The sequence below is a fragment of the Malus sylvestris genome, chromosome 17, assembly GCF_916048215.2.
Source record: "Malus sylvestris chromosome 17, drMalSylv7.2, whole genome shotgun sequence".
Taxonomy (NCBI): domain Eukaryota; kingdom Viridiplantae; phylum Streptophyta; class Magnoliopsida; order Rosales; family Rosaceae; genus Malus; species Malus sylvestris.
In genome coordinates this window covers 12990906-13044259 of record NC_062276.1, presented here as the reverse complement: position 1 = coordinate 13044259, position 53354 = coordinate 12990906, and the positions used below count along the sequence as shown (strand labels likewise).

General features: G+C 38.5%; 4 protein-coding genes and 1 long non-coding RNA gene across 7 annotated transcripts in view; 1 reads left to right on the top strand and 4 right to left on the bottom strand.

Annotated features, from left to right (window-relative positions):
* Positions 1-1616: 1616 nt before the first annotated feature.
* On the top strand, positions 1617-3071 carry LOC126611808 (UDP-glycosyltransferase 90A2-like). Its single transcript, XM_050280161.1, has one exon. The coding sequence runs from the start codon at positions 1617-1619 to the stop codon at positions 3069-3071; it is 1455 nt and encodes a 484-aa protein (XP_050136118.1).
* A 432-nt stretch (positions 3072-3503) lies between these two features.
* Positions 3504-7661, bottom strand: LOC126612027 (GPN-loop GTPase 3-like). 2 transcript variants are annotated; one of them, XM_050280322.1, is made up of 10 exons: positions 7500-7661; positions 7257-7350; positions 6559-6667; positions 6392-6473; positions 6102-6187; positions 5706-5809; positions 5447-5577; positions 5253-5346; positions 4773-4828; positions 3504-3914 (listed from the first exon to the last, which is right to left on the bottom strand). In XM_050280322.1, exons 2-10 carry the CDS (start codon positions 7299-7301, stop codon positions 3818-3820), a joined length of 804 nt encoding a protein of 267 aa, XP_050136279.1. In that variant the 5' UTR covers positions 7302-7350; positions 7500-7661; the 3' UTR covers positions 3504-3817. The 2 variants fall into 2 exon arrangements, with proteins under 2 accessions (XP_050136279.1, XP_050136280.1); XM_050280323.1 differs by having other exon boundaries at positions 7461-7555.
* Positions 7662-7810: 149 nt separating this feature from the next.
* LOC126612028 (glutamyl-tRNA reductase-binding protein, chloroplastic-like) lies at positions 7811-10539 on the bottom strand. Its single transcript, XM_050280324.1, has 6 exons — positions 10114-10539; positions 9924-10007; positions 9351-9434; positions 9078-9155; positions 8689-8838; positions 7811-8149 (listed from the first exon to the last, which is right to left on the bottom strand). The coding sequence occupies exons 1-6, from the start codon at positions 10273-10275 to the stop codon at positions 8132-8134; spliced, it is 576 nt and encodes a 191-aa protein (XP_050136281.1). The 5' UTR covers positions 10276-10539; the 3' UTR covers positions 7811-8131.
* Positions 10540-27388: 16849 nt separating this feature from the next.
* On the bottom strand, positions 27389-28772 carry LOC126609632 (uncharacterized). Its single transcript, XR_007618216.1, has 3 exons — positions 28707-28772; positions 27983-28049; positions 27389-27680 (listed from the first exon to the last, which is right to left on the bottom strand). It is a non-coding gene; the product is annotated as an uncharacterized LOC126609632 (long non-coding RNA).
* Positions 28773-50890: 22118 nt separating this feature from the next.
* The window catches only part of LOC126611644 (probable xyloglucan glycosyltransferase 5), a 3801-nt gene continuing 1337 nt past the window's right edge, over positions 50891-53354 (bottom strand). For both annotated transcript variants that reach the window (XM_050280010.1, XM_050280011.1), the window contains exons 3-6: positions 52862-53170; positions 52478-52768; positions 52197-52310; positions 50891-52105 (exon numbers count right to left, since the gene is read on the bottom strand). In XM_050280010.1, the coding sequence (XP_050135967.1) occupies positions 51455-52105; positions 52197-52310; positions 52478-52768; positions 52862-53170 (1365 nt within the window). In that variant the 3' untranslated portion in view covers positions 50891-51454. The remainder of the gene's footprint in view (positions 52106-52196; positions 52311-52477; positions 52769-52861; positions 53171-53354) is intronic.

Genomic DNA, 53354 nt, shown 5'->3' with positions numbered 1-53354 from the left:
TTCTAAAAGCAGGCTCCGAGCCCCACAAGACTCTCCTTAACCAGCACATCACAATAGCGCTGCCAACTTTCCAAGTTAAACTGTATCTGCTCAAAACCATCGCAAAGATATGGATGTCAGATTTATGTAAAATTTTGCAAAACGCAATTCTGAGCTACTTGGAGAATGTTATCATCATTTTACCACTCATAGAGCAAGCTGGAATATCTCTGCAGAATTCCTCAAGTTCTTCATCCAAACTCATATCAAATAACATACAACCAATTGCAACAACTTATGAGTTCAGGATACAAGCAGTCATGATCAAGTTAATGACTAATCTAAGGGTTCAACCAGTTCAAGTCCGCTTCGATGAGCTAAAAACAAAAGTCACCCGCAAAGCATTGTGTGAGAACTCCCAAATTGTCCTCCTCCACTACTAGCTTGTAATGGAAAATGAGTGTAGCGGAGAAGAGTGCTTCATTGGATGTGTGGGCACACGAGAATGATAGGATTAAGAACGAAGATATCCGAGGTAAAGTAAGAGTGGCCACAATTGAATATAAAATAAGAGAAAATTGGTTAAGGTGATTGGGGCATGTGAATCAAATACCTATAAATGCTCCAGCTAGAAGATGCAATTATGAGACTGAGGCTCAGGGCAAAAGGGGTAGAGGAAGACCTAGGAAGACTTAAAAAGATACTCTAAGAAAAGACATGAAGTACTTGGAGCTAACAGAATACTTGGTGCAAAACCTCATGCAGTGGTGTTCTATGATTCATATAGCTGACCTCACTTAATGAAATAAGATTTTGTTGTTGATGTTTTTTGTTGTTGAGGTCTAAGAGAAAAGGACTTGTTCATATGTATACCCATAAAATACTTGAGATGCCTAAGTGCTATTAGAAAAGGTTTCGATACCGGAGTTTAGAAGAAGTAATGAAACAAAAAACACAAAATAAAAGCAATTTTTACGTGTATACAAAGAACACAACTCATATGACGTAGCATTCAACTCATTATAATAAGGGTGAATGACATTGATGCATATGTCTCACTTCTCACGTATATATCAACAACAAAAAATACATGTTATGATTTAAGTGGGATTTGTAACGTCACGTGACCATATTTTATATAAAAAAGTACTCAATAGAAGGTGGAGAATCCTCATATTTTTACGCTCCTTTTTAAATTTTATTAACGCGCCATACATGATATAATTAACTATCAATTTAGATGTATTTCCTGTACTTGGTTGTAAAGAATTCAAGTTCAAATCTATAAAAATTCCATCAGTCGTTAAAATCCTCCGTATTAGTCATATTTCCTTCTTGTTTCATTATCTTTTGGTGCACTTAATCATGTGTATTCAGTCGTCCTTCCAATCACATTTGCAAAGAAAATCTACTCACTGGGCAAAGATAGGGCAAAATACAAAGAATTGAATATATAATCACAGATTAATTGTAAATACATTGAATAAAAAGGAGGCGCCTCACAAAATCTATGTATTTTGGAAAACCTATTAAACTCTACAAAATCCTATGAACAATGAACACATTTAAACTCTATAAAAAAACCCAACTCAAAATCTTTTCCGACTCACTCGAATTCTGATAGTTGTAGAGAGATCATGGCTACTTCCTCACCCTCACCCTCACTGCCGCCTCCACCACCGCCGCACGTAGTTATATTCCCCTTCATGGCTCAAGGCCACACCATTCCATTGCTAGACATATCAAGGGAACTCTCAAACCGTGGCCTAAAAGTCACCATCGTCACCACCCCACTAAATGCACCGTTCATCCACTCCAAACTCTCAAACCACATGTCCATCACCGTCTCCGTTGTGCCGTTTCCACATGTCCCGGACCTTCCGGAGGGCTGTGAGAATACCGCCGACCTTCCTTCAATAAACTCGTGGGTTCCCTTCGTCACTGCCACCAAACAAATGAGACCACAATTCGAAACCCTTCTGCATGATATGGTCGACGGTGGTTCCCGGCCACTTTGTGTAATCTCAGACTTCTTCCTCAGTTGGACGTTGGACACGTGTCGATCATTCGACATTCCACGTGTTGTGTCACATGGAATGGGTGTACTGCCTATGCTTGTTCTTAAAGCCGCTTCTATGCACGTCCGATGCCAATACCAACGTCAACGCCAGAAGACTTTAGACTTGGAGTCAACAGATTTATTACCAAATTTGGCACTTCCCTTCACGTTGGATATATCCGATTTACCTCCTCGATCCCTTGATCCGAATGACGCATTTGAACGCGTCATCTCAGAAGTCGAAGAGGTGGATAAGAATAGTTGGGGTGTGATTGTCAACAGCTTCCAAGAGCTTGAATGTGAGTACGTTGCTGCATTGGAAGGTTTCTACAAGCATGCCAAAGCATGGTGTGTGGGGCCGGTTCCACTCTATGAAGGGGACGATAGGCCCCGCAATGAGAGTGTATCGTGTCCGTACATCAAGTGGCTCGACGAGCAGGACGGATCCGGTGTGGCGATCTACGTGTCGTTTGGTACACAAGCCCGATTGTCGGATGACCAGATGGACGAGATCGCTTACGGGTTGGAGATGGCGGGGTATCGGTTTATATGGGCCGTTCGATCGAAGACTTGGAGGGCGGGTGAAGGGTGGGAGAGAAGGGTGGAAGGGAGAGGGTTTGTTGTACGTGATTGGGTGGACCAGCGGAGCATCCTAGCGCATCCAACGGTGGGTGGGTTTTTGAGCCACTGTGGGTGGAACTCCGTGATGGAGAGCTTGTCAATGGGGGTCCCATTATTGGCTTGGCCAATGGGAGCAGAGCAGCCACTGAATGCCAAGTATGTTGCAGTGGGATTGAAAGCAGGGTTGATGGTTAAACCAGAGAAGATCAAGACCGTTGATCGCCATGTGATTTGTGATGGAGTGAGGGAGCTGATGGGAGGTGAGAAAGGGAGGAGGGCTAGGGAAAGGGCAAGAGTACTGGGGAGCACGGCGAGGCGTGCCGTGGAGAAAGGTGGATCGTCGGATAAGAAATTGGATGAACTGATCAAATCCCTCATTGCCAATGCCAACCAAAAGGAAATAAAATTCTAAAATTTCTTGTGAAATTGGCCAAATTGATGGTTGATATTTTATCTTGATTAGTTCAATAATTAAAATTTATTTTTTGATCATTTACCTAATTTCACAAGTTTCTTTGACCTTGATATGACTTTTTTTTTATAGGAAAACTAATAAAAAGAACTTAAAAACTTTGAGTTTTAATGATAAGGACAAAATAAAGGATAAAGTGAATAGTACATGATTGACTTTTTAATGTAAAAATGTGATTTTTCGTTAAAGTGAACAGTACCAAGTGCTTTTCGTTAAACTTCCCTTTTTTTATCCGACTTTTTTCCCCAATTGATCTAAGTTTTGCGTTCAACACTCACTTGCGTAAACGGATAATTCAATTCTCCACCGGCATGCATAAACAAATCTCAACCGTTGGATGATACGAGATCAATCTATACGCATAAAAATGCGTTTGGTATCGATGCACATCGACATGTTGTATTTCTGAACGAAATGTAGCCTCTTGTAGTTTTTTGCCCTCACAAAATACAACAAATTCTCTTAAATAACAATTACATTATTCCATCATTCAGAGGCAAAAACCACAAATGCGCTATCATCTTTCATATAATTCTGATAATTCAAAAGTTAAAAGTTAATAATTTGGTCTTGTATATTGACAATACTACCCTGAGTCACCTTTTTTCACTCCTCACGGTTCAAAACACCTCCAGCAGGGGCTGCAACGGTAATTTCAATATCAAGAGGTAAAAGGTTTAATAAGCTCAGTCACCTTCTTCCTGATCAAATTCCTTAACCTTCACATCGGCATCTTCTCCGAACTGAATGCAGGTATCGATCTGAGCCAAAACATAGCTCATGCTGCCAAAAAGATATTTGTAAAAAGGAAAACCCCAACATTACTCTCTGATTGTAGATGATATAAATCAAAAATGAAAAAGCAACTGAAGTGAAGATCATACGTCCCCGTTAATCAAACAGTCAATACCAAGTAACGAAAACACAAAAAAAAATAGAAATATATGATGCAAACAGAGAAAAAAGGATAAAGCAATGCCAAATCCTATGACTTTCTACCACCCCATCAAGCTTTTATCAAATCAATCCCAAGCCATGTTCTCTGGTTCATCGAATGATGAGTAATAAACTATGTACGGTTGTCATCCACTACGTCGACACTTGATTCAGTCCAGGAGTGTTTTAATCCAAGTATAAGTATCTAAGATAATTTGCCTCACAGTATTTGACGATTTTCGTCCTAAGACAAACAAAACGACAGAATAATGTATAGTCAAACCACCCACGAAGGAATAGAAATATACGAGACTGCTTTGCGCTAACGCTACACAGATGACATTCCCTCCAGCGGCCCAACAAAAAATAAAAGAAAAGTGCCATTCAACTTTGGATCAGAAAATTGCAGCTTCAGACCCAAATAACAAGGTCCTCCCTAGTTCAACCTAAGAAACCTATTATCGTGAGCATATAACGACCGAGAACTCTAAACAGAATGTCATTATCCAAGGATTTCCAACACCAAAACTTTAAATGCCAAACATCTTTATTTTAAAGTGATAAATCTCACAGGACCAACATAACTCAGCCTGATGAGCAAAACAGCGATCACCAGATAAGATTAAAGTTGCACAAACAAGAAAAGACATACAGGAAAACGTGCACAGATAGATACAGAAAAATGTGCATAGAGAGAGTGCGTACCTGCTTGACTTCCTCAAGTCTAGTGGCACAAAACTCACCATGCTATAATCATCGACCTGACAATCCAACAAGATAGTTACTCCTTAATGCACTGACTGTGGCCAGTAAGATTATGAGTAATTTGTTTACAAAACAACGCCTATAACCACCACAAGTCATAACCATAACCACAAAACTTGATGCTAGTCAGTACAGGACATGGTACAACCCTACATCATACATACCCTCTACCATGTAACCCACAGCCGAAGTCAAGTGAAGGTTACATGGCTCCTCAACTGACAGGATAACTGATAAAGATAATACAACCAAGGGACCAAAGCAAACCATACAGAACGATTTGGAAAAAAAAAAAAACATACAGAACAACCATAAAGAAAATCTCATCCGGAAGGAAGTATGCTTTGCTAAACAGCTATCTCCAATTCACAAACTCAAATGGAGACAATTTATATAAGAAAGATGCACACTATAACTCACTAGTTCAATCAAAGATTTATTTAGCTTTGCAAACTGAGGAGCCATGCGTTGATTCAACTCTGACAATAAAACTTGAGGCTCCGGATACAAGAAGCTGAAACATAAAAGATACAAAACAAAATTGAGCTATTTAATAAGTTAAACAGATCAATACAGATGGGTTAATGGAAGTAGTAGAGGATAGAGTAACTCACTCTTCAATATCCTTTTTTCTCGGTGCAAGGTCCATTTTGGAGAGAATATTAACATGTGGTAATTCAAGTTGAATCATGGCAGAAAGAGATGCCATGCACCCACTAATAAACTTTGTCACATCCGTAATAAACTGTTTCAAATAGAAGAATAAATATATTTATTTGGGGGAACAAACAGAATAAACAGTAATTCCAAGGAAGGAAGAGGAAATGTTTGAGCAAAGATTACATGATAGAACTACAAACACTTATCACAGACCTGAGAATCAAGCAAGTACACGACGCAGACTTTGAAATTTTTACGCTGCAGATGCTCCACGAAGTTCCGAAGCACAGGCACATGCGAGAAAAGTTCTATCTGGCCTATAACACAAGTGGAAGCCTCAAATTATTATGTTTCACAAAAATTCCTCCAAACACCCATGCACAGAGAACTAAGAGCCTTGAAATAAGTTTGCTTTTAATAGTAGGGTACCTACTGTCAACTCAGAAAACATGTCACCTAGCTAGTACTATTGTTTCTTCCTTGTAATGTAATAATAATATCATTCATGAAAAACTTTAACCTTATTGTAGTCCATTTTTCCATCAACAGATCTCAACTGCAATGCATGACAAGATAATGACAACAAAACATGTGGATTAGTATGGATACCTGGGCAGTCAAAAACCAAGTAGTCATCATCCGTGTAATTGTCTAATTCCTCTGTGAGCCATTCATCCAGATTGTCCTCCAGGTGTCTAGAATTCAAGATTAAGGACATTCACCAAAGAAATTATAAGATTTAGAGAGAGGAGTACACCCAGAAGTGGTACAAAATGATTCACTGCTGTTATCACACGCAAACATTCCATGTCCGTGCCCTTCAAAAGAATGGCAAGCATTCCAAGTACAAGAAGGAAAAGAACAGAAGAAAATTAGAGAACAATTTGGAAAAAGGATACTCCATGCAGTATAAAAGTCCACCATTGGGACCCAAACCAAGTTCCTCCATAACATCCTCCAAGGAAACAAGCTCCCTAATATCTGCGAGAGGGAAAATAACAAAAAACAAGTCAAGTGCGGTTCATGAAACTAAATAAGGGAGCAAATAAATGAACTGATTACTTACCCATGGCCACAGGGTAGTCAAAATTTTCAGCAGCAGGATCCAGATTAACAATATTGATATTCCTCCCAATAGCCGTACAGTGTTCGTGCAAGCTAGAGCAATAAGTCGACTGGTTCCAAGAAGTAAACGAACTTATTAAAACTAGTAATCGGTACATAAAAAACATCAAAAAACACAATCATAGCGGTCCTGGTGTGATTATAATGTATTCCTCATTCAAACACTGTTGGGGCAATAAATTGACAGTCACAAGAAGTAAACAAACTCGTCAAAACTAGTAATGGGAACACATTTTTTTTTAATTTTTTTTTGAGAAGATAGTAATGGGAACACATAAACATCAAGAAATGTTAATCATAGTGATTGCCCATATGATTATGATGTATCTCACATACAAACAATGGTGCCCCAATTACATCAGTAATCCAAATGGTTCCGAAAAGCAAAGCAAACTCATCAAAACTAGAAAAAAATACATAGTAACATAAAAAATTACAAGCACCTAATTCCCATGTATCAAGAATCCCACATTCAAACAGTTGGTGCAAATTGGAGCAAAAATGGACCGGAAAGCAAACTCACTCATAAAAAATAGTAATGGGTACACAAAAACATAAAAAAAATATTAAATTTTACTGATTGCCCATGTGACTGTGATGCAAGTGAGTGCTACAGAAAATTTGGGCGGTGAAATTTACCTTGCCGCTGCCGGCAGGGCCAATAACCAGCTGCGCGTAACCCATTTCAGATATCTGGGTTTTCTTGCTAGGGCTGCTAATTCAGAGATAAGTACTGCATCAAACGCCAAATGCAATCAATCGAGGGTATTAGAGGATCCCGTATAACAAAAACCCTAATTTAAATACAAAGGATATTTATAAAAACCCTAATTAGAGCTTCACCTTGCTTCAATGGTAGAAAAAGGGTCTAGGGTTTATTACCTTTCTATGACGAGATGGATGGACACTGAGTGGAGGTTCCTTTTATTTTCGTTTCGTTTCGTCTTTATTTATGTTTTGCCGCGACTTGTACTTTTGGGTAAATTGCAATACTAGTCCCTGTCTTTTACTTGTACTTTCACTTTCTTCTTTGAAGTATTTTTGTGCATTTTAGTCCTTATTTTGTTAGCAGCGTTGTCCAATTGTGTTTGTTTTATCCAAAATGGTTTATGAGATTGGCACAATTTTTCGCTTTGGAATTTTTAATTTTAGACATCTGTGGGAGTTAGTAACAGTGGGATATGGAAGCCGTGTACATAATCACCAAGCTCAATTTGAGGGGAATAGTTGGCCGTCATAACCTCGGAACATAACAAAGTTCAACCAAGTTTCCCTTTGTGCATCTAAAAGAAGTTGGACACGGCACGCACAACGTTTACTCTTTTAGGCTATCTGCTTAACTTGTTTCACCCTTTCGACATCTGGGGCATGGAAATTCTTTTCCACCTCCCAAGCTAATTGAGACATGCAGTTAAACATTGACTTCACACCCTTCTCATCCGTCACATCCCTGGGGAAGGGAATGCAAACCTCAAATATACTTTCCTGAGGAGACCAAAGGCGCAGGTCAAAGCCTATTTTGCTTCAGAAACCTGCACAAGGAAACTACCATTACCATCGCAGAATCACTGATATAAGTGATGTACAAACAAGTCCTCATGAAATGTCGATAAAGGATTCAATAATTCGGGCTAAAATGTATTTAAGCTTCTTGTAGAATGATTATTTGGTTTATGGAAATCCTGTAGATAAAAATGAAAGGTGCTCAAATTTTGCAGACAGATCCGTACAGCTGAACATGCGAGCGTCCAAATTATGGTTTGCGTGATTGAAAAGTAACATGGCAGTTTAGTTGGGAATGCCATTAGTCTAGGATGATTTTTTTCATCATATTGCATGAACCCCGGACATGAAAGCTCATTCATTGGTTGCTGGTTTCTTATTTTTCATTTTTGGTGAAGAAAAACATTTACTGGTCAACTGTAGTTTTTCCCTTCCAACTATGATTGGCGTTGTCTAACTTAAGTTAAGAATTCTGTATATAGTTCAGTGTTTCCAGTACCAGCTTAGCAAGGTGTCAACTGCAATATCCAATACAACTAACAATCACAAAAAGTGGGTTGGCACAAACCTGGAAGTTCAAATCAGCATAGACGTTGCAAAAACGATTAATATCTTCAATGTTGTTGGTGTTTATCTCATTTACCAGCTTTTCCGCAAAGTCCCTAAGAGGATCAGGTTGTGCCTTTTTATAATCTGAAGATGTAACCCACATACCAACCTGTGAGAATATCAGAAGAGTTAGAAAACAGAACTGCTTTTGCATAATCCATCTCAAATAAGTGCTGACTTAAGAACTAGGGGTAAAACTTGGCAGGATTTACCCACACCAGTCTTACCAGACTACCAGTATAGCAAATAACTATTGTGTATAGCAAATAACTATCTGTATGTCTACTAGTCCAGCACAGGAGCAAAGAAAATGCCATAATACCTCTTAAAGTCCTCCAACTGAAGTACCTGTTCCACAGAAACAACATATATCAGATCTTCATCAACTTCTTCTCCAAACCTCTTTTTCCATACTGAATGAAGGTACTGAAAGAAACAGCATTGAAATCCAGATGAAATACTGATTAAAAAGATATACATTCTCACCTCACAAATACATACTAGCATAAACTAAAACAGATCATACATAATGCTTTTTATGAGCTTTAAATGGATCATAAGGTTTTCCTTTTTTCTTTTAAGAATGGATCGAATTAAAAGGCCACTACACGTAATACCTACGTGGGCCTGTGTATGCTTTGTCGGAGGACTGAGTCCAGTAAATAAATCCAGCCACATATGCTGGAACTCATGTCTGTACAAAAACTGAATGGAAATACAAGTTCTAACATCACACACGAACATTAATCCAACCCAATCCTAATGTCAAGCATACAACATCCAAAACCCTATATTGCACGTCAAAACCACGATATGACACATGGCCAATCATAAATCAAACTGTTTAAAGGTTACGCAAGGCAGACATTTAAGTGATAACTCTAACATTTACTTGACAAAAACCATGGCAGTCTGACATAACCATCCTAGTATTCTATCCCACTGCAAACGGTTCAATCAGAAATGGACTAGGTACACGAAGCATCTATGCTCCTTTTCTAATTCTGCATCCCTCATAGTGAATTCCATTTTTAGTCCTAAAAAATCGGCAACAATTATGCTTTCTACGTGCTTCCTTACAACTCAAGCAACACGCAAACACTGAGCTGACCCATATTATAACACACTTGGTAAAGCCACAAGTAACAAACCACTTTCCAGTAAACCTATTCTACATGAACAAAATTGATTTACCTTCAACATTGCCCTATCTTCCGGTTTGTCAATGCTGCCTAAAATCGTGCACTGAGGTGTTCGCAACCCGCTTTGCTCTAACTGCGCGCCAAAATCGACAGCAGAAACCCTTTAAAAACCTCAAAAATCATCTTAAACTTTACAATCAATCATCTAAATTTAAAAAAATCAGACCCCATTAAAGCAACTGGACATGGAAGCTAGACCTCATGTCAATAGAAAACTGCCGATTAGAGGCATTCAAGCACAACACCGGAGTCCCTTCTGGGTCGACCGAGAACCGGACGCCAATGCCCAAAGGCCAACCCTCTTGGGTCAGAGTAGAAAGCGTGCCCACAGACACCAACTCCATAATTGTCTGATAAAGACCAACTCCGGATCCCTATCTCAAACCTGCAAGTAGCTCAGATAGAGAGGGGAACATTGGCGGGGAAAGATAGAGAGAGGAAAGGGGAGCCGAAGCCCAATATTTTCAATTGATAATTTTTTATTTCAATTACAACCCGAATCGCACAAGCTCCATGTGAGCCTTTAATACATCTTTTCAGATCAACTAATACCACCTGTCACTACTTAACTACTAATCACCCACTTAAGGACTAACCCTGATATTACTTCGACTAAGTGACTTAACCTATCACTTATTATATTCATATCATTACACCTCCCTTGGAGAACAACCTTGTCCTCAAGGTTTAAAAAACAAAGTTGGGAAATCTGGCAATGAATTCATCATAGTCCTCCCAGGTAGCTTCCTTGTCCGACAAACCCTCCCACAACACCAAGACTTGGACTCCCGCAACATCACCCTTCTTGTACATACGCCTCTGTAGCACATCCTGTGGTTTCTTCACTTCCAAACCAGCCGTGACTTGCTCTGGTAAAGCAGCCATATGAGTGATCTGAGAACCCACCTTTTTCTTCAAACAACTCACATGGAATACAGGATGTATTTTGGTGCCCTCAAGAAGCTTGAGTTTGTAAGCCACCTTGCCCATTCTTTCCACCACTTCAAATGGTTCATAGAACTTAGGATGTAACTTGTGGAAGGTATGGGAATTTAATGACTGCAGCTAATAAGGTATCAACCGCAAGAACACCCAATCTCCCACTGTAAACTCCCTCTCTGTGCGATGTTTATCAGCCTGATTCTTCATTCGGGTTTGAGCCCACACCAGATTGGATTTCAGCAATGCAAGCATCTGATCTCGTTCCAATAAAGCTTGCTCCACAACTTCCAGTTTAGCCGTGCCCCGTTCATAGGTGATAACAAGTGGAGGAGGAATACCATACACAATCTCAAATGGAGTGAGCTTGGCAGATGTGTGGTATCAGGTATTATAACTCCATTCAGCCCACGGAAGCCAATTAACCCACTTCTTTGGTTGATATCTCACAAAACACCTCAAGTATGTTTCTAAGCACCTGTTCATGACTTCGGTTTGCCCATCACTTTGGGGATGATATCCAGAACTCATGCTCAATTTAGAGCCCTGCAAGTTGAAGAATTCTTGCCAAAATTGACTGAGGAACACGGAGTCTCGATCACTGACTATATTAGAGGGCATGCAATGAAGCTTAAACACATGTTCCACAAATAGGTGGACTACACTAGCTGCAGTGTATGGATGAGAGAGTGCAATGAAGTGAGCAAACTTAGACATCCTGTCAACCACCACCATTATCACAGTCTTGCCCTTGCAGTTCGGTAACCCGACAATGAAATCCATGCTGATGCTAGTCCATATTTTCTCTGGAATGGGGAGAGGTTGAAGTAAACCCGGTGGAGCTATTGTTTCGTATTTATTTTGTTGGCAAACAGCACATTCTGACACAAATGCCTTAATATCTTGCTTCATGCCCTGCCAGTAAAAACACCGTTTGAGTCTTTGGTAGGTTTTAAGCACCCCTTGATGTCTGGCAGTGGGCGTGCAATGATGTTCCTCCAGCACTTTGAACTTCCAACCCGAAGTAGGACTAAGAACAATGCGTCCTTTGTACTTCAAGAATCCATTATCCAAGTGGAAATGGCTAAACTTAGAACTGGCATGCGTCGAAGGGTCGGCCAAGAAGTGAGCCACTTCCTGTGATTTATTCTTAATCCAAGGATCAAGCTCCAACTTTCTTCTTAATTCATCTAACCACCCAAAATAAGGATAGGTGATAGCCCTGCATTCCAACATTTTAATTGACACTTCCACAGGTACATCTGAGCTATCCTTGTGCGTGGGAATTCTTGATAAGGCATCAGCAACCACATTTTCCTTACCGTGTTTATACTGAATCTCGTAGTCATAACCAAGTAACTTGGAAACCCACTTTTGCTGGAAAGCAGTGTTGGCTCTATGATACAGAAAATATTTAAGGCTGTTGTGATCAGTCTTAATGATGAAGTGTCTACCTTGCAGGTAGTTCTGCCACTTTTTAATTGCATATACTATAGCAATGAGCTCCCTCTCGTAGGTCAAAAGGGCTTGGTTCTTTGGTCCCAAGGCTTGGCTAGCGAAAGCCACAGGTATTCTTTCTTGTTGCAACACAACGCCTATCCCGTTTCCTGAAGCATCACATTCCAACTCAAATGGCTTCGAAAAATCAAGAAGGGCCAAGACCTGTGGTGATGCCATGACTATTTTTAAGTGCTCAAAAGCCTCATTAGCTGAAGGAGACCATACAAAGCTGCCTTTCTTAGTGAGTTGGTATAAAGGCTGACAAATCCTTCCGTATCCTGGCACAAACTTGCGATAATAGCCAGTTAACCCCAAGAACCCTCTTAACTGTTTCATAGTAGTAGGAACGGGCCACTCAAGTATAACATGAAGCTTGGTAGGGTCTGCAGATACTCCTTCCCGTGAGACAATGTGGCCCAAGTATTCCACAGTGCTCTGACCAAAAGCACACTTCTGTTTCTTCACATATAATTGATTCCGTTGCAAAACAACAAAGGTCTCTTGCAAATGAAGCAAATGATCCTCCCATGTCGTGCTATAGATTAAAATATCATCGTAGAAAACCAAGATAAACCTCCTGAGGAAAGGCCTAAAAAGATCATTCATGAGGTTTTGGAAGGTAGCAAGGGCATTGGTTAGGCCGAAAGGCATAACCAGAAATTCATAGTGGCCTGCATGAGTGCGAAATGTTGTTTTCTCTATATCTGATGGGTGCATACGAATTTGATGATAGCCAGACCTTAAATCCAGCTTAGTAAAATATTGTGCCCCAAATAATTCATCCAGCAGGTCATCAATTAGTGGAATGGGATATCGATCTTTCACAGTAATGGCGTTCAATTCCCTGTAATCCATGCACATCCTCCAGGTACCCTCTTTCTTCCTTACTAAAAGAACTGGAAATGAAAAATGGATGTGACTAGGCCTGATGAATCCGGCATCCAAGAGTTCTTGCACTGCTTTCTCGATTTCAGATTTTTTAACCAGTCCATAGTGATAGAGTCTTATGTTAGGAGGTTTTGCACCAGGAATCAATGGGATTTGATGATCATGGTTGCGAGGGGGTGGTAAGGCAATAGGCACAACAAAGACTGCCTCAAATTGGCCCAAAACCTCCTGCAGTTGCTGTAACTGAAAATGAGTAAGGTCAGATGCTTCTAATTTGTCCTGAGCCATGGAATACAATATCACCCCCAGATTGAAGTCATACGATTCCTTATCAAGTTGATGCACAGAAATCTCTTGCACTAAAGGCGTAGGAGGAATACTGTGATGCAGCCGATATGTGTATCCCCCTTTGCTGAATTCCATAGTCAAGTAGTGAAAATCCCATAGCACAAGACTGATAGTGGATAACCAATGGACCCCCAAAACCATGTCACAACCTCCAAGAGGCAAAGAGAATAGCTCAATGGAACAGTTATAACCTCCCAAGGACAGAGGGACATCCATAACACAACCACTGCCCTTAATTGTTCCACCATTAGCAATCATCACTTCAAAGGCAGGAGTGCCATCAGCCACCCAACCCCATTTCTTGGCTAATCGAGAGTCTAAGAAATTGTGAGTACTGCCAGAATCAAGCAAAATGCGCACTGTTTGGTTCCGCACAAGACCCTCAACTTTCATTGTTTGCACAGATCGATTGGCAGGGGTGCCATAGAATGCACATTCACTCAACTCCATATGCAACAGTTCTGGAATTACCTCAGTGTCGCCCTGGTCAGCCCCTAATTCATCATCCATAACATCCAACATCAACAGTTGTTTATGGGGGCATTTGTGATCACGACTCAATTTCTTTGTACAGAACCAACATTCACCCCGTTCCTTCTTGCACTGAACCTCAGCCGGTGCGAGTGTCTTATAAGGAATTGGAATGTGGCGAAGTGGAGGTGCAGGAAGTTGGGGTAGTAAGGTAGGTGGTGGTTTCAAAGTATTAGCAGCTCGAGGGAAGGAGGATTTCAGGGCATTCACTTTAGCATCAACTTGAAGAGCAATAGAAATTGCATCATGCACCGTAGAAGGGCACAACAACTTAACATCATACTATAATTCACGCTTTAACCTTCCTAAGAAACAGCTTTTGAGCAGGGCAGGACCAACATCACTAGATCGAGTGGCAAGCTTACGGAAATCAAGAATGTAATCCTTCAAAGTTCCTGATTGGCGAAGTTTGAAAAGAGACTCCATGCTATCTTCAAATTCAGGAGGACCGAACTCCTGACAAAAGGCGGTGGTGAACTCTGACCAAGAGGGTGTGGATTGCAAACATTGGCGCCAGCGAAACCATTGTAATGGTTCACCATCCAAGTGGAAGGAAACTGTAACCACCTTCAGATGCTCAGGAATGGCGTAGTAGGAAAAGTATTGGTCAGCCATATAGATCCAAGCCAGAGGATCGTCGCCCTCACTAAAACGAGGAAAATCCAAGCGAGGTTGCCCAGGAGGACGAGAAGTCAAGTCGCCACCCTCACCACCATCACGACGGGGAGGGCGAGGGGTCGCAATACTCCAAAGATCCACATCATCATGGAAGAGCGGTGAAGGATGAACGGAAAAAGTGGCGGGCGACTTAGGATCTGAAGTTTGGCCACCTCCACCAGGCAAAACTTGTTCACGATGAAATTGCTCGAAGAAGGCTTGAAGTTTCAGATCCCACGACGCCGTTAAGGAAGCATTGTTGGAGGAAATAGCCGCCTGAAGCATCTGAGGCAAATCAGCAAGAGTAGCTTCCACGACATCCATGCGAGAGTCCATGGCGGCGTACTTGGAATTGGCGGTGTGGCGGGGCATACAAGAGGGAAAACCAGGATCGGAAGGCTGATACCAATGATAAAGACCAACTCCGGATCCCTATCTCAAACCTGCAACTAGCTCAGATAGAGAGGGGAACAATGGCGGGGAAAGATAGAGAAAGGAAAGGGGAGCCGAAGCCCAATATTTTCAATTGATAATTTTTTATTTCAATTACAACCCGAATCGCACAAGCTCCATGTGAGCCTTTAATACATCTTTTCAGATCAACTAATACCACCAGTCACTACTTAACTACTAATCACCCACTTAAGGACTAACCCTGATATTACTTCTACTAAGTGACTTAACCTATCACTTATTATATTCATATCATTGTCCTAGAAACCTCAGCTGGAACCGGCCTGTGGCTATGCGTCTTCGTTTCCACCTGGGTCGGCTCCGAAACCGCCAAAAGCGAGCATCTTAGGGTTGTGAGAGAAAGATTGGATTTTGGGGGTGGGTTTTGAGGGAAGGAATGGAAGGGACAAATGGGTTATGAGAGATTGAGTTTGGAGAAGCATTGGAGGGAAAAATTAGGGTTTAGGGTTTGTTGATTCAATTGGGTTTTTGATAGGTGAGGAGTGGAGAGAAATGTGTGTGGAAATGTTGTGGCGGTCAATGGGGTGGAGGGGGCTGCAGACAGAAGAAAAGTGACAGTTTGTACAAACGGTTGGGGGTTGAAGAGGTGATGATGATGATAAGCAGGGAAAGGGAGAAATCAAGTGTGTGCAATTGTATGATAGACACAATAGGGCCTAAAAGGGTTTTCCTTTTTTTCTTTTTTTTTAGTACATCGATATTTTTACACGAAGGAAATGGGGAGTTCGACAAAGTCACATAATGGGCAGCCTAATTTGGTATCGAATTCGTAATCTACGAGATTTAAACCTAAGACCTCTCACTTCCAAATGAAGAGAAATACCATCAGACCGCAGTACTGAGTGGCAATCATTGCATCTAATTCTTCGCTTGTTTTCCCCTTAATAACTAGGGATGAAATTTTTTGTCATAATCCGATTTACCAACTGAACTATATTGATCGGTTCATAATGGTATGATATAGTTTTGGCATTTTTTCATAATCGGTTGGCATTATACCAAACCGACAATTAATGGTATGACTTTGGTATTGGATTTATTATACCAGCAGTATGCCATATCGACCAATATGTGTGTGTGTGTGTGTGTATTCTATTTAGATATTTTAGGTATTTTTTACATGCTTGACTCTTCAATTTTAGGGTTATAGAAAATAAATGACTCCTCAGTTTTAGAGTTTAAAAAATAAAGGTTGTTTAGTTTTTTTTCTAACTCTTGCACAACTTCCAGCAGCCTTGATCTCTTAGTTTTCTTCTTCTCTTCAACGCACACCTCCCTGGTTATAAGGGGATCTTATAACTAGAACTATACTTTTGAGTTTTAAGTTTTTTGTTTATGCATTAGTTACTACAATTGAATTTAGACAATTATATTAGTTAGACTTTTGAGTTTGTGAACTTATAACTATTTGGATTATATTTGCTGACAATTTTTGTTGGCTTATTAAGTTTAGATTTGATTTCTATTTTAATTTTTTAAGTCATGATTATGTTGGCTTATCATCAATTGAAAAATAGTGGCAGCAACTTCTTTTTCTCTTTTCTAGTTTGTTATTTATGGGTCGGTGCATGGTTTGGAGCTGTTGTTTTTGTACCTTACTTGCAAACCACCGGTTGTGCCATTTATTAACCGAACCAGACAATAATTTTGGCTAAACCGATTTTTGGCAACCGCAAGAAGATAGTTGGCTAGCCGTAACTGATTTTCGGTAATTATGTATATATGGGTGGTAGGTGACACAAGTAATTTGGCACGGTTTGCCAACCAAACCTAGCCCTATTAATAAAAATGTTTTATGCCTTTCAGGTTCTATGATAAGTAACACGAAATTACGAAAGTACTATTTTAAGTGTATGTGTTTGTAACTAAATAGAGCATCATGGTGATTAATTTGTGGTGGAGCCTAAATTGAATATTGGTATTTTGAAATCTGTTCACAATTATTTGACGTATGAAGTCACATTAAGCACGTCATAAGGTACTTGGGTTCATAGTCATTATGCAAGCTAAAACTACGTAACAAAAGCTTAGATTCTCACATTACTTGGTTAAGTACATAATAATTGTTAACTTTTGATCCACAATATCGATATGCTAACAATAAGGTAAATGACATATTGATCAAGAATCCAAGATATCTTCTAATTAAAAAGAGAGTAAACTTGTTCAGTTTCAAAAGCAGGGTAAAAGTGACACTTGGGTATAATTCTGGGGCATTTCAGAAATAAACATAAATGAAATGGCTTATAAGGTAAACTTATTCTTTTATTTTATTTTTCCCTCCAAAACTAACTTTTCCACTCTGACAAGAAGCAAATGGCGGCAGGGACCTTCAACAATCCCTATTGCCCCTTCGAATCACCCATTTTCCACCAAATCAACTTCCCCTGTCACCTGCCTCCGCTTCTTCGATATAATTCCGTCAAAGGTGAGTTGTTTTCTTAATTGTAACCAAAACTCCACCACTCAATTTCCCCAAATAAAATAAAAAAAGGAGTGTGCTATCCATACGCTCCATTTTATTTCTCACACATCCCTTGATAATTTCTGTCTGTTAATCTTCTTCAATTCATTCGATCCAACGACCGAAAATTAAAAAGGTGTATAAGAAGTAAAATGGAGTGTGTGGATATCACACCTCTTCAAAAAATTGAAAGTTCTTTCCCTCCTATTTGGTTGCGGAGATATGTTAGCGCTGTAAGTGGATGTCCCAAAACTTCAATGAAATGCTAACTCAGTGAACAACTAGCTCCTTGTTCAGTTTAGTTAAAGTTTTAGTTTTTCAATTCCGGTGCGTCCAAAGTAATAGCAATTATGAAGCACAAATTTTCAATTTTCTTTTGTTTTGTAGCATTTTCTCGGAAACCAAACAACCATGTAATGCTCAAATTATGCTATTCAATCTTTTCCTCGTTGGTATCTAGTTGTGCAAAAATTGTATGTACATAAGGCTATAACAAAAAGTCCCAGACGGAGGAGGAACCCAAGCCAACCTGCACACGGTTGTGTTTACTAGAGATGCTAACATTATCTTTGAGCCATTTAGTAGAATACTCCAAGATGCATTTCTTTGGATCAGGAGGTTTAATAAAATTAGGACAAAATACAGCACAACACCTCCACTTCCATATGAACCATAAGGCTACAGCAAAAACAAGATTCCAAGGTAACCCAAGCTCATGTGGATCATTGCATTTTAAATTTGCCTCCATACAACCAAGGAAGGAATCAAATTGGTTTCAATGAAGATGATGTGGAACATAAATATTTCTCCAGGCCCATATAGCTGCATGACAGCTTGAGAAAACATGAGACATATTTTTCCCTGCATAACTACAAATCAAACAAAAAGTGTTGCTAGACATGTGTTATTTAAAACGTTGCTCATTAGTCAGTAACTTACCATGAGACAAAATCCAAAGAAAGCATTTAACTTTAAGGCAACTTGCTATTCCAAATGAAAGCTCAAGAACAATCAGCAAATTCCTGGTTAGGAAAATTCATAAGATAGCCACTTTTCACATTGACCTCTCCATTATTGGTGCCACTCCAGATCATTGAGTCATTGCCACCACAGGACAAAGCAGCCGGAATACAAAGAATGTTCTGTATAACTTAGGGAGGAATCATAACACTTAACTTATCAACATTCCAAGACCCATTCTCAATGATGTTTGCAACTTTTAAATTTGGATCAAAACCATGAACTGAAGGCAGAGCATAATTAATCAAGGTATCATTTCCAACCCAAATATCAGACCAGAAATTTGTATTTTGACCATTTCCAATTCTCCATTTCAGGCCTTATGTAAGGTCTCAACACTATGAGTAATATTCCTATAAGAAGAAGAAGCACCCTTTGAGGCTTTAATTTTAAAAAGATTAGCCTCACCATGTTTGAGATATTTTTTTCCTACACATATTAGCCCATAAACCATTGTCTTTATTCAGTAACATCCAACCTGATTTAGCAAGAAGGGCCTTATTCATTTGATTTTCTTTTTTAATGCCAAGACCCCCTTTAATCATAGGACAATAAACTTTGTTCCAACTCACAAGGTGCGGTTTGTCTCAATCATCCACATTACCCCAAATAAAGTTTCTATTGGTTTTATCAAGAGAAACACAAATACTGATAGGAATGCTAGCTGTTTGCATAGTATAAACCGATATAGCAGAACCTGTTAGAGTATGAGTGTGATTCATACGGTTTGGTAATAATCCTTGTTGTCTCAGATTGCTATAAGGAAGTCTTAATATGTTTATGAGAGTTAATTCGAATTTGGTTTGGATTGAAACTCTGTGTTGATAAGCTTAAGAATAGAACTGATATTGATATAAGGAATGCAGTCTTGTATTCCTTGTGGGATTGCTATAGGGTGATTCAGGTCTTGTAGTATAAAACCACAAGCCCCTGCTCCCACAAAACACGCTCTTATTGTTCGAATTACCTATAACTTGGAGAGCATTGAGTTTTGCAGAGAGGAGAAGGTTGTGTGCAGGTTTTCCTGGCTTCTTCATCCATAAAAATGTCTGCAGGTATGTGTTGGTATAATTGTTGCAGTTCTTACACTTATATTACATACATAATTTAAGGATTGTGATTTAGTTGATTAATCCTTGTGTTCTTGGCTAGTGTATTAATCTTTTAAGTCTAGTTTATTCTTACATGTGGTATAAGAGCCAATGGATTTTTTCAATTAAGTTCAATCACTGGTCCTTCAATCTGCAAAACTAATTGCGAATTAAGTTAAAGAACAAGTCTATTTATTGGTTTTATAGAACAATGATAATACGACGTCGTTTTAGGAATACTCTTTTGTTTTTTATTTCTGACCCTGGCAACATAAAAGGGAAAACTAGGGATTTATTATGTTTTTAAATTATTTTTTTTTACCATTGTCGATCCAAAAGGGGAGAAACTCGTGTTTTTCAATCTGGGAAAGGGTAAACTTATTCTTGCTTGCTTCTTTGGAGATCAATAAAGTGATTTAGCAAAACACATTTATCTTAAACATAATAGTTCTAATTTTGAAAATTATTACTTCCACAGTGTTCATTATGATGTCTACAGATTGAGGTAATTGTGGTTTCTTAATCCTTTATATGAATAAAGATGTATTCTAATCAACTAATTATGTTGTTAAAAACCATTGAATGAAGATTGTGTTATCTTTATGATTCTTCATATTGATATTGACTCATTCCTTGTTCTATTGTTTTCTCTTGTATTATTGAAATCTGAATGGGAATTGTCTTTTTCTAGGAATTGGTGGCAACGAGATTCTAGCCGATAACTTTGGCGATGATTTTGGTTCGGCGCATCTGTAACAATGGCGATTTACTTCACAAATCTGCAATGAGTCAAGGAATCTCAATTGGGTTGACAAATATGGGTCCAGTGATGCATTTGGGTAACTCAGTTCACTATTTTATGCATGATTAATTGTTTTCCTATATGCATGATTATAGTGCGATGAGTTGGAGCATAATGAATTAAGGCTAGTATGCTATATATATATATATATATATATATATATATATATATATATATATATATATTGTGAAGGCATGATTATACGCGAAATCCCTACAGATGTCAACTTGTGATTTACATGAGATGTTTGGAATCACGATATATTTAATTGTGGGGAGTAGCACTTGCACATCTTATCTTATTGTCAGTTCCTGATTTTCAATTGGTTTGATTTATATCAAGTTTGGGTTGGAATGGATTTGACTGCATATCATATGCAAGTCAGCAGGTATTATATAGCAACAAATACAAATGCATATATAAAGTGGATGCCAATTGCTTTGTGATTTATATATAATAGCATATATGAATGAAATATGTATGCATATGGAGATAGCATTCGTGCATAGATGTTGTAATTATGGACATGCGGTTTTATCTATATCAAATAGAACTTGCATAAGTTTCTCTGCATATTGATGCATGCATACAAGAAAATATATGAACAGATGAATGAACATATATATGTGAAATATGTTTTGGGTAGAATTGTTATTGTGCATATATGACGAATCTGTATACATTTGGTGTAATTTGGGTTTTATTTTTGTAATGACCGTATTTTCATTAGTTGACCCAAATTAGATTTTTTGGCGATATAAATTGATCTTAGCTTTAAAATATTGCTTGTATGATTATATAGGTCAAGCTATAAATTTTGAGAATTAGCTTGTGTCATCCATATACAGGGATGATAAACAAATTAGCTTCTGTGATCTGTTGTCTATATTTTTGTACAACACAAATTGACATTGCTGAATGCATATTGATTTAATTTATGAATTCATAAGAAAGCCTGTGCTTATTGTATTGTGAAAGTCATGGAGTTTAAGATGCATGCTTATTGTATATGTATATTTGTGATTTCATGATGCATGCTTCTACTATTATATTTTCGTTGAAATCACAAATAGGGAGGAATATGAACTTTGAGTTATCCAGAATAAATAATGGTCTTGATTATCTCGTTTTAATTAAAACATATTGTTGTGATATATATCTAGACATTATCAAAATTTGGTTGATCTTGCTTGATGGATATTGAACTAGTTAGGATAAAATTGAATGCAAAAATATTGTGCTTGCTATTTTGATTTTGATCGTTGTTGAAATTGGTAATTTTGGGTTTATGTGAGATAAGTTTTTTTTTCCGAATGGATTGTGACTATCTTTTAATACATAGACTGTTTGCATAATGGTTTAGATGTATATGACTAAATTGAGATTATGCAATTGGTGAGGAATCGGGAACCAATTGGTTCATATCTCCAGTTTCTTTATTGGTTGTGCAGTATATTCTGTTTATGCTTAAGTGGGAGAATCTTATGTTTGAATGTAAGCATAAGGCTAAGAGTATTTAGGCCGGCTATTATAATTCATATGGATGCTTAAAAGCCAGTTTATGGTTTTATTGAAGCAATTGGTTGAATTATTTGTGTTACTTAATTAGTTTAAGTAATGAGAAGGATCCTATTATGTTAGCATTCAAATGGAAACGAATTTGGTTTCCATATGGATTCTGATTAGTCATTCATTGTATTGGAATGATTTTTAGTTAATATAGTTGCTATTAACCTGTACTTAACTTTTGTGTTAAATATGGCCTAGTTAAGTGGGAGCAAATTGGTTTGGTTTTGCTATATTGGTTCACATAATTACAAAGTGCAAATTAAGTATGTTGTGACTTTTGAGTTAATTCTGCGATGTAATAGAAAAGATTCTTAACTTCAATACTTTAAAATGCATAGGTAAGTTGTATGTGAGGTTAAGCTTTTGTCATCCAAAAGATTTGGTGATCACTTATATGAATATGGGGCTGCAGTTTGTTATAGAGCTTGTATGGTTGCTCTTAAGGGGAAGGAAAAAGTGAAAGAAGGTGCCATCATTGTGGAACATTTTGCCACTGATTTCATGATTGTTGATCCTTTAACCAAATCCTTTCCAAATGGAGTTTTCAAAGCTCATATTGCTCGAACAGGAGTGGTGGATGCTCTTGATAAGTGGGAGTAATTATATCTGTTATCAAGAGCTTATGGAAGCCTATTGTGGAATGCTTTACAAGTGGGAGTATGTTGCACAAGGTTTTCTGGAAGCTAAGTGTTCTAGTTTAGAACTTTATGCTTTATAGTTAGTTTTATGCTTTGTAGCTAGATTTTGTTTATGTTATCTAGTTAGTTGATGTTTTCATATAGTTCAACCCCTCCAGATAAATCTGTGATCAGTTGTTCAATGAAAACAGTTTGATAATTCAATAAAGGCTCTTGAGTTAATATTTTCGAATTTTGATAGAGCTGTTAGTGAATTATAATATTTTGGTTTATATTTTGGGCTTTATGAGTGGGAGTAAACTTTTGGTTTGCTCATGAGCTATGAAATGTTACTGCAAGCATGAATTGGACTTTGTGATTTATAAGATGAATCTGTACATTGTATTGCAGAGGAGATTATGAATTCATTGTCTAATATGTGTGAGTAGTATCATGTTAATATTGGAGACATATGTGTAACGCTTGTGTGATCACCTTTATATTGAATTTGAGATGATAATTTACTGTTATGAATCATACTCAAGTGGGAGAATGTTAGCGTATGAGTGTGATTCATATGGTTTGGTAATAATCCTTGTTGTCTCATATTGCTAGAAAGAAGTCTTAATATGTTTATGAGAGTAATTCGAATTTGGTTTGGATTGAAACTCTGTGTTGATAAGCTTAAGAATAAAACTCATACTGATATAAGGAATGCAATCTTGTATTCCTTGTGGGATTGTTATAGGGCAATCCAGGTCTTGTAGTATAAAACTACAAGCCCCATGCTCTCACAAAGCACACTCTTATTGTTCCAATTACCTATAACTTGGAGAACATTGAGTTTTGCAGAGAGGGGAAGGTTGTGTGCAAGTTTTCATGGCTTCTTCATCCACAAACATGTCTGCAGGTTGGTATAATTGTTGCAGTTCTTACACTTATATTACATACATAATTTAAGAATTGTGATTTAGTTGATTAATCCTTGTGTTCTTGGCTAGTGTATTAATCTTTTAAGTATAGTTTATTCTTACAGAAGCAACATACTTAATTAAAGTAAGCCTACCTGCTATAGAAAGCATTTTACTCTTCCAAGAAGACAACTTCATCTAAACTTTATCTACCACATATTGATAGGTTGCTTTATTAACCCTTTTATGCAAAAAAGGAACTCCAAGATATGTCCTAAGCAAGCTAGCTACATTTGAGCCACATATCCTGCTGATTCTACGAGCCACTCTTCTCCCAAAAAGTTCTCCATTAACGATAACTCTGAAGTTAATAGAACTTATACAGCTCAAGATGAGCTGGAGTAAGCTTTCATCAATACCAATTTCAGAAAAAACATAAGCAATGAAACCCCATGATACTCTGTCATAAGCTTTAGACAAATCAATTTTCCAAGCCAAGAAGCCATTTTTTCCTTTAGCAAGCTTAAACTTATGTAGAACTTCCTGAGCTTTCACAATATTATCTGTTATATGATGACTAGGAACAAAACTAACTTGATTTGGACTAATAATCTTTTCCATTATAGGCCGCAGTTTGCAAACCAGAAGTTTGGAAACTACTTTATACATTGTAGTACATAAACTGATGGGCCTAATTTGATTCATAAAAATTGGATTAAGGATTTTAGGTAAAAAGGTGATAAACGTTTCATTCATACTAGGAGGAATTCTGTCATGCTGAAAACAATGCCGAACAGAAGCGGTGACCTCATTAGCACACTCATTCCAGCAAATGCTGAAATGAGGGCTAGAAACCCATCAATACTAGGAGCTTTAGGGGGGCCAATAGCAAACAAACAATCCTTGATTGCAGAATTATCAACTTGAGCATTAAGATCTCTAACTTCATCCTCCAACAAAGGAGGGAAAAAATCGGGCAAATTCATGAAAGACTAATTAGAACTTCTATCAGTGAACAACTCTTTGAAATAATCAACCACCACAACTTTCAAATCCTACTGCCCTTCCTTCCAAACACCAGAGCCATTTTAAGTCTTTCCAACTTGTTTTTCCTCCTTCTAATAAGAATAGACAAATGGAAAAATTTGATGTTCTTGTCGCCGTCTTTAAGCCAAGAAACTCTAGATTTTTGTTTTCAAAAACAAGCTTCCTGATTTAAGATAAAATAATAATCTTGGAGCAACTTATCTTCCAAATCAAGGAGAAATTGAGAATGCTTGACATCCAAAGCTTTTTGGATACCTTGGAGCTGAGCAAAGATTCTTTTCTGCTTATGAAAAATATTCCCAAAGATCTCCCAATTCCACTTTTCAAGAACCTCTTTAAACTCATTGAGTTTAAAAGGAATATTATGATTACTGGTAGACCAGTTAGCCTGCACATGTTGCTTAAAACTTTCAGGTTGCAGCCACATCGCCTCAAATCCAAAAGGTTTAAGAGTAGCTCTAGGAACTTTGTTTGACATTAAACTGATTAATAAAGGATTGTGATCAGAGCTAAGCTTGGGTAAATGCTTCACAAAAGCTTCAGGAAAAATAACTCTCCAAGAAGGATTGCAAATAGCCCTGTCAATAGGTTGTTTAATAAGCCCATTAGAGCACCTCTTGTTTACCCAAGTGTACTTACTGCCCATAAAACTATGGCTGGGCATGGGCCGGGCCGGGTAAAGTGATTTTGAGTTTGGGAATCGGACCTAACCCAGCTCGTTTGGTTCGAGGCGGGTCTACGGGTAGAAAAAGTAGATCCCATATCAAAAGTTGAAGGCTTTGGCGAAGAATTAGTAGAAGAGCAAACATTGGGGAGGATTTGTCGGAGGGCTTGAAGCTGAAATCAGAGGCCAAGAGACCTTCAAAATCATTCATAGCGATTGGGATTTCTGGGTCACCCTTTCTCTCCTTCCTACTCCTTGTGTTATTCATTTTTTGTTGTACAAAAACAAATGGAATGATCTTTAAATTCTCTCAAAGGGTAGATGTGGAATTATATGAAAAGTTAAAGAGGTGATCTTGTTGCAGAAGATGACAGGGTCTGTTGAGGATCTGAGGGAGAAAAACTTTAAGAGTGAAAGACATGAGGTGAGGGAGGAGGGTAGAATAGGTATCTGGGATTCGACGTGAGGTGAGAGAGACATGAGAGATTTGATGAAATCGAAATCGCAAAATTGAAAAGATGGATAGTGCGGGTGCCTGGATTCTGGGATGTCGTTGAGGACTCGAGGAGGACAATCGAGGTTGTTGGGCCATCGTGGTGGTCGCCAGGGCCCAGACTCGTGACGCGGTAATGTCGGGGTGGTGGATGAGATAACTGACAGAAAGTGACGGAGTATGGGTGAAACCGTGAAGGGGAGGGGACGACGCACGCAAGAAGGCAAGAAAGAATCGAGTTCAAGGACTCGAGTGACAGAGTCGAGGTTGATGACGAGGAGAACTAAGGTAAAACTAACGATCAAGATTGGATGGAGAGATGATCTCTTCAATCTCGTCCGTCCATTGCAATTACAAACGGGTCGGTCCGGAGCCTCGTTTTTCTATACATCTGGAATTGGCCAACCCTTAAAATTTCATCAACCTGCCCCGTCTCGCCCCGTTTCTTTTATTAAAAAATTGGAACCGGCCCGTACTCACCCCGAACCTTGATTACCCATCTCGACCCACGGTTCCTATACCCGTTTGCCCACCCCTACATAAAACCCATATCAATCATACCAGTTTTATCAAACCAACAACAAAAATCAGTTTGGTTACAAATTGGATTCCCTTCATATCTTTCATCTGCAAATAGAACACAATTGAAATCTCCAGCCACGAGCCAAGGCAGAGTAGAATTATCGTATATAAGATCTAATGTTTTCCATAAGCATTGCCTCTTAGAGATATTCGGACTACCATACGCAACTGAGAAAATCCAGGAGTCAACACCATTGCCATCAATAAACATGGAAATCACTTGACTAGTTACAAGAATAAGAGTAAGAAAAACTCTTGAGTCATTCCAAAGAACCCAAATACCACTAGAAAAAACCCATAGCTTCAGAAACAACAGAATTAGAAAAATTCAATTGTCTGATTACCTCAACAACTCTGTTATAACTAATTCTAGGCTCAACCACAACTAAGACATCAACATTGTTATGCTTAACTAAATCAATTGCAGTACTGACAAAATTCTCTTTGACATCCCCTCTAACATTCCATACTAAAAAACTCATTAAAAATAATGGGAGAGAAGATCAATGACTAAATCAAAACTTAATAGTCCATCAAACATTCCTCCACAGAGGAGGCAATCATCTCATCATCAATGGCAATATTGCACTTATCATCAACCTTACCTTCACCAATCCCAACAATTGATTGAGTATTATGAAGGTAATCATCAACTTACCCTCACTAACTGCCATATCTCTCTGGTCTAGGCCTACATCCTACATCCTGATCATGAATATTAGGAGGTTCATGACCAAAGATATAGGTTCCTTTAGTCATATTAGGACTGTAGTCGATATCAGTTTTGAAATGTTGAGGAGTTTTAAAATGATGCACACTTGAAAGGGAGCTACCAACTAAATTATTAAGCAGAGAAACTTTTTATTTTTTGATATGTAGTATTTCAATGCTAATTTCGAGTTATTCACTTTCGTTGTGAAATTGCTGAGGAAAATAACAAGTGTTGTATATATAGACACACATGTATAAGGTGTGTCACTTTCACTTGCATGACTCAGCATATGATGACTATGCACACATGTTGAAGGGAAATTTCCCACATTAAGTAATGCCTCTATAGATTCATTGACTATAATCCGTATGTCAACTGAATCCCTCGTTGGAGGCGTTCTCGGACAGTCTTTTTTCGAAGCCTTGTTTAGGTGGGGGTACCTGTAAAAGGTACTCCGACACTTAAGTCAGTCAATTGAATTTGTGCTTTCTAGTCAGGGGTTTCAATTACATGTGACACACCCCAACCCGAAGGGTCCACTTGGACTCCGAATCGAGTTGTGTTGGCTGACACCTAGAGGGTGATGAAGCCATAAAGTGTAGTGTAGTGGAGGAAGAATATGAATAATTTTAAACCTAAAAGTGCCTAAACAAAATAGTGCGCAGGCGAGCGGGATTGCACCCATTACACAAGTGATGGTAGAGCATAAGAACAATACAGTAAAATAGGATGAGGGTTATACCACTGAGGAAAACCATCCCCTCAGATTTGCCAGAATCCTCATTTACACATAAGCACAGCTACTAAACCTGGAGGGGCGAAAACAAAGTTGAGTGGATCAACAAAAATAATGCTTATAAGAAAACCTTTATTTTTGAATATATTAACCCCTCGTCGTAAAACAAGTATAGTTTCCTTAAAACATACTACGTAAGTATGTAAACAGTAATACAACAGCGTTAAAACCAGAAATATACCAAGTCATGATATATCAAATGCCACAGTAATATAATCATGTACTAATCAAGTATAAATAAATGCTTATCCATCTAAGCTAACACACGAGTTCGAACAGATAATTTCTGACACGAATATAACTGGGTGTAATCAATATGCTCTAGTACTATGATCACATGAAGGCTGGTGCAGAAGCACGATCACATACAAGTCAGATTGCCTAATGCAATCTACCCAACAGGACTGGCACCTAACTTGGATCCAAGGTGAGTGAACGGTACGATGTGAACATACACGTGAAGGACTGGCCCTGGGGCAAGTACTAACACCAGGGTGCAGCAAGATGAGCATGTATACAAGTATGTACGAATGTCATGATAGTAATATCTCAACCGTATAGCAGTATTTATCACAATAATGATACCAGGCAATATAGGCGTAAAATGAAGTAAATACGCATTTATGGAAACTATGATATGTATAGGTATAAAAACAAATTGCCCACTCACAAATACTTAGCCGCCGAAGAGCCATGCAAACTAGCAAACGTGGAATCGTCACAAGTAATTGCCCCTAAGCACATAAAGGGTCCAATTAATAAAACTATATTAAAACAATTGAGTTTGGGAAAATGAACGTCAGAAACGGATTCAGGACATCGAATTACTGTTAAATTTTTGAAAAGTCAACAGGGGGAATATTCCCTGATGGACGAAATATTCTCTGACAAATGGAATATTCCCTTAAAGGGTTTGGGTTTGGAGTCACGAGCCTAAGGCCCTAAAGGACAAAGGCCCAAGACCTTATGGTTTTTGAGAAACAAAAAAATAAAACCAAACTAAATTTGGTTTTGGACTTTAACCTACAAGGCCCTAAAGGCCTTTAAAACAAAAACCTAAAGAGGTTGATTTGGGCTTGGCAAGAAAGGCCCATAGGCCTGGTGTGCCGGAGCTAAACGGAAGGGAATGCCGGATTTCGGCCGGAAAGGTGAACAAACTTTAAACGTTAATAACTTTGTCAATACTTAACGAAATCGAGTGATTCGAAAATGAAAGTTGTAGTTCTCAAAGAGGCAAAGAGAATAGTACTTACACGACATCAAACTCGTCGTGGTTTGGCCGGAAATCACCTCGAAAGCTGAGGAGGTCGCTGAAAACTGGGTAAGATTCAAATGAGTATAACTTCTTCAATACTCAACAAAATTGGGTGAAACAAAAAGGAAAGTTGTAGTACTCAGCGAGACAAAGAAATTGATACCTTGCATGTCGGCCAACTCGTAGTGGTTCGGCTGGAAATTGCCTCGAAAGCTCTGGCCAAACTGCGACTTTTTGAAACTGGGTTGTTTCGACGTTGTTTCTTCACTAAAGTGTTGTAAGAGCTTCGTGGGGTTGCGTAGAAGCCTACCCAAGCATCTAAACATCCCAACTCACTCAAAAACACGTCGAACTTAGTTAGCCCGAGTTTAGACCTTACGAGTTAATCAGTCAAAACTTGTTCAAACTGGGTTTTAAAAACATGGTTGTGTTCGTGAAGATGAGAGGAGTACAATGTGAGTGTTTTTAGCTTCAATCTATGGCATTTGAGGTTCGTTCATGGCATTGCAGAGAAGAGAGAGTGTACAAGAAAGAGAGAGAGAAAAGGAAGAGAGATAGCTCATTTTTCTGATTTTTTTTTTTTTTTTTTTTTTTTTTGCTTTTCTGATTGGATGCTGAAATGAGGGAGTGGATGGGATTGGTTGGTGAGAAATGAGAGTTGATTGAGAGGTGTAAGTAATGGGGGCGCACGGGTTGGATAAAAAGGGTAAATAGGATAGGGTTTTGGATCTTCTTACTGTAAAAAGACATTGAAATCTATCCATAATAGTATTTCTACACTGATAAAATCCTTGTATACTCAAAAGAACGCGTGAAATTTAAATTACGGAGCGAGAAAATAAACAAGGAAGAAATAGATACGTCCACGTCATTTGCCCCTAAGGGCATAACAGTAAACACATACTCAGGGGAAATTACATACGAAATTTAGGGACGGGTTGTCACAGCGTGCCTTGTTTTTTTACTACTCTCCCTATTTATAGAATTCTAACGCTTAAAAAAACAAGTACCACGACATGTCCTTAGCTCCCTCTTCCTTAATGGTCATTCGTAGTAGAGGTAGTTATCGGCCTCTTTCTACCTTTTCCCGAGCTCTTCTTGCAACGTCAGACACATTTTCCTTCCCATGCATGAGTGAGGAGCCACGACACATGCGGGGTTAGCATGTTTCTTGTGGGATTTTCTCTTTAGTCTACCCGTCATAGGCTTGTCTTACGCAACAACATCTGTTTCAATGAATGGTATTGGCCTATAAGTCGAAACAACATTTTATCCTCCCATAATGCACATTTTTTTCCTTTTTTACTGGTGCGTAAAATTAGGAAAAATTGAGCTTTCGATCGCATGAGGCCCATGAAATAATATTCTTTAAGCCAAGCTAAAACTTAAAGCAACTTTTGCTAAAGCCAAACCACTTGCTAAAGCCAAATTTGCTAAGGCCAAATTCACTTTTTCTAAAGCTAAATTTACCAAAGCCACCTGACCTTTTCCTCTTTTCTTTACTTGCAAAAGCTGACACTCATTTGTTACCTTTGCCTAACTTACAAAAGCTGATTGACGCCTAACTTACAAAGGCCAACTGACATTCTTTGCCTAACTTGTGAAAGTCAACTGACACTCTTCGCCTAACTTATGAAAATCGACTGATAACTTACGAAAGCAAACTGACAGTCTTCGCCTACTTATGAAAGTCAATTGACACTCTTCGTCTAACTTACAAAAACCGACTGATAACTTACAAAAGCCAACTGACACTCTTTGCCTAACTTACGAAAGCGAAAGCTAACTGACACTCTTTGCCAAACTTACGAAAGCCGACTGACACTCTTCGCATAACTTATAAAAGCGAAATGACAAGTCCTTTTTTTGAAAGTAGACGAATTGCACTAAAATTGGCTCTGTTTAAACAACATTACTCTGCTAAAACTAAACAATTCCCCATTTGCTAATCACATTTTCAATTCCCAAAGCTTGCTTCCTAACACTTCCCTCAATTATTTATTTTTTTATTATTTTTATCCACTTACTTACTATTATGTATATTTAATATACATGTATTGTCCTTGTCAAACCTGCATGTGTCAACATATATAGATATGTGTGTCGTCCTCCACACACATATCCTTATGTGCGCATGCGCACACACACACATACACATATATATATATATGCACATACACATCCATTTTCGAACTTTGACAACCTGTATACACATAACATGTCGTTCTTTTCAAATCTCTACACACATATTAGACTATGCATGTCATATGTTTATATATCATTACCTCGAGCTCAAGTCAGCATTTTTCATAATTTCTCGCACAGTTGAATTCTGCCATCACATGCGCTTCTTCAATGGAACATGTGCTTCAAAGTAAGAAAATGTCACTTTCTTCTTTCGCACATGTCTGAATGACCTAGATTACAACTACACACTGAATATAAATAAGAAAATAATAACTCTCTTAGGCAATCCAACTGGTGTTCGGCACGCTACAAGTATCCCTTCAAAATTTCACATTCATCCAATATTAACAAAGCACCGGGGGCAACGTGGGTGGGGAAGGGGAGGTGTGCGAGAATGACCCACTTTATCTCTCTTTACTGCATAAGGGCTCGAAGAATGTGAGATAGAGTCAGGAGCCTGAGTTGTATAACTCCTCCTCGAAGAAACCCTTCCATCAGCAACAAAGTCAAGAGCCCAAGTTGCACAATTCCTCTTCGGATAGATCCTTCCATCAACAACAGAGTTAGGAGCCCGATTTACATCACCTGACCTTGTTCGATATCGATATGTGGATTCACGAAAGATGTTAAGAACTTTAAAAGAAAGCTCTTTTTTTTTTTGAAACATTAGCACAAAGCTAGAAATTGAGTTTCACTCTTCACTTGTTAGCCATGAGACTCAGGTACTACCTACTTACCCTCAACATCTCTTTACATAGAAATCTCTCATGGTTACTAGAAGCAAAAATTTAAAATCTGAGGTGACCGCATCTTATCAAGATAAGATAAGTTAAACCCTCGTTTGAAAACTTAAGTTTGAGGATAAAAGATATTGTTCTTATTTATCCAAATGAGTAAAACCAAAAGGAATGGTGAGAAAGGGCCTGGCAACGAAAGTGCAAATGCCCAACTCTCGAGCGAGAATTATACTGAGATCCAACAAATAAAATAAGCGAAAAGTATAGATGACATAAGTACAAACATAACAGAAATGCATACAGGGTTTTTAGCCCATGGAAAGGAAATAAATGACCATATCAGCCATTAAACACCACAGTGAGAACCAAACTGAAAGCCTCCAAAGTCTAAACCCGAAATGGGCGTAGTGTTTGTGACAAACCCTTTGCCTAGGATAAGATCAGAAGAAGCAAGGTCGTCTGAAGGCTGGATTCATCCCCTTGTACCACTCATATCCACCAGGCTGAATCCCTATATGGCTATCGTACACATCAAGATCAGCCACAAATCGATGTTCTGGATGTTGTTGGCTTTCACCCAACCAAATCTGATAATGGAAGCCATCTCTTTAAGTATATGTTTAATGTTGCTCTCGCGCTCAGTGGTCTTTTTAAGTTTGACATGGGCCAACTCTTCCTTTGCACGATGCACTTCAGATATCGCAGCATCGTGAGCTTTCTTTAAATTCGAGATATCTTCCTTATACCCGTAAAGTTTAGCTTTGCATTCCCTTACTTGCTACTAATTAAAGCTAAAGGGCTCCAACCTGGCAGCTAGTTTATCTGATTTTTCCTTCTGAAGTGTAGCCATCTAAAAAACAATAATAGGGTTAAAGCTTACAGGAATGGTGAAATATGTCGAGAATGAGATAATATCTTCAGAAGACAATGATACTCATAGGAATCGAGTCTTCGTCAAACATGGCCTTAAAGCGACTAGTGTCATTAGGATGAGTTAAACCTATTGCCACAACAGTAGCAGCACTTGCATTGTCCCATAGATCATCGCCAAGAGTGATGAAACTCCTATATCTTTTTGTGAACTCAGAGCTCTAAGCTTGAGAGGAATCATTGGAACTATTGCCATCGGCCGAGTTGAATGTGAGGGGCTGACTACCATTACATGGGCGCAGGGATCGTACTAAAAATATTTGGCGAATCATGCCTAAACTTTTTGGATCTATCCACCAAAGGTTATTTATTCACCCTGCCTACAATGCAGCACGGTTAGAAGTGGAAGGTCAGAAGGCGGCGAACCTATAGCGGGAGAATAATCTGAGTCAGAGTCCGCTTATGTTTGCTTTGTCTCTTCGTCTTCCTATCTTTCGTCTTCTTCTTCTTAGCTTTCTGTTCAAGAGTCCATCCCAAGAAGGGAAGAGTCTGCATTAAACCAAAGCTCAATATTAAGAGCGAAGAAAGATTTAAGTAGGGCGTCAAGGAACAATAATCGATCAACCAAACAATACCAGAAGTAAATGATAGAGTCACGGAGAGAAGTGATCTGTGTAAGAGTATCAACAACTTCTCTAGAGCTTCATACCGTCCCCATCATAAACCTCTTTAGCCAACATTTTTTGTCCTTTCGGGGTGATCTGTTATGGGCCATCCGATAAAGCTGCGAAAGAAACTTATGATCAATTATGTTTACATACTCATAAAAAGACTGATAGCAAAAGTAAATTCATATACCAGGTTTGAGACTAAAAGCATAAGGGATATATATGAGCGTCGGTGTATGAGCAGATATATATATATATAAGTGTCGGTGTGCAGAGATATGCATAGATTGATCGAATATTGTCGGTACGACTCCTGCGCCCATGCAATAGTAGTCGGCCCCTCATATCTCCAGTTTGTTCAATGGCAATAGTTCCAATGATTCTTCTCAAGCTTGGATGCCTGAGTTCATAAAAAAATGGGAGTTTCGTCACTCTTGACGATGATCTATGGGACAATGCAAGGGCTGTTACTATTGTGATGAGCTGGTTTGACTCAATCTAATGACGTTGGTCGTTTTGAGGCCATGCTTGATGACAATCTTGATTCCTATAAGTCTTATTGTCTTCTGAAGATATTATCTCATTCTCGGCATATCTCATAATTCCCATAAGCCTTAACCCTATAGTTGCTTTTCAGATGGCTGCACTCCATAAGGAAAAATTAGATAGACTAGCTGCCAGGTTGATTTCTTCAGCTTTAATTAGCAACAAGTCAGGGAATGCAAAGCTAAACTTCACGAGTATAAGGAAGAGATCTCGGATTTAAAGAAAGTCTTCAATGCTGCGACATCTGAAGAGCATTGTGTGAAGGAAGAGTTTGCCTAGGTCAAACTTGCGAAGACCACTAAGCATACGAGGAACATGAAACAGACATGTAAGGAGATGGCTTTTAGTTTTAGATTCGGTTAGGTGCAAAGCCATTAACGTCTGGAACATCGATTTGTGGTCGATCTTGACATGTACTATAGCCATCAACGTCTAGAACATCGATTTGTGGCCGATTTGGAACATCGATTTGTGGTCGATCCTGGCGAATATGAGTGGTACGAGGGGATATATCGAAGGCCTTTAGAAGACCTTGCTTCTTTTGATCCTATCCTAGGCAACGGGTTTGTCACTAACACTTGGCCCATCATTTTGGGTTCGTGCTTTAGAGGCTTTCAGTCTGGTCTCCACTTTGGCGCTCTATAGCTGACGTGGACATTTATTTCTTTTTCTCGGCTAAAAACCCTATCTGCACTTCTGTTATGTTTGTACCTATGTTAGTTGTACTTTTCGCTTATTTTATTTGTTGTCTTAGTATAATTCTCACTGGCGAGTTGGGCCTTAGCCCTTCCGTTGCATAGGCCATTTCTCGCTAATCCTTTATGTTTTTCTCGTTTAAATAAATGAGAGCAATATTTTTTATCCTTAAAATTTGAGTTTTCAAACAAGGGTCTAACTTATTCCAATAAAGTGCGATCACCTCAAATTTTAAATTCTTGCTTCTAGTGACCTTGAGATGTTTATATATACAGAGATGTTGAGGGTAAGTAGGTAGTACCTGAGTCTCATTGCTAAAAAGCCAATAGTGAAACTCCATTTCCGACTCTGTGCTGATGTTCCCAAAAAAAAAGAGCTCTCATCCACAAAGAGTTCTAAGGGCTCTAAGAATGTCGTCGAATTATGTTCCAGTTTTTCTTCTCGTTCGCCAGGAAGGGCTTCTCATTATTCTGAAGTTCCTAACATCTTTCGTGAATCCACATATCGGTCTCCATTGAGGCCAGGTGATGCAAATCGGGCTCATGACTCCATTGATAGAAGGATCTCTCTGATGAGAAATTAAGCAACTCGGGCTCTTAACTCTACTGATGGAAGGGTTTCTCTGAGGAAGAGTTATGCAACTCGAGCTCCTGATTCAATCGCTCATTCTCCAAACCCTTATGCACTAACGAGAGGTGAAGTGGGTCCTTGCACCTCCCCTTTGCCACCTATTTTGCCCCCTGGTGCTTTGACTACTCCCTATTATTGGACGAACGTGACATTTTGAAAGGATACTTGAAGTGTGCCGCACACCAGGTGAAATGCCTCAAAGGGGAAATGATGGTTGTCAATCGTGTCGTGTCCACTACTCACTCATATGGCATACATGATGATTTCAAACAAGGTATTCTAAGAGTTCAGGTTCACCTGCATAAGGTGAGTGTTTGTGAAGAATAGGATGAAAGGGATTATAGGGTGGAGTAAAGGAGTTCTAATTCCCTTATGCTTTTCTGGTACGAATTCTCTATCTCTTCGCAGTGAAACAAGAAAACCCATTTTCTACCTGTCTTGCAGTGAATGAATGAGTCACAGGCCTCAGGAAACTAATGGCTCCTAAGTGATTTGGAGATAAAACGGTTGACCCAGGCGGAATACTGGAACCCGACTACATATTGGCTCCGTAGGAAGTGGGCTAAGGTGCACGTCATTCAGAACGTGATATTGGTCACAAATCTTGACGATCTCGACGTGTGGTGGAGTTCCACCATATTTAGGCCAATGCGTGTGTCCGACATGAGAAATAGGAGGTGAGGTTTACCAACTGAAATCAAGTCAAGAAGGAAGTCAGAAAAGGAATTTGGATCCTCTAAAAATTAAGTGTAAGTTTTGAAATATTTGACAGTCCCACATGTAGGAGTTCGAGATAGAAAATTAAGCCAAGAGGTCACACTGAAATGAGAAACTACAAGCTCGTTGGAGGACTGAACGGAGGAAGTGAAGAAAAGTGAGGGTAATCATGTGGAAAATAAAAATGCAATTTAAAAGAAAAGAGTACATGCATGGGGGGTAACAGGAATGCATGTGAAGTTTGGACTTTAACATTCATCCCTTCGTAGGATGGATGATACTCTAATTGAGGGGACAGAGGTTATGGACAACCTGATGAATGGGATAAGACTTGTAAGAGAGTTACCTTTTTGTCATTTATACTTCAGTTTGCAGTCACAATCTAGGTCATTCCGACGGGAGATGACAATTTGACAATGAGAGCAAAAGACGAAAGCGACCACTGCTTGTTCCGAAGCACATGTTCCAAAATTGAAGAAGCGCGCGTGATGGCAGAATATCTGTGCGTGAAATTATGAAGCACGTTGAATTGAGCCTAAGTTAATGACATATAAACATATGACATGCATAGTCTAATCCGTGTGTGGAGGTTTGAAAAGGGACGGCACGTTATGTGTATGCGGGTTTGCAAGTTCAAAAACCGATATGTACGTGCAGAGAGAGATATATATATATATATATAGAGAGAGAGAGAGAGAGAGAGAGAGAGAGAGAGAGAGAGGTGTGTGCAGATTTATATAATATATGTGTATATATATACTATGTACATAAGGATATGATTGTGGAGGACGACACACATATCTATATATGTTGACACATGTAGGGAAGCGAATAAAAATAATAAATAAATAATTGAGGGAAGTGTCAGGAAGCAAGCTTAGGGAATTGAAAAAGTGATTGAGGAAATGCTTTCGTCTTAGCAAAGTAATGTGTAAACAGAGCCAACTTCGGTGCAATTTGTCGTTTTTTTCAAAAAAAAAAAAAAAAACAGAGACGTGTCATTTTGCTTTCATAAATTAGGTGAAGAGTGTTAGTTGATTTTCTTAAGTTAGGCAAAGAGTGTAGTCGGCTTTTGCTTTCGTAAGTTAGGCGAAGAGTGTCAATTAGCTTTCGTAACTTAAGCGAAGAATGTTAGTCGGCCTTCGTAAGTTATTCAAAGTGTGTCAGTCGGCTTTCGTAAGTTAGGCGTCAATCGGCTTTCATAAGTTAGACAATGAGTGCCAGTCGGCATTTGTAAGTTAGGCAAGGGTAAGAAAAGGGTGTCAGCTTTTGCAAGCGAAGAAAAAAAGAAAGGGTCAGGTGGCTTTGGTAAATTTGGCTTTAGAAAAAGTGGTATTTTTTCTTAATAAAAAAAAAAAAAAAAGTGGCATTCACAAATTTGGCTTTAGCAAAATGGTTTTAAGTTTTAGCTTGGCTTAGAGAATATTATTTCATCGGTCTCAAGCAACTGAAAATTCAGTTTTCTCCTATTTTACGCACCAGTTAAAAAGGGAAAAAGGGGGTACTGTGGGAGAATAAAATCCAGCTTGGGCCAATACATTTTGCAGGTACCCTCACCTAAATGAAGCTTTGGAGAAAGACTGTTCAAGGACGCCTCTTGCAAGCGATTCAACAAAAGTGAGGATTATAGTCAACGAATATGTGAAGGCATTTTTTCATGTAGGAAATTTCGCTCCAACAATACCGTTGATCAAGTTTACTTCATAACACAGTTAAAGGGTTGCTGACATACAATTAAAAACTTGGACATAGACTTGTGTGTATATGTGATATAGTAGACTTGTGTGTATATGTGATATAGTACTATCCTGTAAAACGAAAAACAATGTAATTGAGGAACTAAGTGAGATTAGGCTAATTTGACTGAAGTCAACTTCTTTGAGTTACAGAACAGGATGTGGATCATTTGACTTGGATATGAGATAACATCTGTTTACTTTTTTTTATCGTGTCAGTCTGACATTATGTACATTTAATAGTCTTGTCATGCATAGGTTTTTTATTTAGCTCGTGAATCATGCAAGTGGTTTCAGTTTGAAGGTTGTTGAACCTATGTCTGTGGAAAGCTTCAAACTTGACATATATCCCGAAGAGAAAGTCCCAGGGTCAAAGCATTCTAGTCATCATAGAGTGGATCCTAGCCTGCAAGTCAATAGAGTCAACAGTGGTCCGTCAAATTAGTTGGGATTGTTAGAACTGTTATCGGCACATGTTTGATTAGTTAGATTCTGTTTGATTAGCCAAGGTGTTTTCAGCTCATTATATAAGCTCTATTGTATGTTAGTTTCTTTCATTGACAGCGAAAGATAAGAAATTCTTCATTGTTTCAGCGCCACTAGCGTAGTTGAATTTCTAGCTGATATATAGAAATTCCTCCAGAAGGGTCGTGTTCAAGTTGGTTTATCAATTTTGAATTTGACTAGTAACTGCTTGAGTGGTTGGTAAAACATCATTTATCCCGGATTCTAATTGATGTTCAGTAGATACTATTTCCAATTGGATTTCTTAGCTCTGGTGGTGTTAGGAAAAAAATTCATGATATTTTCTAGCACAGACGGTAATATTTATGGACGATTGATTGGTTAGTTCTTTATCCTCCATGGGATTTTATTAACGGAAAGATTGGTTCCTTGAGTGTAGGATTATGTTCTGCTTTATATTAGGATCATATCATGGAGATTATGTAGATTGATTTCATGTATAAATTACCTAGTATAGATAGAAAGTCAACTGTTGTAATCCTATATATTAGGCACCTTCTTGTATACTGGAAATTATGAATGAATAACCAAATTCACAGAAAGCTCAAATTCAAGATGGTATCAGAGCACCGATCCCGGTGACTCTAAAACCAAATACGCTTCCGCCACGACAAGCGTTTACAACACACATTCCTTCCAACAAGCAACGCCACCATAGAATGGCAGAATCAACTATTTCTTCCAGCAAACCAGTGACCAAACCAGTCGAGAACTCTAGTGAGATCTCTGACCCATATGCACTGCATCATTCGGATCATCCGAATCTTGTTCTTGTCTCCAAACCACTGGAAGGAGATAATTACAGTACATGGAGTCGTGCCATGCGCATCAGTCTAAGCGAGAAGAACAAAATTGGCTTCATCACATGAGACATTGAAGCACCAGCAGAAACCGATCCAAACTTTCCTTCATGGCAGCGCTGCAACGACATGGTGATATCCTGGATCCTAAATTCTGTACACTCGGATATTGGGAACAGCGTCATGTACACAAACACGGCGGCAAAGGTCTGGGAAGAATTAAGAGAACGTTTCTCTCAAGGAAACGACTCAAGGATTTACCAAATAAAGAGAGATATCGTGGAGCATAGACAAGGGCAACAGTCAGTTACTGTCTATTACACTAAATTGAAGGCTATGTGGGATGAACTCTCCTCCTACAACGAGGCTGCAACCTGTTCTTATGGAGGATTGGAAACACTCAGGAAGAGAGAAGATAAGGAAAAAGTCATGCAATTCCTCATGGGATTGAATGACAACTATTCAGCCATTCGTGGCCAAATTCTTTTGACGCAGCCCCTCCCTGATACAAGGCGGGTTCATTCTCTCATTCTCAACAAGAAAGTGTCTCACAATCGAGATAGCATCAACCATCATGCCATGCACGCTACAAATAATAGAGAGTTGACAAATCAAGCACATTAGGCTCAGAAAAAAGAGAACCCCACTCCATTGCTCCTACTGTGATCAGGACAGACATAGCATTGAAACATGCTATTATTTAAATGGTTTCCCTCCAGGCCACAAGTTCTAAGGGAAAAATGTCAAACCTCCCAACCAAAGACGTTCCAATGCCAATCATCCAAATGCGAAAGACGCAAACAAACCTGCAGACAGCACCTCCAAGCCCTTTTCCTCTAATGATGTTCCAAGGTTTACCACTGAAGAATACAACCAAATCATGGCAATGCTTCGAAAAAACAACGATGGGAACGCACACCACTTCGCGAATGTTGCAGGTATTGTTACACCTTCATGTGACGTGAATCCGGTTGCTCCACATTCCCATTTAGGTTGGATAATTGATAGTGGAGCGACGGATCATGTGACAGCTTCCTCTCCATTGCTGAATCCATCATATTTGCCTCATACAGCCACCATTCAAACCCCTGATGGCAGTCAAACAAGTATTGAATCGATTGGTTCACTCCAAGTCACACCAAATCTTAAACTTGACCATGTGCTCAAAGTGCCTAAGTTCAAAGTTAACCTTTTGTCTGTCAGTAAATTGACTCGAGCGTTAAATTGCATAGTGATATTTTTCCCTGAATTTTGTGTTGTGCAAGACGTGTCTACGAGGAGGATGATTGGCCTGGGCAAGCGACATAACGACCTCTATTACCTCACACCAGAACAGAACCCTAAGCTCGCCTACAACATCCTCCGCCATTCCAACCTCTGGCACCAACGACTAGGACACCCATCCATTGGACCCCTCCAAGTTCTTTCAAAAACGACCCCAGACATCCATTTTGATTCAAAGCATGTGTGTGAAATTTGCCCTTTAGCAAAACAAACTCGCTTGTCATTTCCATCTAATTCTATTTCAACACTTGCACCTTTTGATTTAATCCATTGTGATATTTGGGGACCCCATCGAATAAATTCACATTCCGATGCTCGTTATTTCTTAACAATTGTTGATGATTTCACTAGATATACATGGATTCACCTTATGAAATTCAAATCCGAGACACAAACACTATTGCAATCATTTATTTCTTGGGTACAAACACAATTCAATTGCATAATTAAAACTCTTCGAGCCGACAATGGCACAGAATTTGTCTCCATGCATCCATTCCTTGAGAGCAAAGGTATCAATTTTCACCATTCTTGTCCATCAACCCCACAACAAAACGGGATTGTCGAGAGAAAGCATCGTCATCTTCTAAATGTCGGTCGAGCTCTTCATTTTCAAGCTAACCTACCATAAGAATTTTGGGGAGAAAGCATACAAACTGCTTGCTATTTAATTAATCGATTACCAACACCTCTACTTTCCCATCAAACACCATATGAACTCCTTTATAAAATGCCACCCACATACACACACCTACGTTGCCTTGGGTGCCTATGTTATGCTACCAACATTTTGCCCATGCATAAATTTGACCAACGAGCACGTCGTTGCATTTTTGTAGGATACCCTCTAGGTCAAAAGGGATATAGGGTTTATGACCTCACTACATGCAAATTCTTTTCATCAAGGGATGTTGTTTTCTACGAACATATATTCCCTTTTGAAACTCTACCACCTCAGTCCCAACCTGATGCCACAGTCTTTCCCACACCACAACTCATAGACTTTGATAACAACCCTACACACTTCCCCACGCCAAGTCCTCATGAGCATGTAATTGCATCCCCAATCATCCCCGCCCTTGATATACCTCCTTCACTAGCATCATCTACCTCAGCCCCACCTACTTCAGCGTCTACCTTAAACACCCCATTAACATCCTCTCCACCACTTGGCCTGCAGCCTACACCACCACCAAACCCCCTACTTCGGCATTCTTCACGTGTACCCAAACCCAATGTTCAACTTCACAATTTCCACCTCTACCATGCATCCACTGTCGCCCCCAGTTCTTCATCCTCCTCCACAGGTACGCGGTTTCCTTTATCTATATGCCTTTCTTATGCACAACTTTCGACTCCTTACAGGCGTTTCATTTGTAATGTCATTACACAGATAGAACCTGTGACCTTTGAGCAGGAAAACAATGATCCCAAATGGAGAGAGGACATGGTTGCTGAGCTCTTAGCACTCGAACAGAATAATACATGGACCATCACGTCCTTGCCTCCTAGCCATCGTGCTATCAGTTGCAAATGGGTTTATAAAATCAAATACCATTCAGATGGGACTGTTGAAAGATATAAAGCTTGCTTTGTCACCAAGGGATTTACCCAATGTGAGGGAATTGATTACCGAGAGACTTTTGCTCCCGTAGCCAAACTCACAACTATGCGATGCTTGCTTGCCGTTGCCGCTATTCGCAATTGGTCCCTCCACCAAATTCACGTTCAACCTTCATGGTGACTTAATTGAGGAAGTTTACATGCACTTACCTCCTAGGCTCCTTCGACAGGGGGAGACTCGATTGGTTTGTCGACTCAACAAATCCCTTTATGGCCTTAAGCAGGCATCCTGGAGTTGGTTCCAGAAGTTCTCTAATGCAATTCGCCAAGATGGCTTCCAGCAATCCATGGCCGACTACTCATTATTTACAAAGGTATCAGGTGATTCCTTTACTGTGGTACTCATCTACGTAGATGACATGATTATCACTGGCAACGACGATTCAGCCATAGCCAATCTTAAAGCTTTCCTTCACACCCAATTCCGTATAAAGGATTTTGGCCATTTACGATATTTCCTTGGTGTTGCTCGTTCAGCTACTGGGATCTCAATATCCCAACGGAAGTACACATTAGATATATTGGACAAAGCAGGTCTACTTGGGGCAAAACCGGTACAAACTCCCATGGAAGAGAATGTCAAGCTCTCGCTCATGGATGGTGAACTGCTCAAGAATGCCTCTTACTATCGGCGGCTAGTTGGGAGACTCATATACCTCACCATTACAAGGCCATAAATCACTTATTCAGTACACATTTTGAGTCAATTCATGCAACACCCAAGAAAACCACATCTTGACGCAGTCCATCGTCTCTTACGATATTTGAAAGGGTCACCTGGGCAAGGTTTGTTCTTTCCATCCAAAGGCACCTTGTTGTTAACTGGTTTCTGTGATGCGGATTGGGCTCATTGTTCCATAACGAGATGATCAGTGACAGGCTATTGCATATTCCTTGGAAGAGCACTTGTATCATGGAGAACTAAGAAACAAGGTACCGTTTCACGTTCCTCGGCCGAATCAGAATATCGGGCCATGGCTTCCATAACATGTGAGCTCACATGGATGCAATATTTACTAAGAGACTTGCAGGTTACACACCACAAGCCAGCTCGACTCTATTGTGATAATCAAGCAGCACTTCACATAGCTGCAAATCCGATGTTTCATGAACGCACCAAACACATTGAGATAGACTGCCATATTGTTCGTGAACGAATCCTGTCAGGCGCCATTACAACAGCACATGTTTCCTCTGCCAATCAACTTGCTGACATATTTACTAAGCCACTTGGACAAGGAATGTTTCACCCTATACTTGGCAAGTTGGGTGTTCATGACATTCACTCTCCAACTTGAGGGGGAGTATTAACGGAAAGATTGGTTCCTTGATTGTAGGAATATGTTCTGCTTTATATTAGGATCATATCATGGAGATTATGTAGATTGATGTCATGTATAAATTACCTAGTATAGATAGAAAGTCAACTGTTGTAATCCTATATATTAGGCACCTTCTTGTATACTGGAAATTATGAATGAATAACCAAATTCACAGAAAGCTCAAATTCAAGAGATTTTTTATTCATTATTCAATTTATTATTCTATTCTACACCTATTGAAAGTTGAATTAAATTGAAGCTCATGTTGAATTTGCTAAGGAATAGTACAAGATAATTTCTTTAGGACCTAGAGGAAATTCCTAGCAAGTGTGGATGGACAGTGGGGGGTTGCTAAGGAAGATTATCATGTGACAAAGGGGAAATTTCAATGGATAACTAAATTTACAAGGATTGTCCATCATCCTCTGTAATGGGAGAAGATAGAGCAACCTAAGAGATTTGGAAGCTGATGTAACAAAATAGTACAACATTGTAGATTGATTAGGAGGCATCGCAGAGGGAGTGAACTGCTCTGGTTCCGTACGTGTAAGGCAGTGGTTTCAACTAGAGAAATGCGAATCCAAATCTCAGGGAAGAATCCAATTATTACTGTCGTATATCTTTGTTTCCATATTTTATTTTTAGGTAGGAACCCAAATAGAGCTATGAAACTACTGCAATTTAACATGTTCCTTGAGGTTTCTTTGAATCCCCAAAATTTCGTATTTGAGTTGTAAGTTTTATAATGTGTTTGTTTATTATGGTACGGTTTCAATGTATTCTGTCATTGCATTGGTCTGAAATACCAAGACTAAATGTTGATTTGCTACAACTTATCAAGTCTGTTGATATAACTCTTAACAATTATCGTAATGAATCAGGTGGATCATTTCTAACCGGACTTGCGAATTCCTTTAGTCCATTGTATTTCACGGTGAGACAGCTTAAGGAAGTAATGCCAACTGAACAACCTAGTGATCTAGCATATGAGTTTGGGGATGGACTGCTTGACCTCCAAGAATACCAGAAGCTTTTCCAAGACCAGATACATATTTTCGCATATATCCAATGCAATGTGGTATTTTTAGTATTGGTCGTTCTTTACTTGATTTTGCTTTTGGATTTTAATCGTTTCACTGAAATTACCCCCACGTCTTTTTTCCCGTGGTAAAGCTAAGAAATACAAGAGAAAGAAGGGATGTTTTGGTCTATAAATCCTAGCATATAAATAAATAAGCAAATGACAAATTTGGACAGGAAAGATCATCTCAATGATGTCCTTAAAAGATTTGTAGAGTAATTGGATTTTTTGGTGAACACATCGAGCAACTAAAAGTCTAAAATATGATTTTGTGAAAAATTATATGCTGAAGAGAGCTTCGTTTTAACCACTGAAGACCGAGGATTCGGGTGCATATACAAGTTTACATATGTGGTGTTACCTGACCATTCTAACCTTTTATTTTTTTCGAATAGACTAACCATTCTTACCAATACGTTGAATATATTATTAGTACAGTATTTATGATTTCGGTTCCCATCACATTCTTAGAATCTCACTTCCAGTTCTTGTATCATCTCTACTTCCTTTTAGCTAATAACGAAACTGCCTGGTCGTAGCAACTGCCAATGAACTGATGTTGTGGAATTATCTACTGGTTCTCGTCCACTTACGGTTGACCTAGCCCCCCACTACAGCAGGCCATTAAGGGGATTAGGTGTGGTACCGGCTATTTGCCATTAAGTTTCCTGCTTGCTCAAGCCTAGAAGTAGGGCCATTGATAACCCAAGCTCAATTGTATTTTCCATATGATAACAGTAGTTAAAACTATATCTGTATTACATACATTAATAACAGTAGTTAAAACCATATCCGTATGTTCGCCATTCGGGATCTCATGTTGTAAGGTGTTCAGAAAACAAGCACAGCAAGGAAAGAGAGGGTGGGGATCAGGAGAACGAACAATTCCTGTTACTCAAAGCCAACAGCAAGTGATTCACATTGATTTGAAATTTACTGTTAGAGTAAAATTGGCAATTCTCAAACAAAATGCTTAAGTCTGTAATGTCTCTTAGACTAGTACATGTTTTCTGTTGTAATTATTTTAGTCAAAGTTTGTCTCTCGTGCAATCAATCACTAAAATGACAAGCATTTCTGAAACATCCATTCAGGTAAGTTTATCATGCATATGCATTCATGTAGTTAGGCTTAACTACAATATATTAGATCAATAATCAATTTGGTGATATGTCTACAGAGAAAAGAGTAAACTTGGGTTTATTTACATGATAGCTAGGTTTTAATCAAAGCCCATGACTTTAAGGGCTGGTTTGGTATTGCTGTGCTTTGAAAAAAAACTACTGTGAGAATAAGCGGTTGTGCTGTGAGAATAAGCGGCTGTGAAATAAATCAGCAGAGTGTTTGGTAAACTTTTTGTAAAAGTGCTTTTGGAAAAAAAAGCAGTCTGATAGTGGGTCTTTTCATTAAAGGAGCATTGTAGCTCCGTGTGCTTTGAAAAAAAACCAGTTTTCCAAAGCTGCAAATAGCAGCTTCAGCTTTTTCCTTTGATTTCAGCTTATTCTCATAGCAGCTTCCAAAATAAGCTTTTTTTTTCAGTTTACCAAACACCTAAAACCCTCACAGCTTTTTTTCATGGGTGCTTCTTTTTTAAGCACCTCACTTCCAAACCACCCCTTTAAGTGTGAACAAAACCTTAGCATATGCATCCGGATTAGTCACTTGATAATTTAGTTTTATGCCTTATCTCAACACCTTCAAATGTTTTTGTTTTTATTTTTATCTCATCTATTTAGAGTTTTAAGTAATATTGAAGTCTCCTAATAAGCTTATATATAGATGGGATTACATTAGGGTGTCGCTTGCTGTTGCCGCTTGTTATTCATATAGGGGTCTAGGTTAAAAAGGAGTTGTGGTTGCTGCCATTGCGTTTTCGTGAAAGTGAAAAGGATGCTGCTGTTATATCAGAATAAGTTTTTTTTAGTCTTGGATTGCGGCTGCACTTTCATTGTTCAAGTCATATATATATAATAGTCTATAACAACTACATGCATTATATAGAAGGAAAACTAACGAAAAACTGCATTTATATATTCTTATATATTGCTGCATACTCTGAAGGTATGTCCATTGTAGTTTGGAAAATTGGGCTTTAAAGATGCTTTGGAGGAGTTGGTGAGGTGGCAAAATCTGGTGCATTAAATTAACTTAACATGAAATCAATAGTCAGAAAAGTAGGAGGGAATAAAAGAAGATGGAAAGTAGGAGGGCAGCCAATCTTGTTCCATTGTAGTTTGCATTTGATGCAACAACATGCACTGAAAGCATCGTCATTCATACAACAGCAAAAAGTTTGTTTTCCATGTCGGTCAGCAGCCTGTGTTTTTAAAAGAAAAATCATATGTTTCCTGTGAGGTTTATGGTAGAAAAATCAGTTTGTATCCACGTGTTTTTCTTTTAAAGAAAAATTTTGTTTTGTTCATTGATTTTTTCATTGTGCTTTAATCGAAATCAATTATGAAAATGTGCCTTGTGATTTTCATAATTGGTTGATTTCCAAAAAACATTTCATTTCATATATTTTGCATGATCGCATTAGTGTCTTACAAAGTTTGAGGAGACAGTGATTGACGGTCACATTAATGTCCACTTTCACTCGAAGGTTGAAGAGAGATCGAGTAGCAAAGCGCGGAGACAAAACTACTAGTATGCGTGTCTAGTTGATGAGTTTTGTAAGTCTTTCTATACTCATTTCTTTTAGTGTTTGTCCTGACTTGGGAGCCCAAGGATATTCCGAGTAGTGGGTTTTACCTTGTTAAATCTTACATCCTTGTGCACTTTTTATTTTTTTTATTTTACTGCATATTGTAGGATAGTTTGACATGTGATGTGAATGTGGAATTAATTTGAGAATTGAAAATTGAATTGAATTTTTTAATTGGAATCTATTCACACCCTTACGCTAAACTAGTACGTACCATCCTAGAACTTTCATTTACAAGTAGAGTTTCTATAGCGTTTGTTTTCGTACATCACTGGATTTATTTTCGATGAATTCATGTGTACGACGCCTTTCTGTTGCTCCAAGATAAAATGATTCAGTGATTTAATTAAGGTAAATGTTACAACGTTAAAAATGGGTGGTGCTGGGTGGATATAGAAACGAAAGAGTGTTGGAAGAATCAACTGGGAACATTATCAGTTCAGCATATTCCAAACCCGTCAAATTAGTGTGATTATATGTAAAGTTTACAACGTTACAGTGTATCAAGTCCACAGAATTGTTGGCTGTTAGACCTCAGTCGTTGGATCTTTAACCAAATATCTAATGGTCATGGTGTATAGAATGCCTCGGAGCATACTAAAGTATCTCGTGATTGTACGTGTGTATGTTTGGACAGGACATTAATTAGAGGACATGCAGCACATGAAAACTTTCCAATAAACTGAATACAACACCAACTCTTATGGTCTAATTGCAAAGGTGGTTTTAAAGAACACGAGGGCTACAATAACGGCCTTTCATTCAAGAATGATGCCTTGAGTTATAAATTTTCTTTGTAGCAAGTAGCTAGCTAGCTCAACATCAAGGAGCATGTGATTATGTTCATTTTCAAATCAATAATCACATGAGAGCGATAGGGTACATGAAAAACGGATAAGAAATTTGGTGCACGAAAAGAAGAAAGAAACTTATCTGCAACTCGATGTATACGGAAACTCACATGCTACACTGAGTTGCACCAAAGAACGAATTACATGTAAGTTTCTTTCTTCATTTCACGCACTCGGTTGCATGGAAAGTGATTATTTTGCCCTAAATACCACACCAACTGAAAGTAACTCATGACTAGAGAGGCCTTCTATGAAAGGGATTTACACACAAATTGAAAAGTGAAATTTGGCATAAAGAATTCATGTAAGGGTGCGATAATTGGATGAAAGATGAAAGGATGTGACGCTACCTTAGAAGAATTACACATATGTTTACATTTATTGACTGTCATTAAATAGACACACGTCAAACAACATGCACCATTTTTTTGCCTCATATATATTCGTTTTTGTAATGGTTGTAGTTCGGTTGGTAAGAGCATTCACCCCTTGCACTCAAGGTTCCAAATTTAAATCTCTCATTTTCTAATATCGCTTGTATAAGAGAAACCATATATATTCGTTTTTATTTTAAAAAAAATTACAAAATATGTGTTGCAATAATTTGTGTTGATGTTTGAGATAAGTATGCAAATAGACCAAATGGGTTGTCAACTTCTCTCGATCTACATATGGAGTAAACCAGCAAGAAACATGGAGCGTGCTAGTAGGCCAGAATCTTCCAAGCCAGTAGGCCTCACTTGGTTCTCTCCTTCATCTATTCATGCATGACAAGACAATCTTCTTCATCGGCTCCATGTATTTGATCGCTCGATCTACATTTTTTTTTATGACTCGTTTGATAACCATTTTAGTTTTTTTTTTTTTAAACTGTTTTCTAGAAAATTGAAAACCAAAACTTGGAAATTGAAAGTCAAAATTTAAAAACTCAAAAAAGCAACTTTCAATATTTGGTTTTTGGTTTTTGGTTTCTAGTTTTAAAAGAGTGAAAAAATTGAAAACATGAAATCAAATGGTTATTGAACGACTCGTTAATTTGTCACTTTTTTGGGGAAACTTTACAATGTTCTGCTATGTATTATTGACAAGAGTTAAACGGACCCATTATTCTGCAACTTACTATTGAATCTAAATCCTCAAATTGTTAGTCAGCTTATTTTGCAGGTCCCCCAGCTTTGTCTCTACACAATAATTTGGGAGGGAAGCTGACCACCATCCTCCTTGAAATGGGAGTGCACGTTACAATGAATGGCTAAAATTAGTTTAGACGCATGCGCGACTGGTGCTAGCATTTTCCCTTCTTATTGCTTTTGATGCTTTCGATCTCAAACAATCAAAGCACAAGGATAGTAATGGTGCAGTACTAGTGGCACTATACCTCATTTATAGATGTTATCGGATGTATTAGTCTTGTCAATTTATAAAAAAAAATGACATTTTTACTTCGCATCAGAGAGAGTAAAATTTAAAGTTTGTGAGGATGAAAGGAAAAGGATCTGACATTTTTACTTCCCATCAGAGACAGTAAAAGTTAAAGTTTGTGAGGATGAAAGGAAAAGGTAGATCCATATTAGAGTCATCTTTGAGATTTCGAAGATCTTGTGTGAAATTTATGAAAGGGCGCCGAAATCTATAGATTAGATTTAGTTGTTTGTTTGAACATAAATAGAGGAAGGTTTTAAGTTTTCGAGTTAGCCCAAGTGGCAAGGAAAGTTCAAGGTTTATAATTCGGTTCTCTCCAATATGACAAAAATAAATTGACGATTTTTACAAATTCAAATCTGAACTCTTTCTTTAACTGATGAAGAATAGAATTAGAACCCTCCCTTTCCTTATAATCTCCCTCTTAGCATAGAAAAGAATCAAAAGATAAGCATGACAACCCATCAACCTACTATACAGATGCATTTCTTTGTGGATGTTTTCATGCTTTTGCTTTAGGATCTCCAAGACACCCATCATATAACACATAAACCTTGGGCAATTGTAAACCCATGATCTATTTATGATGAGAGGGGTAGTTTGGTCATTTTATCAAATCGAAACGTCAATCAAATTTGTACCAGGGTAAAGGCAATCAAATGCAAAATTTGAATTCAAGGTAAAAAAATTCTAATATGCTTCATTGTATCTTATATATTTGAAAATTTTGACCACTAAATCTATAATTAAAAATACAATAACGAAGATTTAACGGTCAAACATTCCCATACATAATATACACCATCATGCATCAAAAGTGTTCAAATCAATGAGGTAGGGTTTCTTTCTTTTTTTGGTGCATCTAGTACCACCATCATGCATCCCTTTATTGGAACAACAATTGGCACACACCCACAACCACAAACCCTAGGCAATATAATTAGTACAGATTTATGTGGGGTTCAATGTCCACTGCAGGTCATAGTTTAGGGCACCCCCTTGCCTGCCGACACTTTTTATTTTTGCTCTCTTATTTTCCAAGAGACAAATAAAATATTGTGCTCCTCACGCACAGAGTTCGATTTTTTTTTTTCTTCACTTAAATTAGAGCAGTTTAGAATATCAATCACTTTGCTAGAAAAAATAAAAAATAAAAAAAATGAAGAGAATATGGTATCAATTCAACTAATGCAACATACACATTTAAAAAATAATAATAATGCACTATACAGAGAGTTTTACATGTGTAAAATCCGAAAATTCAAATAATTAACAAACCTATCTGGTGTTGGAATACAATATTGGCACCAACACTCCACACAGAAGCAGCAATACAAAGGCTTGAATTGGACAAGTCCTAAATTCTTATACAACAACAACAAAGTCTTATCCCACTAAGTGGGGTCGACTATATGAATCCTAAAACAAGGCTGCGCTCGGTTTTGTGTTCATTATCATAAGAATTTGACGTGAGACCGGAGTGCCAGCTGTCGACTACCTAACGTCCTCTCCCTCCTTCTTTATCCGGACTTGGGACCGATAGTGTAATATAAGTCCTAAATTCTTATATGTAAATAAAAATCAAGAAAACAAATGATTGCAGCAATACAAGGACAAGAAAAAAAATCTAGAAAATAATCCATAAGGGCAATTTTAATGAGAAGGAGCTATTTTGGCATCTGCCTCTTCCAATTTTGGAAACCAAGCATTCTCTTATTCACCCTTTATTTTTTAACTTTTACCATGATTTTTTTTACCTCAAATTTTTAGCTCATCTGCTCACCAATTAGATCAAGACCCACCAGTAAAAATGAGACACCTTGGAATAGTAGGAAGTAAAAGTGTACTCCTTGTGCTGATAGGAGGCTCCTGACTGCAGCAGTGAGCAGTAAAAATGCCAGAGCTAGCTCTTTCTTGTATATCTTGTTCAATTTCTTCACAGGAGGAGGTTTGGGAGCAGCTTCTTGTTGCTCTTTTAATTTGCTGAGCTCAGAGAGACCGCTATCGGATGTTCCTCGGTACAGTTGGGGGTGAATCATGGCCTTTGTTTCCCTCTCCTCTAGTTCTAGCAGGTCGGGCTCTGATGACCGACCAGCCTTCTTGGTAACAACCCATTCGTAGGAGCTCCCCAACTTGAACAAACCGGAAACCATAGCGTTGAATTTGGTCACGGACATGGTGTTTTCAAACAGGAGGTAAGGGACAATGAAGGGGAAAGATCTAAGGGAAGGAAGAATGTTCATGAATGACATAAATACAGGCACATAGCAGATAACCCACATGGAAAGCTCAGCTTCCGGGACAAACATTGTCAGGGGAAGAATTATGCAGAACAACGTGAAAGAATAAAATGGGAGAATTAACTTCCTAAGAAGAAAGAATAGTAGTATCAAATTTGCTTTCTTCCAGAACTTCATCTGCAATACGGCATTTAGCAGAGTTATTCTCAGAACGGTACGATTCAGGACAATAAATTGATCAAAAGGAAGAATTAAATTGCAACAATACCTTGGAACGAATGATTGCTGGAAGGCACAAACGGAAAAGATGCATCGGACCAGAATGCCAACGATGTTGTTGCTTTTTGTAAGCTTCATAAGACTCCGGAAGCTCACAAAGAACCTGAAAAAATCAGTTTCTTAAACTTGAGACATCATTTGAATTTATCATGTGCAACATGGAAAATAGCTTCCCATTAGATACACACTAATTTACGAAGATTCCAAATTGTCGGAAACTAAACGAAGGATCAGGTAAAGTTGGATTGGGGCTTGAATTGATTAAGTTACCTTGACATCATTGAGGAATATGAATTTCCAACCACAAAGATGGGCACGAACTGCTATATCCATGTCTTCTACTGTTGTACGCTCCAGCCAGCCTCCAGATTCTTCAAGTGCCTTGATTCTCCAAACTCCAGCAGTACCATTGAAACCAAAGAAATTGAGGAAAACCCCATTAACCTGCTGTTCAACCTCAAAGTGGAAGCACAAATTGATGTTCTGGAGGCGTGTCAACAAGTTCTCATCCGTGTTAACAAAACACCACCTAGCCTGAACCAACCCGAGCTCAGGATTGTCCTACCACACAAGTTAAATTACAAACCAAAATCAGTCACCTAAAGCAGAAATAGCTAGAAACTGCAGAGAAAGAACTAAAAGAGATCTAGCCACCTTAAAATGGGGAACTGTGAGCTTGAGGTAGTCAGGGTTTGGCTGGAAATCGGCATCAAAGATTGCAACAAACTCATAGTCCTTCACATAATCACAATTCATAGCAGACTTGAGATTTCCAGCTTTGTAACCGGTTCTAACCAAACGATGCCGGTAGATAATATTGACACCCCTTTGGTTCCACTTGGAAACCTCCCCCTTAATCAACCACTGTATGCTCTCATCATCTGAGTCATCTAGAACTTGAATCAGCAACCGTTCTTTCGGCCAATCAAGTTGGCAGACTGCTGAAATAGATTGTTCATACACCTAAATACATTTTTATGTTACAGTCATTGTCACCAATAGAATGAATGATATATTGAAAACTACTAAAACAGTACCTAAAACATCAATTTCCACAGTTATACACACATATAGTATTAGTTAGTAACCCTTCCAATTATAAAGTTACTTAAATTTGAACTAAAAGGATCAAACCAAATTAGTAATT

What these genes read in the sequence shown, in the direction of transcription:
- LOC126612027 (XM_050280322.1), bottom strand. Translation starts at nt 7,301, where the DNA reads ATGGGTTACGCGCAGCTGGTTATTGGCCCTGCCGGCAGCGGCAAG. An exon ending in ATAAATCTTTGATTGAACTA is followed by an intron (nt 4,829 to 5,252) that starts GTGAGTTATAGT and finishes TTGGATTGTCAG; the next exon opens with GTCGATGATTATAGCATGGT. An exon ending in GACTTGAGGAAGTCAAGCAG is followed by an intron (nt 3,915 to 4,772) that starts GTACGCACTCTC and finishes TCTTTTTGGCAG; the next exon opens with CATGAGCTATGTTTTGGCTC.
- LOC126611808 (XM_050280161.1), top strand. Translation starts at nt 1,617, where the DNA reads ATGGCTACTTCCTCACCCTCACCCTCACTGCCGCCTCCACCACCGCCG.
- LOC126612028 (XM_050280324.1), bottom strand. Translation starts at nt 10,275, where the DNA reads ATGGAGTTGGTGTCTGTGGGCACGCTTTCTACTCTGACCCAAGAGGGT. An exon ending in CAAAGCATACACAGGCCCAC is followed by an intron (nt 9,156 to 9,350) that starts GTAGGTATTACG and finishes TGTTTCTTTCAG; the next exon opens with TACCTTCATTCAGTATGGAA. An exon ending in ATGTTGTTTCTGTGGAACAG is followed by an intron (nt 8,839 to 9,077) that starts GTACTTCAGTTG and finishes ATATTCTCACAG; the next exon opens with GTTGGTATGTGGGTTACATC.